This window comes from Enhydra lutris, unplaced genomic scaffold, assembly GCF_002288905.1.
Source record: "Enhydra lutris kenyoni isolate GAN:26980312 unplaced genomic scaffold, ASM228890v2 scaffoldscaffold68, whole genome shotgun sequence".
Taxonomy (NCBI): Eukaryota; Metazoa; Chordata; class Mammalia; order Carnivora; family Mustelidae; genus Enhydra; species Enhydra lutris.
In genome coordinates this window covers 13,742,773-13,813,494 of record NW_019154152.1, presented here as the reverse complement: position 1 = coordinate 13,813,494, position 70,722 = coordinate 13,742,773, and the positions used below count along the sequence as shown (strand labels likewise).

Below are 70,722 nucleotides of genomic sequence, written 5' to 3'. Positions count from 1 at the left end.
AACCACTCTACATGTGACTACGGGAACTTAAAAGGACCCAAACATGGCAGCACTGTCTCCTTAATATCATTTCATGCTTGTTTTTAAAAAGTCATTTTGCTTTTTTTTCAGAGTGTGCTCACTGGAGAAATTTTGGAAAATGGAAGTTGAAAGAAACATAAACACCCCCATAATCACACTATGCAGAGAACTTTTGGACAGATTTCCTTCTAGTCTTTTTCCTATGCATATTTTCTCCATCACTGTGTTAACACTGCTTTCCTCTTTAAAACTGTTTTATTACTTTTTTTTTCCCCTTAGGATTTTTTAGGTAAAGCATGCTCTTAGATTTGTTTTTGTTTTTTTTTTTAAAGAAAGTATAGGAGAACATTAAAAAGCTGGAAAAAATTACTCATTATCCCATTGTTGTGTGAAGACACTGAAATATTTACATCTAGTTATTTTTCTCTGCTCCCCCCCTTTTTTTTAAACACGTTAGTAACCCTAAGTACAAGTGCTCTGTTTACAGCGTGGGAGATAGCATAAGGTATTTATGACAACAACAACGACAAAACCCACCTGAGGATGCACTGGTGGCTCAGTCAGTTAAGCTTCTGACTCTTGACCTCAGCTCAGGTCTTGATCTCAGGGTCATGAGTTCAAACCCAGTGTTGGATTCCACACGGGCGTGGAGCCTACTTACACAAACAGACCTACCTGTTTTCAAATCCTGGCTCTATCACTTAGTAGCTGAGTGACTTTGGGAAGGTTCCTTTCACCTCTAGAACCTCAATTTCCTTAACTAGATAATGAGATCAACCATCGCTCAGTTAGAGAATTGCTTCACAGATGTGTGTAAATGAAACATCCGAAAATGCATCTAGCACTCAGTCCTCTATGAACATGTAGTAGACTGTTGTCACATTTTTTTGCTGCCTAAAATGAATAAATTTTTATATTTTGAATGAATCTCCCAGGAGGTGAGTCCTTATGGAAGGTGGGACCCCACCTTCTACTTCGACCCCCAAAGGGGGCCAGATACTCTCCCACTGCCACCCCCTGGCAATTTGGCCAGCCGTTTCTGCCTCAGGATTTTGATGCGACAGTTAGTGAGGCTGCAGGAAGATTCATTAGAATGTATTTGTGCTTGGGGCTCCTGGGTGGCTCGGCTGGTTATGCATCTGCCTTTGGCTCAGGTCATGATCCCAGCATCGGGGGTGGGGTCCCGCGTCAGGCTCTCTGCTCCTTCTCTGCAGGGAGTCGCTTCTCCCTCTGCCCCTCCTCCCACTGTTCTCTCAATCTCTGTCTCTCAAATAAATAAATAAATAAATTCTTAAAAGAGGTAATTTATTTGCACTTATGTCATGCAACAGTGCCGTATCTGGGTGGGTGGTGCTGTGAAGAAATGCACAGGCCATACTGTTAGAGGCATCGGGACCAGCTGTCCCTATGGTATGACCTTGGCTGTGAATTCAGGTGCCCACTCATCTGATTCTCCAGCTTTCTCCTCCATTCTGAGCTGCCCAGTAGAACTGCTAGTAATTTCTTTTCTGTTTTGCTTAGTCTGAGTCAGTTTCTGTTGCTTGCAACCACAAAGGTTAGATCCTAAATATTTCAACAGTGAAATAAATTTTAGGCACTCTCTTTAATTACCAGCCAAAGTTTTAATGCAGAAGGTCCTGAATGTGCTAGATGTGTTGTGCTGACTGCTGGCCTTTTGGACAAAGAACAGGGTGATCCTAGATCTGTGCCTCCCAGCTCAGCCCTGACAGAGCCAGCCTGGAGAGAGGACTTACTCAGAGCTGCTGAAAGAAAGAATTAAAAGAGATAGTGTGTAAGGGACAGATTTCTGTATGTTTGCTTCCTTTAGGCAACTTGTGTGTGGTTCACTGGAATTCCTCAGGCTCCTTGGACCTCCACCAGGTGAATCCTGTGACTTAAGCAGCCTGAGACCTTGGCAGCTCATTTTCTTCCCCTCCCGATCTGGGTTTCCCATAAGATGGCATGGCCCAAGAGAAAAACCCTGGTATGTCTCTCCAGTCCACCTCCTAAACATTTCTTCATCTATACCTTGCCTCCATCCCCAGAATATCATCTTAGCCCATCACTGGTTCTCTTTTTCTGAATTTGCTTATGGGGACTTTGCTCATCATAGGACTGATCTTCAGGAGGCTAGTTAGGTGTCCAGGAATGGATCCCCAGCAGCCAGCTCAATTTTGGCCAGTAAGACTGCTTGCCTGGGTGCCTCAGGCAGGGGACTGCAGGTAGGACCAGCCAGCAAGTGGAACTCCAGAGACACCATTCAGGCCTGAATCCTGTCTGGAGCCAAGCTGGGACTATATAAGGGGGAATATCTGTGTGTCCTTCTTGAACTTCTGGAGGGCAGTGCCCAAGTCTCGTTCATCTCTGTTTCCCCCACCCCCACCTGCTCCCAGTTCCAGAACAGGGCCTGGCATAATGTCAGTGCTTGGGAAGTGTGGATTGGTCAGAGACTCTGGGATTATTGCTTCAGTCCTTTCTTGGCATACCATCAGAAGTGAGACCTGGACCTGGCTATGTCTCCTGCCTTATCTCCCCAATTCCTACCTCATGCTGTAGGCTCCATCCACACCAACTAGTTCCCTGAATGTGTGCCAGGCAGTCTCACTGCCCTGCCTTTACACATGCTGTTCCCTCTGCTCAAGGCCCTCCCTCAACCAGGTCAGCCTGAAGAACTCCCACTAATCCATTCTTCTTTTAAGGCTCACTGTGGGCAAGTACTGCCTCCTCTAGGCAGCCTTCTGGCACTGGCTCTGGGAGGCCTCCCTCACTGTCTAGGTCCCCTCTGCACCCTGCCCATGCAGCCCTCTGTGATACCACTTGGAAGAGTGTTGCAGGTGTGAGTCCTCCTACACAAGGCAACACTTCTCAGGGAACTGGACCTGTTTCACTCTATACCTTCAGGGCCTAGCCAGGATCTGGCACAGAGGGAAAACCAGGACGTGTTGGTTTCCTCTTTACCCACCCCTACCTCTCAGAGGCAGGACATGTTGCAGGAGAGGTTTCAGTGCCTTAAATGCCAGGCTAAGGAGAGAGGCGTGGTCAGATTTTCATTGTTGAACAATCCTAGTGGCTAGGACCCCTCTCATTTTTTTGGGGTAAGAAGAGTGGTTTTTCACTTCGGCTCTCTCTCAGCCCAGAGAACAGGGGGTTAGTTCTCAGCCTGAAGATGGAAGATGGGCCTCTGCCTGGGGTTATCACTCCCCCTTCCCCTGGACTCCCTTGCCCTTTCTGCATTCACTCCTAAATCCTGAAGTCTCTTCTCAGAGGATTGGGGTCTAGGATCCACTCCCATTACTCAAGGGCCAAGTCCAAACTTCAATCCCTTCTTATGTAAGTGAATTATCCTCTGTTCCCAACCAGCGCCAGCCAGAGCTCCTCCTCCTAATTGATTTAATCTTCTTATACCAAAGAGCTGGGCGGGGTTGGGGAGACAGCATTGATCAGAAGCCAACACGTCAGTGACGTAGGCTCATTAATTACAAGGAATCTAGGTCATGGGTTGGCTCTGAGTGGCTCTGATTCTCCCCCTCCCCAGTCCTCTGGGTCTCTGAAAGGACATTTTCATCTCCACCTCACTTCTCAAACCCCAGTCTTACATGAGGAGAAAGTTGAGGGTCCCATAAAACACTATCTCAAATTTCCCCCATTCCTCAGCTCTGGACAGAAATTCCCTGCATTCCAATCTGAGCACAGGGTATAGCAAAACATAATTTATTGAGAAATGAGGGATGAACAGATGATTTAATTTTGGGGTAGGAAGAGACATTGGAGTTGTCTTTATTTACTTTCTACACCAAGCAAATCTTCACTTTGCAGCTTCTCTGATAAAGGATGTCCAGATCTTGTGTACCCCCGGAGATGGAGAGCTCACTCCCTTAAGACAGTCCTTCCCTTGTATGATGGCCTTCCTTGCATGGGGCTGAGATATCAGTGTTGTGACTTCTGCTGGGACCCAGCTTTGCCTCTGGGGCCATAGGCCATGCCCCAGGACAGCCAGCCAGATCCCGAGATATGATGGTTGTTCTTCAGGATGAACACCCGCCTCTTTCACCAGTTCCTCATTTGGTAGACCTTATATATTACTCCTCACTGTATCTCTTATGTGGACAAGTCATGGAGATCATCATCTCTCCAGATGCACGGAGCAGAATACAGACTCCAGGGCCGTGTGAACAGCTCAGGTCAGAGCAGGACTGTCACATTTTCTGATCTTGATATTAGAGTTCCACTGATAGAGCCTGAAATTGCCTGAGATCTTTTGAGGCTTTAGCACACTTTTTTTTTAAATTTTATTTTTAAATTTTATTTTTTATAAACATATAATATATTTTTATCCCCAGGGGTACAGGTCTGTGAATCGCCAGGTTTACACACTTCACAGCACTCACCATAGCACATACCCTCCCCAATGTCCATAATCCCACCCCCCCTTCTCCCAACCCCCCTCCCCCCATCAACCCTCAGTTTTGTGAGATTAAGAGTCACTTATGGTTTGTCTCCCTCCCAATCCCATCTTGTTTCATTTACTCTTCTCCTAGCCCCTTAATCCCCCATGTTGCATCTCCTCTCCCTCATATCAGGGAGATCATATGATAGTTGTCTTTCTCTGATTGACTTATTTCGCTAAGCATGATACCCTCTAGTTCCATCCACGTCGTCGCAAATGGCAAGATTTCATTTCTTTTGATGGCTGCATAGTATTCCATTGTGTATATATATCACATCTTCTTTATCCATTTGTCTGTTGATGGACATCTAGGTTCTTTCCATAGTTTGGCTATTGTAGACATTGCTGGCTTTAGCACACTTTTAAAGATTTTTTTTTTTATTTGACAGACAGATCACGAGTAGGCAGAGAGGCAGGCAGAGAGAGAGAGAGAGAGGAGGAGGAGGCAGGCTCCCTGCTGAGCAGAGAGCCCGATGCGGGACTCGATCCCAGGACCCTGAGATCATGACCTGAGCTGAAGGCAGAGGCTTTAACCACTGAGCCATCCAGGCGCCCCTTTAGCACACTTTTGACTCAGCTTATGCACAGATTCAGCAAATCCCCATTGTCATTTTTGTGACAATGGAAAGTCTCCATGAAAATGATCTTTGTGATATTAGGAACATCTCCATCTTTCTTTCCCATAATTCTTTTTACCATCTACTCGAACATTTATCTTCTTACACAGTCATGTAATTACTATGTAATTATCCATCCACTCATTAACCCACACAACTATCCAACTATATGTTAATCCATCCATTCACCAATCCCACTATCTGCTTAAATACCATTCCACTCAGCTACCCATAGATTCATTCAGGCACTCAATCATCTGTCCATCCACCTACCTATCTAACAACCTATTTACCCATCTATACATTTCTCTCTCCCTTTCTGAGCATGCACTTAACTGTCCATCCATCCATTCATCCACCATCTACCAATAAAACTACGCACCCATACATAGATACATGCATACATCTCTTCATCTGTTCCCTCTCCTAGTCATCCATACATCTATATTCATCATCCATCTGTCCATCCATCCATGCATCGAGTACTTTCTGGGATTCTATTACATTTCAAGTCTGTGTTGAGTATTCTGAGAGATTTAAAAGTGAGTAAAATATAGGTGCTTACTTTTGGGGAGCCTGCAAACCAAATGATGGTGAGTACTGTAAAACAGGGACAAAGAAAATTCTTTGGGGATTCAGAGGAGGGAGAAGTGGCATCTGGATATGGTTATGGATGCCTTTCCACCAGGATAAACTTTTGGTTTGGGTCTAAATAGAACAATGGTGTTTGGGCATACATAAATGCATTACATATAATTCTGAGTAGAAGAAATAACATATCTGCTAGAGGAGAGATGTCATATCTTATTCTTTATACCCCCACTAACGTACCTAATACAGAACTGGGCACACTTTAGTAACTTAATGCATACTTGGTGATTAATATTTTCCCTTCTCTTCTCAGACAGGGATACCCCCAACACTTAATCAGGATAAGAGTTTACTCTTTCTCTCTAGGAGGATTCTGCAGTTGCATTGCTGGATGGCCTTGGAGAAGTAACAAAACTTTTCTGGGGTTCTCTGAGTTTGGGGTTGAATTTCTGTCTCTATCAGGTGGTCCTTTTCCCCTAATTTTAATTATTTCTACTAAGTTCTCTGCTCTCTACAGAGACATCAACATTGCCACATATCTTAAATTTTATTTTCTTTTGTTGGCACCAATAAACTCAATCCCAGCTGTCTTCAACCACCCCAGCCTCATTCCCAGGCAAGAAATTCTGTAATATGGATGAAGGGGAAGTTCTGTGCAAGGGGAATAGCACTGAAGTAGAAGTCAGGAGCCATGAATTCAAAACCAACTTTGCCATGAGCTTGCTATGCGCCCTGAGGCGGGTCTCTTTCCCTCTCTCCTTTTTGAAGCTCCTTCCACCCCCACGTAGAATCTTAGCACTGAACACAGCATTTGAGATCCTCCAGCCCAATATCCTCATCTTATAAATGGAGAAATAGGCTCATAAATGGCATGTGACTTGTTCTAGATCATATCCAGATTAGCAGCAAAGCCAGAACAGATTTCCTGACTTTCAGCTCAAGGTTTTTTTACCCAACCATTTTTTAGTCTCCAGTGACAACCCCTATATATCTCAGAAAAAGCTTCCTCTCCCACCTCCATTCTCCAGGAAGGAACATGTGTCTTCCAAATGTTTTTGACTGTGTGTTACTGGGTGGAGGCTGGGCAGGCAGTATTTAAGAGCAAGTATTCCCAGCCTGGTGGAGTTAATTATGTTCATCAGGAAGAGAGAAGAGAACGGAACAAGGCGCTCTGGTTATCTACTGGGCTTTAATCAAATTGAGAAACGAGGAAATCCATCACCCAGAGGCTAAGGGAGTTCGAGAGCTTGGCTTCTGCTCCAAGAACTGTAATGGATTGGGCGCTGTCCAAGGTGCTGACATCTTCACTTACTGCTCTGAGTTGCTGGGAGGAACTGGGAGGGGTCCATTCTGGGCAGAGGGCGGCAGCTAGCTTTTAGGAGATGGCCTGGGATACAGCAAGAAAAGGTCAGGACATGTTGGGAAGAGGCTTGAGTTACTATTCTGCCTTCTGAATCTTCCCTTTTCCATTAATTTGTTTATCTTCTTTAGGGAAAATATCCTTTCTTATGGCCAGAGTCCTCAGCTAGGATTGAAGAAATAGGAAGAGAAGGGAAATCCCTAGACCCTTTGCTTTCAGGGAGATGGACCCCAGTATGAGGGTGGAGGCTCAGTTCTTGGCCTTGGGAACTTCCCCATCTTAAAGGGAAATGTGACTTCCGCTTTTATAAAATCCTCAGTCCAATGACAGAGTCATGAACTGTCTTTGAGGATTTATTAATCTGGTGGAGGAATGTCACTCTGTCTTTAAATCTAACTCAAGTGTGATATAAGGGAGGCATGGCCCATGTCTAAATGGAGCCTCTAGTCTTATAGGGAAGACATGGTCTTCCTCTGGAAAAATTGGTCTGGCTAAGGAGACATGTTCTTGGTTTAGGGGGAAACCTCAATTATAATCAGGGAGACAGGATGGACAGATGAGTTAAAATATGCACAATAACCAATGGAAGAGCTCAGATCTTCATGCCTGTGATTGAGGTTATTGGTGCTAGGTATTGTTAATCAAGGAAATTTTTCTGGTAGAGGTGAGCTTGAGCTGAGCTTAAAGGAAAACAAGAGGCTTGGATCCCTAGATCTTAGGCCTCCTGAGAATCATGACCGTGCCTTCTCATTCCCTGTATCCCCTTTGGAGTAAGCACAGACCTGGGCACAGAGAAGGTCCTTGTTCAATGAATAATCACCAGCAGATAGAGAATGAATGTACCTACTTGGTGTTTGCAAAGATAGCAGAGTGGGGGAGGTGTAGAGATCAAGGAGGAGGGTTGGTTGGAATGGAGAGCCTGAAGCTGGGTTGGGGGGATAGCGATGGAGTGATAATATGGGCAGAGGGAGTAGCCTCAAGTATGTCCAGCCCACTGAAGCACAGAAGCACAGCATTTGGATCAACTCCTTCGTGTTTCTGGGGCGGGTGAGAGATTCTTTATTGAATCTGGGATTGTTAAAGCTAGAAACTATTAGGTTACAAACTCATAGACTGCTCAGCTTCCAGAGCCACACAACCATGGATAGTTAGACTATTAAAACTGTAGCATCTTAGCAGGGCAGAACACAGTGTGTTAAAATTGTAGAACTGTCAAATATTAGAGCCAAAGAGCCAGAAACCCCAGTTTATGGACTCCCACTATTTGTATCAATTATGGTGCTGGGAGTATCAAGCATATTATTCCATTTAATTTCTTCCATAAGGTTTAAGCCATTTAGTCCCATCTCTACTCAGTGGAGTACTTCTGTCAAAGGTTTATCAAACATAGGCTTGCATGAGCTTCATGACAGGAGAGTCATTACCTCCGGGCCTACCTCTATCCACTGCTTAATGGCAAATAGAAAGTTCCACGTTATATAAGCTGCACTCTTTCCCTGTAGTGTCCCCACACTGGTCCAGTTCTTGTCCTCTGAGCTACACTGAGTAAGTCTAATCTCCCACTCACATGACAGCTTTTCAGTGGGCTAAAGACAGTATTTCTTTCTTCTCTAGGATAAGCTGGTTTGTTCATCATGTAGCTAGAAATGGGACAGCAAATCAAAGAATATTTGAGCTGGAAAGGCCCTTAGAGGTCATTTTGTCCAGAGAATTCCTTTTACTGCCAGGCAGTACAGCACTATGGTCAGGAGCCTGGGCTTTTAGAGAGAGAACGAGCCCGAATGCAGAATCCGGAAATCCAGCACTAAGCACTAACTTCGTATGTAACCTTGGACAAATTACCTAATATATTGGGCCTCAGTCTCTTTATCCATAAAATAAAGAGAATAATAGTCGATGTGAGGATTGAAAGAGATAATGCAAGGGAAGCTCTTAGAGGAGTGCTTGGCACACAGTAAGCAGTCAATAAATATTAACTATAATTATTGGAGGTCCAGAGGGGCAGGGAGTTGCTCAAGATCACAGAGCAACTCACAGGCAGAGCTGGGGTTATACCAAGGACTCCTGCCTCCCAGGCCAAGTCACTTTCCTGTTTATATTTCCACTCTGTCTTCCTTGGGGGAAAAAATAAATAACTCCAGAGGGAAATGGAATACTTTGCTCATTGAATTAGTTAGAATGCAAGTGAGAGAATACCTGATTAAGAGGCTTAATTAAGCCTTTTGTTTCTTTAATAAGGAGACCAAAGGAAGGTAGATCCAGGTTTGTCTGATGACTCAACCATGTCTAACGACCTAGGCTTTCCCCATTCTAAGCTTTGAGAGGGACTCTTCTGTCTCACAAAATGGCTGATGCGGCACCAAGCACCATGTCTTCCCACTCAAAAAGAAAGGCTATGGGGACATAAAGGGTCTTCTCCTCTCATGCCCCTGTCTTATCCAGGAGGGGATCTTTGCAAGCAGACCATCCCCTTATATCTCATTGACCAAAATGAGGTCCCATGTCCACTCAGACTACTCACTGGTGAGAGGAAGGCGTTTCCATGAATGGTTTGGTTATCCCTGTGGCTAGCACCTTGCTACTAGAACACGGAAGACGGAATTGGCTGTGGGAAGGCAATCAGGAGTGCTTGCCATACTTACTCTGTCTCCTCTCTGGATTGGCCTCCCCTGTCCTCTTCACGTCTGCCAGGGAGCCTGACCTGGTCTCCACACTTGTCCAGCACACCCTCTTCTACCATGTAATGGAGCATCACCCAATTCAAGTCTACTTTGCCGAGCTCTCTCATCTTTCCATGTTCAGATCTTGTCCCCTTCAGTCTAGAAGCATTGGGGGAATAACAGCAGCTACTAGGGACTAAGTACCTATTGTGCACCAGACATTGCTCTGGCCACTTGTAACCAGCTTCCAGATGGCTTCCAATGATCCGTATCTCCTGGTATTCACACTATTTTGTGTTCCCCTCCCCCATTATACCAGGGCTAGTCTGTGTGACTGTGGCAAATGTGATGGTCTCCCACTTCCAAGATTACATCATAAAAGACACCATGGCTTCCATCTTGGCAGTACACATTCTCTTTCTTAGATCATTCATTCCAGGGGAACTTAGCCACCACGGCAAGAGTACCCTTCTGGAAAGGCTTGCCTAAAAATTAAACCCTTTGACCACCTTCCAGCAAAGAACAGAGTCCTGACAGCAACCACAGAGTGAGCCCAGAGTGGATCCCAGCTGAGCCTTCTGATGACTGCGGCCCTGGCTGACCCCTGACTGCAACCTCACGGGAGGTCTTGACCCCACAGTCTTCCAGTTTATTCACTTCTGGGTTCTCGATCTTCAGAAATTGTGTGAGATGATGAACACGTGTTGTTCTAAGCTGCTGAGGTTTGGGGTAGTTTGTTCCTCTGTAACTACTGTAGTGCTATATTGTCATATTAAATCCTCGCAGCGTTCCCGAAAAGTGGAGTTTGCTTTTCCCATTTTTAGGATGAGAAAACTGACGCTGAGATGAGGGCAGTGACTTTTCACACCTGGAAAGTGGCAGGGCTGGGATGTGCCCTCATAGCTATTGGATTCCAAAACAGAAGGAACCTGGTTCTGTTTTCTCAGTTGGAATGTCTGCAGGGTGAAGGTAGAGGAACTGGGAATGGGAGGAGGTGGTCTTTTTCTTTGATGTGTTTTTTCTCCTTTTTATTTTTCATTCCAACCATGTTAGTTAGCAGCCGCTCTATTATCTAGTATGTATATGTGATTCCAGGACAAGAAGTTGTATCAGAAAAAACAGCAGAGTTTTAAGAGGCTTTTGAGTGACATTGAACAAGTTCCTGCACTTTTCTCGGGCCGTGGTTTCTTTGTCTGCTGTATGGGGAATATAATCCTCCTTCCACGTGTCTCACCAGGAAACCTCAAAGATCAGGCATGAGGGGATTTTGGAAAATGCCAAGGGTCCTGGTCATGGAAAGGTCTGCTTTGAGTATGGAGCACCCCTGACCCAGGGCTCTCACAGTCTAGAAGGGAGGCAGCCCTGCATAGCAATCTCTGCATAAGTGGTAAGTGCTCCCTCTTCTCTCCCACCCCAGTCTAGCTTCAAGAGACAGAGAACACAGAGAGAAATTGAAGGCCCCGACCCACTTTTTCAGCCTCATCCCTCACCATGACCTCTCTGTTAGGCCACACCACAGCCTGGCTGAACTAGTGGAAATTCCCCAAGCCTTCCGGGAACTTTCTGTATGCTGAGACTTTATCTGTGCCATTTCTTCTCCCTGGACACCCTTCCCAACTTCTCCACTTGGTGTGTTCCTACTCATCTTTCAAGACTCAGCTTAGATGCCCCCACTTCTAGGATGCCTCTTTTGACCCGGTTCAAGGCCTCCTACTTCTCCCCTTGATTAGTGCACCAGGCTCCTGCCTGAGCTCTTGGCTTCCAGATTCCTTTTTCCACTCAAAGCCCCCATGGTGCAGCCAGCCGCCTTTCTAAAACACAAATCTTGTCCTGTCACTCCCTGCTTAAAATAACCAGTCAATGGAATAATCCATCAATCAATGCTTCAAGGGCTCCTCCTTGCCCTCAGGAAGATATCCAAAGCCGTCAGCGGGAACTCAAGGCTTGGTCCCTGCTGGTGTCTCCAGCCTCAGCTCTCCAGTCTCCCCCGATTGCCCTGCACACACGGTACACCCCTGCCACATTGCTCTCATATCGTGCCTCAGATGCACCTTACTCTCTCGTGCCTCCCTGTCTTTGCTCATCCTGGTGTTTCTCATGCCCATTCCCGTCTTCTCTACCTGCAGACTTCCTGCCTAATCTTCTACGTCAGCTCTGATTTAACTCTTCTGGAAGCCTTTCCTGGTGGCCCCAGGAAGAGTTCATGGCTTCCTCTTCTTCCTTCTCCTAAACGACGAGTCATGCTTTTGTTACCGATTGTCATTTTATCTGCTTACCCTGGGAGTTTGCTGTATCCGACCCTGGCTGTGTCCCCAGCAGTGCCAGTGCGTGTGCGCAGAGAGCCATGTAGGATTTGTTGGTCGGTTGGGTCGTTGAATGAATGAGTCAATGGTGGCTGAATCCAGCCTTGAACCATCACTTCTTGGCCAGCCCCAGACCTGCTGTTTCCCAGGGTAAGCCCATTTTATAGCAAAAGGGAAAGCAGAGGAAGGGACTGCTCTGGAAGGGAGAAAGAAAATCAATAAAAATATAAATCTAGTTGGGAAGAGCTGTCCCAGGCTGGCTGTGGGGAGAGATAAGACTGGGCAGGCTGAGCCCTGGCTGACAGTGGAAGGGAGATTAGGGGACAAGCAGAGCTGCAGCCGGGGCAGCAAAGGGAGTGTGTCTCCCCTCAGTGGTGCCTCCTCCCTCTGTCTTCATCCCAGGTCCCGCCCCTATGCTCTCTGTGCTCCTTAAATTCTTTCAGGGACAGAAGAAGGAAACCTACAAATATCGGTCATTCGGTGTGCTGCCTCTGAGCGAGTGTGTTGTTACTCAGTCTTCACAACTTTTGGGAGACAGGAGATGGGAATGACCAGCCTTACTATACAAGTGAAGAAACAGAGAAGTTAAATCACTTATTCAGGGTCACGCTGTGAATAAGTGGGAGTCAGGATTTGAACCCAAATCTCGGACTCTAAACCTCTGTTCTTTTCACTCTGCTCCACTGGAGGTCTACAGCCAGGCCTCAGATGGTCCCCAACCTCTGAAATCAGAGGCTCAGGTGTTTATATGATTGTGTGTGATTTTTTTAAAGATTTTATTTATTTATTTGACAGAGACAGAGATCACAAGTAGGCAGAGAGGCAGGCAGAGAGAGAGGCAGAAGCAGGCTCCCTGCCAAGCAGAGAGCCTGATGTGGGGCTCGATCCCAGGACCCTAAGATCATGACCTGAGCTGAAGGCAGAGGCCTTAACCCACTGAGCCACCCAGGTGCCCCTTGATTGTGTGTGATTTTAATACAGATCCATCTTTCATCATTCTTTAAGCTGATTGTCATCCACTCTCCCATTACCTGTACCAGGCTTTCTCCCTAGAGGTGGTGGCCTTTGAGTTGGGTCTGGAAGGTTGAGTAGGACTTCATGAAGTGGGATAAAGAGGCCAGAAGTGGGGTGGGGATGAAGTCCCTTCAGGTAGAAGGAAGAACACACCCTGGGGCCTATTAGGGGGAAAGGATTCATTAGGGCCAAAGAATGGTGAAGGTGCTGGATTCTTTCTCTTCATTTATTTGCACTCCACGCATGGTGCCTGGCTCCAGGCTCTGGAGAGGCATGTCCCTGCTGCAACTCTCTAGCATGGGTCTATGGGCCGAAGGGCCTCTGAGCCAGGCATCAGGATGTTCATTCTTTTTTTTTTTTAAGATTATTTATTCATTTATTTGACAGAGAAAGAGAGATCACGAGTAGGCAGAGAGGCAGCCAGAGAGGAGGGGGGAGTAGGCTCCCTGCTGAGCAGAGAGCCTAATGCGGGGCTCGATCCCAGGACCCTGAGATCAGGACCTGAGCTGAAGGCAGAGGCTTAACCCACTGAGCCACCCAGGCGCCCCAGGATGTTCATTCTGATTCCAGGAGAAACTGCTGGATTTTACTACCCCTCAGCTCTAGCATGGAGACAATGCCTTTCTCCCAGCTTCCTGATGCTGGGTAAGAAGATAGCTCACAGATGCAATTGCTTGTGGGTCCTCATTGGCCAGAGGCCATAAGAAGGCTGCTCCCTGGACTTTCTTGGTCGCTGGGATTCCCTCCAGCGCTGACCTGCTCCACCCCTGGCTCTCAGCCCTATGTCTCTCTTGTGATGACTTCTCACCCTGACCAGCCTGGGACGTTTTAAGCACAAGGACCTCACCCTCTCCTTCAAATCTCAACTCGATCCAGAGGCGGACTCAGCATGAAGCTCATGTTGCTTGAGTATCATCGTCTCTCCTCAGGCCCAGGGAGGGGCCTCTGCAATGTGTTCACATTGTCATGTTCTTGGGAAATTTGCAAAGGTGAGGTACTTTAATCACAAGTAGTTAAGATTGCTAGTTCTTTCTACTCCAACTACTTGTGTCCCAGTTCCTTTTTATGTGAGGTGGTTGGAGAAGCCAGTGGGCATTTCTGGGATCTGACTAAGGGGCAGGTGGGTTGGGGATCAACTTAATTTGGGTTTGTTGGGATATATTTATATGATTCCCAGTCACCTCTCTTTCTAGATAACTCATTGCTAACCACCTGCATGTAGAGAATGGCCTCTAGGAATCTTCCCACCCATGTCCAACTCAATCAGCATTGTGACATCAATGTGTCATATCCAGAGGTCATTTTGGGGCATGAATGTGTTTTATGTGGCCTGGCCCTGGAAGTACCTGGGCAATAGAGGGAAAAGAGGTTTGCAATGACAGAACCAGAAGCTAGGCTACAGAAAATCCTGCCAGTTGTCGGCGGAGGAAAATTCCGCCTTTTATTTTAGACGTGTGTGCAACTGTTGGTAAAATATATGCTATTTTTCTGAATTGTGTGATGTATTTGCCTTGACTTCTTTTCTCATTCTACATAAATATTCTCTTTCTGACCAAATTTTGTGCTGCTCTTTTTTTTTTTTTTAAGATTTTATTCATTTATTTGACAGACAGAGATCACAAGTAGGCAGAGAGGCAGGCAGAGAGAGAGAAGGAAGCAGGCCCCCCACTGAGCAGAGATTCTGATGCGGGGCTCGATCCCAGGACCCTGAGATCATAACCTGAGCCGAAGGCAGAGTCTTTAACCCACTGAGCCACCCAGGGGCCCCTTGTGCTCTTCTTCATAAAGAGGGCTCCCCAAAGTGTATAAGCTTCCGTTCCCACAAAACCCTGGCTCCACCATTTATGTTCTATATGATCTTGGACAAGTTGCTTATTTGTTCTTAACTGTTTCCTCTTCTGTAAAATGTGAACAAGAATCTGAACAGGTGAGGACTCGGAAAGCTTCATGACCTTATTCCATTTCTGAAACCATTATTAGAGGAAGTAACCCAGTCAAATGAAAATTAGACCAGAATATACAGCTAGGGAATGATGTCATATGCAAGAAATAACAGTGAACAATAAATCCAGTAAAACTTAAATCTAAATAACTAGAAATAATGTGGTTGCTGCAAACTCTAATGCACTTTGTAAGAAAGGAATTTTGTAATATAAGAGACATTATGCAAGAACAAATTTAATAATAAGCCGTGTCTATAATTTCAGAATATTTCTGCAAAACCTGGGAAACAGGAGCGAAGGAGAAGGAATATACACATGTGAGTGGCCTCATCTTGTTGGAAGAAACCTTGAAATTCTTGACATTGATAAATACAGGCTCAGATATTTATTAAACATTTGAAGGTATCAACCAGTAGAATCAAAATGGGAGTTAGAACTTCTGTACCTTCATCTTCCTCTTCTTTCACGTGGGAGAACCTCACAGTCTAGCCACAGGAGCTGTTCAGAGGGCCAGAGCCACATGGGCCCCCAGTACCCTCCTCCTACCCCCCAGTTTCTCCCCTGCCTCCAGCACAGGGCTGGACACCAGGCTTGGGAAGCCACGGCTGAGAGCTCTGTCTCCTGCTTCCCACGCAGCAGGTCCCAGCCAGGTCAGCTGTGTGGTGACAACAGAATGGGCTGGGGTACATCAGAAAACTCTCTCCCCCTCCCCAGAGGGACAGCCAGGCCAGAGAAGACTGGCCATAAAACAAGACAAGGCCCATTGAAGGACCAGTTGGTTCAGACCCAAGCATTCCACAGACCCCCTCCTTACCCAGAGCCAGACGTTTCACTCCTTGGCCCTGCAAAGAACAGGTCCTTACACCAACTCAGGCATCACAGAGAACCAGGTGTTGCCCCCAAAACATGGTTATCACAGAACCAGACATTATCTACAGAGCGACAGGCAATGAGGATTGGGGCACCTGAAAGGAAATGGTGAAATTCGGATTCTAGTCCACAGGGGTCACAGTGATTTTGGTGGGCCCTGGTCAGTGTGTGAAGCCTTGGCCATGCATAAGTACCAGTGAATGTGTGTTGGGTGTGTTTGGTCTTTGAAGTCAGAAAATGCCCAAATGTAGGGCCTGGATCTCCTTACCCCCTGGAGCCCCTAAGGCAGAGACCAGGCCCAGACTATGGCTCCCTGAGGCAAGGACTAGAATTTCCTGAGTCTACAGAGTTAGCCACCCACCCTCAGCTAAGTGCCCCAAGGGGCCCTCATGCCAGGTTTGCTGAAGGCCCTGACTGGCCTGAGTGTTCTGAGTGTGAGGCCAGCTTCCTCCCTGGTGGGCACCCCTCAGAGCTCAGAGCTCTGCCTCCAGGGGGCGCCAAATGGATATTTCTTGACAGAGGCTGTCCTGGCCCCGCCTCCAGGCTGAGCGGGGGCTAGGGAGGAGACATGAGTGCATCCTGACCACAGAGATGGCCATAGCTGGAAGGGGCCTAAAAGCTGGCAAGTCCATTTCTACCCATCAGAGATGGTGCCTGAGGCCCAGAGAGGGTGGGCTGCTCCAGGCAAGCGGCAGAGCTGGGCTAGGACCAGGTGTGTAAGGCAGCCTGGCCTGCTATGGTCTACTTCTCTATTCTAGGGCCTGGGGGAAAGAGATACAGTCCTTCTGCCAGGAAAGCCTGGTTTCAGGTCAGCCTGACCAGCTGGCAGAGGAAGGGGGAAGACCATTGTGCATGCTTTACAAGTAGCTAACACACCAAACCCCTAGACAACTCTTTGGTTCAGATGAGTTACAAAGGCCCAGAGAGGGTGACTTGCCTGAAGTCACAGAGCAAGTTAGCAGAGGAGTTGGAACTGGAAAACAGAGTTCCTGACACCCAAGATTGGGCAAAGGGCCCAGAGAACATATTCCTGCCCCTCGAGGGCCAGCTCACACTCTGGATTCCTCAGGCTTCTTTTCTGGCCCTGACGTTAACAGCTGCTGCTGTAGGCCAGATGTGGATACGGTCACCTGGGTCCCCTCGTCTTTGTCCTGCTGCCTTAAGATGGCCAAAATTAAGGCAAAGCAGGCCAGGGAGCCTGTCTTGAAGAAGACCTGGAGGCCAACAAACCTGGAAAAGACCAAGGGACCCATGAATTCAGGACCTCCCTGTTTAGGGGTTGGATGTCCTTGGGGTGGGGCAGAGCAAGGTCAGCCATCACCACTCAATGTGTGGTCAGAGACATTGAAGCCCTGTGGGGGGAGGCGGGGAAAGAGGCCTCCAGCCACAAGGCAGTAGCCCCATCAACATGGCCTTTGTTGGGGAGACAGGGAAGCCCCCGGAGTTGACCTCTATGGGCACCCTTCCCAGATAGAGGGAGAGAGGCTCTGCAGAAGAAGCACTGGGTGGGGGGCAGAAGCCTGGGCATCCTCCCTGCCTTGTCCCTAGCCAACTTGTAGCGTGGGCCACTCCTGCTTCTCTCTGACTGTTGAAGAATTCAGGGGGCCTGACAGTTGCAACTTTAGATCACCCCACCTGCCACAAGAGGATTCCCTCTCCCCTGTTTGCCTAACTCACTGAGGCTCTTATTCGATTTTTCTTCCTCTAGGAAATGCCCTGGTCAGTCCCAGCCCATAGAGCCATGCCCTCTGCAGAGCTGGCAGTGACCAGCTCCCTGCTCCCAGCCCTGTCACCAAGTCCTCTCCAACCTCCTATCCCATCCCAGCAGCCTCTTGGTCTTCAAGTTCCTTTGGGCTCCCCATTACACAGATGGGAAGACTCGATTCCAGAAAACGCAGGTCTCCTGATGGACAGACAGATCTGGGCTAGATACCAGTCCCCCTGTGTCCTAGTGAGGCCTTCTCCCAACCCCACTTCAACTCCTTGTCTCTCTCTCACAGCTGGGCTGTTCCCTTAATTCTCCCCACACTCAACCATGATGATACATTTCCTGCACAGACCATGCTTAGACCACTTGGGTTCAAGACCCAGTTTTGCCAGTTATCAGCCGTGTGACCTTGGGCTGCTTTAACTCTCCCTTTCTTCATCTGTAAGAGTCAGGGACCATGGCTGGGTCATAGGACTTGTGAGCTCAGTACAAGATACAGACCTGCTGCCTCGCAGTGGGATATGAATGGGCCTCTTGTCCCTGCTGCTCTCCCACCTGGGACCCCAGGAGTATTGCCAGCAGCCTTCCCAGAGGCCCTGGCAGCCCCCACCCCAGGTCTCACCGGTTTCGGAGCAAGTCGTGGTCATAGTAGCGGCACACGGCCCGACGCCCACAGCTCTGAGCCCAGTGCACACAGGTGGTGTCGATGGCGCTGCCGTGGATCACAGGGCTGGGCATCCAGGCTGCAGGAGGAGGTGGTCAGGGGACAATGGGGTCTGGCGTGCCCGCATTACCCACCTCCCTGCTCCCTGGCAGACACAACCCCCCCAGAGCCACTGGGGCCTCTTGTCCCATAAGTCTTCGGCCCTCAAGCCCAGCCCTTATGCTGGTGCTGCCTCACTAGAAGGCTCTACTGCTGTTTGTACGCCCACCTCCAGGGTCCCAGGTCCAATCTTTTGCCAGGGTCCCACGAACCCTAAGGTCAGGACCTGGGTCCTGCTCACCCCTGTGCCCCTGGGCCCAGCACACCATGGGTGTCAGAGCTAAGGGTCCCAGGAAGGTTCTTTACCCAAAACTCTCAGGAGCATGAACTGTATTCCCACAGCTAGAGTCTTATCTTCTTTCTTCACTCCCCTAACAAGCAGAAACACAGCAACATGAGGATTGAGAGGGTCCTGGCCCCCCAGGGACTCTCACCATCCCCTTCTCTCTCAGCACCCAGGGCCAGCCTTCCCCAAGTCCAAAGGTCCTGGGAGCTGGGGTGGGGGTAGGTTCAGGGTCCCCACTCCATTTCCCTTCAATCTGTGGAGCCCAGCACCCACGTTCCAGGCACTCCCACTAGCCATCAGGACTCTGCACTGACTTCCCTGTGTTCTTGCTCACAACACCCCCCCAACCCCTGGGCCCACCAAATTCCTCCTCCTCCCTCCTACACTCGGCAAAACCTAAAACTAGGTAGTCAGACATGCCTTCTAACTTCTCAAAATGCTTCGAGGCCCTAGCCTAGGATTCCCCGGGCCATGATTCGTTCCTCCTTAGCAATACCAGCAGCTGCTGTTTACGGAGTGCTTACTACGGGCTCCATCATTCTACACTGCAACCCCTACTGCACCCTGCATGACATAGGTTTTATCATTAGCCCATTTTACAGATAAGGAGACTGATGAATGTTGACACAGCTTAAGTGACTTGGCTAAGATCCCACAGCAGGTGGGTGTCAAGGGTCGGTCAGAAATTGCAGCCCACTGCCTGAATTAACTCCTCTCACACAGGCTGCCTGCCTGCTGGGACATAGGAGTCCTCTACCTCCTCTCTGGAGGCCAGCCAGTTTTATAGATCTATGTGTCTTCTCGTATTTGTGAGGGGTGCCATCCCCCTTGTAATTTTCCAGAAAACAGATAAGGAATAAAATTAATCCCAGGGATGCCTGGGTGGCTTGGTTGGTTAAGTGTCTGCCTTCGGCTCAGGTCATGATCCCAGGGTCCTGGGATCGAGCCCCAAGTCAGGGTCCCTGCTCCGTGGGGAGTCTGCTTCTCCCTCTCCCTGCTCCTTTTCTCTCTCTCTCAAATAAGTAAATAAACAAATAAAAATCTTAAAAAAAAAAAAAAGTGGTTTAAAAAAATAATCCCAGCACAATGAAATATCCTGTTCTTGGAATTATCCTGTTCTGAGGTCCCCTTATTCCGGCCCCCACCCTAGGCATGCGGACTTTGGCCTCAGGTAACAATCTGTCAGTCCCAGCAGGCACCCTTAGGACAATGGTCGGAAAGATCAGGGCACAAGAGGCAGTATACTCTTGTGGGCTGGGTCCATGGTGGACCTGTAAGGGCTCATGGACTTGAAAAATCATGAACCACATGGACAGGGCTGGGTTTTCTGGCTGTGCCCTCCTTCAGCCCGACCCACCCTCTAGGGGCAGGGTGGGGGGATGGGCTGTCAGGCAATGCTCTGCTTTGTCCTCACTGTGCCTGGGTGGCCTCTCCTCTCCTGGGGCAAGTAGGGGCCTGGCTCTGGGCCCTGGCCCTTGTTCTGCTCTACTCAACACTTGCCACGAGAGCTGGGGCTGGCTTCTGACTTCCTCTGAGCCCCAGGTTTCTTACCTATAAATGGGGGAGGATGACGTCACTTTAGTAGGTTGCCATGAAGATGGAGACAGGGCAAGGAGAACCTGGTCTGTTATGGGAGGGGGGGGGCAGGACACCCGAGTGGCCTCCTCCTTCAAACCCTGCCTCTAAGATCCCTTATCCTGCCTGGGTTTAAGGACTTTTTGGGATCCCCTGGGTCTGGGCTCGCCGGCTTTCACCTTAGGATGAGCATGAAGGAAGGTGTGTGGGTGAGACTGGCCAGGGCGGCCCCCAGGCTGACCAGGAGCATGAAGGGCAGCACCAGGTGGCTGCAGGGCGATTCGCAGGAGCCCGCGAGCACAGGGCCGCCCCCCCACTACGCAGCTGCAGTTGGTGTAGAAAACCTAGAGCAGGAAGGGGGCAGAGAAAAGCCTTCAGGAGTCTCCAAGGGCAAGCAGCTGGCCAAGTGCCTGAGGCCCCCGAAGGCTTGTGCGGAACCTGAGGGCACCAACCAGCTGGGGCAGAGCTGGCTGGAGGCTAGGCTTTCTGGACCCAAGGCGAGTGGGTGGGGGCAGCCAGGCAGGTACGCAGCCCACATGCTTTCCACACACGGGCTGAGGCTGTGGGGAGAGGGAAGCAGAGGACAGAAGAGGGCGAGGGGCTGGGAGAGCCTCACCCCCTACCACACCACATGCACTCCCATACACGCCACTGTCACTCTAACACACATACCGCAGTCCCACAGCACGCACAATCATACACACACACGTGCACACGAACTTGCTCATTCTTTCACCTGGTGATGTCAGAATGTTCCAAATTCCTGACTGTGCCAGGAATCAAAGCAACCAAGATTGTTTTGGGGATCTCTTTCAGGCTCGCACTCTCAAATAAATAAAATCTTAAAAAAAAAAAAAAAAGCTATGGGGATAAAAGGGCACCTGGTTCACTCAGTCGGTTAAGCATCTGCCTTCAGCTCAGGTTATGATCCCGGGTCCTGGGATTGAGCCCCGCATCGGACTCCCTGCTCAGCGGGGAGCCTGCTCTTCCCTCTGCCCGTCCCTTGTGTTTATGACCACTCTTTTTTACATGCTCTCTTGCACGTGCTTTCTCTCTTTCTCTCTCAAATGAGTAAAACAATCTTTAAAAAAAACAAACTATTTAAGAGTGTTTTGGGGAAGGAACTCAGATTTTCCAGCTCAGTGTCCCTCCCTTTCTACTTTACTGAGGTCCTCCTCCAGGGCACTGGGTCGCAGAGGAAACTTTCAAGGAGAGATTCCAGCACAGGAGAGAGGGACCCAGACAGCACCATGGGAACCAGGCTTCAGCAGGTGAAGGGCAAGGACGACCTCCGCGGAGAGGGGTGCTAGATTTGGCTCTGGAAGAATGAATAGGAATTTGCCAAGAGGAAAACTGAAATGAGAGGGAAGGAAGGTCAGATGTAAAATACAGGAAAGTGACAGGCAAGAGCGCTGCAAGTCTTTGTCTGCCTGGGGCGGAGGGCAGAGGGGAGGCGCTGGGGCTGCGCTCGGGCTGCGCTCGGGCTGCGCTGGGCCCAGCGGCCTGCTGAGCTTGGGACAGAAAAGAGGAACCTGGACTGCTGTTTCCAGAAACACAGTGGGCCAGGGCCCTGCCAATCATCCTGCTGACAACAAAATGCTGGGTAAAGTATTGAAAACATTGTCCTGAGGGTACCCAGGCACTGACAGAAATGGAAAGCCGTTTAGAGAGGCTAGAACCCAGCAAGATGGGCAGGGTCCGGAAGCAAGCTTTGGCCCCAGCAGGGTTGCAGAGCCTACACAAGGGAGTACAGCTTTCTGAGGTCTGGGGGCTCCAGGGCCAGAGGACAAAGCCTAGCCCTCCATCCCGCCAGGGTAATGTTCAATAGGAGACTCCCCCCCAAAACTGGGACCCCTCCAGAGGCTGAAGTCTGTGAAAAGCTGACTCCTTTTCAAGCTGCAAGGAATGGCCCCCAGGCTGGCCCAGGGGCATGCTTGAGGACAGCCTGCATTCTCACCACCATATGGCCTGGAAAACTTCCAGCCCCGGATTCCTTCAGAAGTGGTCTCCACTGCCCATGTCTTTGGGTGCCTCCCAGGAGCAAAGCCAGCCAGGAAGCCTAGGCTTTTCTTCCTCAGAGAACAGAGTTTCTGACCAGTGTGTCCCAGGGAACCTTGGCCTGTGCTGAGAAACAGGTATGCAGGGCCAGGTGCCATCAGCCCTCGGGGTGGTCTGCTCGGCCTGGGGCAGCCTGTCACCTCCAGCCGTGGGCAGCTTCAGACACTTCCTGTTGTGAAAAGGGTTGGGAGTCCCTGAGGCGGTCTCTGGGAGCCTTGGGAAGCATTTAAGCACAGGAAGGAGGGACGAAGGGACGAAGGCTGGCAGCACCAAAGTCACTGTGGCTCCTTCAAGAGGACGGGCCAGAGGGGGGAGGCAGGCCAAGAGGCCCACCTCGGGAGAGAGTGGTGGGAGGGGGAGGAGGGTGGGGAAATGAGTTTTGATTTGAGAGATACTTAGGAGGTAGAATTAGGGCAAGGTGAGAGAAAGAAAGAGAGAGATCTGGTGTGTGACCTGCTGAGCACACACCATGTGGCCCTTTCCCTCCAGGCTGAGCAAGCCACTGGGTTGGAGGCACAATGGAGGGACAGGTAAGGGGAGAACTAGGCTAGGCAATGTTGCTAGAAGAGAGAGACCCGCCCTCATGCCTTTTCTGAGTGTCAGAAGATGGCTGGGCTGGACAAAGAGCTAGGGGCCTTCCTCTTGGAGTTTTCCCAGCTCTCATTCCCATCCATCTAACTCCAGCAGCAAGTTCTTCTTATGGATGACGTCAATCTCTCCAGCTGCCTCTTATTCTCACTCCCCAGGGGGGCTTCAGCCTCACCCCCTGAGCCTCAGATCCCACCAACCGCCCACCTTTCCCCATCTTTTCCCTGGTCATTTACTCCTTCATAAATGGTTTCTGAGCACAGTCGCGCCAGCTGCTGAGCGACCCAGCCCCAGGCCCGCGAGCTCGCTCACGGTCGGCCTGAGGAGGCAGGTTTGCAGCGAGACTATTCCAGGCCAGAGCAACACTTCCTGAGTGCTGACCAGCGCACCATCCTCCAAACACTATCCCCAGACACAACCTCTGAGGACGCTCTGGGGAGGGGGCTGGGCTGGCAGGCCAGAACCCTGGGTTATAATCCCAGCGCTGGCATTAAGACTGTGGGCAATGCCTGGTCCTTTCCTGAGCCTCCATTTCCCATCTGTATAATGGGCATAACAGGAGTGTGTACTACCCAGTGCAAAATTTCCCAGCCACAGTTTTAAGTACTTTTCACGGGCTTTGTCGTGTGACCCTTTACTCACTGTTTAATGAATTTGCCCGAGGAAAGCATTCAGCACAGTGCAGCCATACAGTAGGTACTCAATATGGTCACCTCTGTTTTATAGGCCCAGAAACGGAGACACAGATTAAATAATTTGCCTGAGGTAACCGAGCCAGTTTACAGGAAGAAGGGGGTGGGGTTCGAACCAGATGACCTGGCCGCGGCGCTCAGGGGCCCACATTCACAAAAGTTCACTTCACTGTTCCCTGGGGGATCTTGCCCCAGCCGGCAGGAACTGGGGTCCCCTGGAAGAGTATCAAGGAGATGAAACCAGGTAAAGACAGAATTAACAAGGCCCTAAGGCCGGGATTGCGATTGCAAATGCAAAGGGTTTGCACAGCCCCTAGGTGGCGCCTGCTGGCCTGAAGCCCCATCAACCGGCAGCTTTCCAGGGCTCCAGCCCATGGGTCCCAGGTCCCTACCGGGAGGACCCTTGGGCTTGGACACTGATGCCCAGCAGGATGTAAAGGCAGGAGTTCCCCATGACAAAGGCAGGGAACTCTGGAGAAGGGACCCCTTATAATGGCCAGTTTGACACTGCACACCCCCTTCCACAGGCTCTTCTAGTCTAGGGTTCTGAGGAAGGCAGGTGGTCTCTTCATTTCTCATTTGGGGGACTGAGGAGAAAGGCGAGGGGTGGCTCGTCTTGGAGACCTGTTTAAGGTTCACATCGTATGCATTGGGGCTGCTTATTCTGCCTCCTTCACTGCTAGGAGTTCCTTGAGGGTAGGGTCCCTTGGCTCTGGGTCCTCAGTTCCCCCTTCCCCCCCCCACACAGGGCCCAGCACAGAGGAGGAGCTCTATGAAGGTTTGTTGACTGAATGACTGACTGACTGGGCTTACTGGGCCAGCCTCTGCTCACCTTCCTCCAACCTACAGCCTCAAGTGTGATCACATAAAGATCTGACACTGTCGTCAGCCTAACCAATGCTCCCCAACACTCTCTTGGTGAAGTCCCTACTGGTAGCCTGGCATTCAAGACCCTTCTTTGCCTGTGCCTCACTTTCCCTCTTTGAAACGTTATGCTTCTGCTCCAACAGTTCTTTCCAGGTTCTTGAAACACTGTGTGCATGGGTGTGCAGACTCTGCTTCTGCAGTTCCCCCTCCTAGAAAGCCCTTTCCTAGTTGGCTCCCTCATCCTTGAAGACCCAACACAAATGTCACATCCCAGGAAGCCTTTTAAGACCCTCCCCAGCTTCTTCCATCTTTGTCTGTACCTGCCTATCCCCACCCCTGGAATTCCTGACTTGTTCCCTTTCGCCTCTCCCCTGCACAGAGAGCTGGAGCCAGATTGGGCTCACCCTTGTGCTCTGGGGCCCAGCCCATGGCTAGACCCAGACTGGCAATGAAAGGTTATTGCAAGAATCATGTTCTCCATTGGCCAACAGAAGGAGACAGACTGGCCAACAGATAGATGGACAGACAGAGAGAAGAGCCCCAGAATGAGAATGTGGAAAGATGGAGAGCGTAATGGGTACACAAAGACAGGGAGGGGCAGATCCCAAGGGAGGCTGAGGGAGTGCTCAGAGCCCTGACCCACCTGACTTTTGTCCAGAGCCTCCTGGACCGCCCGGCCTGTGCAGCCCGCCTGACAGGGCGTGAGGTACTCCACGTGGGTTCTGGGGTCACAGACAGGGTTAAAGTCGTCCAGTGGGCAGAAGCAAGGCTCTGTGCAGGCTGTAAACAGCTCCGGTCCAGGCAGGTGGCTGGTGGGAGAGAAGGCAGCAGGGTTGGCCTGGCTTTCAAGCTCTCAGATCCTGAACTTCTCAGCCCCACAGCCCAGCTCCCCACCCTAAGAACCATGGCCAGAGATCTGGCTCCATGCAGAGCTTTTTACTGTCAGGGATGCCCCACATGGGGAGCTCCTTGAAATGGGGCTAGGGGAGCAGGGAGATGGGCTAGAGGTTCCCAACAGGAAGAGTGGGGGGGTAGAGTTGGATGGAGGCCTCTGAGACCCCTCTCAGCCCCAAGATCCTACTAGCCTTTGAACTTATGCAAATATTATCCATCCCTCAATGGCCCTTCTTTGGGGAACATAAGATAAATTCATCCCAGAATGTAGTCTCAGATGAAGAGGGCCTTTTTCTTGATGGGCTGGATTGCTTCCTTTTCTTAGAAAATTCAAGTTGTGTGTGTTGGAGCAGGCAGGACACCTGATTAGCTGTGGGATCACCCAGCAGTCTCTGCCTCTCTCTGGACGTCAGTGTCTCTGTTGATCAGCTCGGCTGGGGCAGAAGAAAAGGGAAAGAGGCATGTGTGCTAGGCTGACTTTTTTCTCTTTACATTTAGGGAAAAAAAATCATTTAAAGGCCCTGGCTTGGGGTGCCTGAGTGGCTCAGTCGGTTAAGCAGCCAACTCTGGATTTTGGCTCAGGTCATGATCTCGGGGTCCTGGGATGGAGCCCTGCGTCGGGCTCTGTGCTCAGCGGGGAGTCTGCAGCAGGGAGTCTGCAGGAGTTTCTCTCTCTCCTCCCTCTGCCCCTCCCCACCTCATGTGCTCTCCCTCTCTCTAAAACAAATAAATAAATCTTAAAATAAAAAAATAAAGGTCTTGGCTCTCCTCAGACCAGGGACTTCAGAGGGCCTGGGTAAAGCTCCTCTCTGTGCCTGGAACAAGGGCTCCCCAGACAGGAGGCAGCACAGCAGCCTTGCTGTTTGGGAGAAGGAGGGACAAGGAAGGAGGGGAAGGGAGAAGATGATAGGGGAGAGGTTGTGATGTGGGGCCTGGCCCAGAGAGAAGCGCTAAGCTTCCCTCAGGTGGGGAAAGCTGGTGTGTGGGTGGAGGAAGGAGATGCCCAGGTTGAGGTGGGAACAGGGACAACTGGGGAATTCTTGCTGGGTCTTGGGCCAGCCTCAGCCTGGAGCAGTTCCCAGGAAAAGTGAAGTCATTCTGGAGGAGAGACAGTGAAGTAACTTCCAGCATCCTCTCGAAGACGGCCCCCACCAGGAGAGAGCATATGTGTGAGGGTGGGATGAGGGAGAAACGAGAAGGGAGACAGGCATGGGAGGAGGCTGTCCTCCTGGGGCTCCCTCAGATGTGGGCAAAGAGCCTTGGGTTTTAGGGTCATGGAACAACACAATTTTAGCTGCCAGGCTCTAAGAACCACAAGTTAGACCAACCCTTTCCTAGGGCTTAAGTCCCTTCTCCAGCGTCCATGATAGATGCCTTCCAGCCCCTGCTCGCCCCTTCTCTCTATACCCCCACCCCTGGGGATGGAGAGTGTGCAGGCTCCCAGGCAGTCCTTTCCTCTGCCCAGGAGCGAAGACTTCCTCGCGCTGAGCTGGGCCCTGCTCTCTGATGTGGCCTCTGCCTTAACCTCCACTTGGCCCACAGGGCTTAGCCTCTCTGGAGACGCCGGCCACACAAGCCGTTTGCCCTGTCATGGCTTCCATCTCTCCCCAGGCCTGAGCTGTCCGTCTGCAAAGTTCCATCCTTGCCCCTCCTAGTGATGCCTGATACCCTCACTGGAGACTCGGAGACGGAAGTCCCACTGCTCAGAAGCCAGGTGGGGAGGGGAGGAGAAGGTGCTGGTGGAAAGTGAGCTTTGAGGTAGATGGGTACCCCCTTCCCCTGGCCTTGTCTAGGCCCCCTTCCTGAAGCCCTCCGCCACCTGCTTCTCATACACTTACCCGGGTAGGTGGGTGATGCCGGCAATCTGGTGGGTAGAGCAGCCCATGAAGAAGAGGGGCAGGCTGAGAAGCAGGCAGAACAGCGCCCCCAACAGGCAGAGGACGGCACAACGCACAGGGCCCAGATGGAGGCGCTTGACCAGGACGCCCCCGACCACGATGCCTACAATGGCCAACGGGATGGTGAGGCAGCCTATGAGCAGGTTGGCGTAGGACGCTGTGACGGAAAACTGGCGCTCCAGGAACTTGGGCAGGAAGGTGGCCATGCCTGCCACCATGGACGACATGCACACCTGGGACAGGACCACCAACAGGAAGATGGGGTGGCGCAGGGTCCTCAGCAGCACCCTGGGGAACACTGTTGGGGTGAGCGGGGAGCAGGTCAGAGTGGGCAGGCCAGCCTGCCTTTTGTTTCTGTCCTGTCTTGTCCTGTTCAGTTTAAACTGGTCTATTCCTTTCATGCTGTCTTATTTAATTCCACTGCGCCCAATTCTATCCTGTTACATTGGACTCCTCTCCATTTAATTCTGTTCCACTTTTGAAAGTCAGTTTTGTTCCCATCCTTTGAGTTAGACCGCACGCTACTCAATTGTGCCTCTTTCCATTCGATTCCGTCTAAAACTCGATGCCACAGAGTTCTATCCCATGCCTCCTCTTCCATTCATCTCATCGCCTCCCACCTCGTTCCATTTCTTCTGTTCTGCTTACTCATCTCACTTTCTCCCACTCAGTCCTTTTCATCCTGTCCTGCTCTAGCTTTCTAAGCCACCCTATACCTGAGGCTTTCCTCCCGTGTCCCCAGCATGGGACAGCAGCCTGCCTCTGATCTTCCATCCCTAGTTTCTCTTCTCCGCAGCACTATACCTAACATACCACATGTTTCACTCCCTTAGCCATTTTACGGTCACCCCACAGGAATATAAGCTTCATTCAGAGCAGGAATTTTTGTCTGCTCTATTCATTCCTGAATCTCCCGAGCCTGGGGCACCGCAGGAGCTCAGGAAATATTTAGGGAATAAATGAATGGAGATACAGGCCAACACGTGATCCAGTATTACGATGTTGGGGCAGAAGGAAGACCTCCAGAGAAGGTGAAAACCAAGCAGGCTTGGTGCTGGGTGGGGCTTCTCGAGGTAGGACCTGAAGAATGCACCTGAAGGAAAAGAAATTTCTAGGAGGGGCACAGCAAGAACAAAAACACATAGAGGGGCATAGAAGCGACAGGTCTGGCTTTGATGACCGCCCCAATCACCCGTTATCTCCTAACCTGGTGCCTCGTGTACAGGCTTCCTCTTTGCAAGTCCGCTAACCTGAAGGGCACGTGACCATGTGACATGGGGGAAGTCTCGAAAGGGCTTCAAGGGCAGCCCGGGTGACGGCCAAGAATGCTTTCTCTCCAGACACGTGCAATTCTCTCTCCACTGACGTCAGGAGAGAAGGGCATGTGTTTCTGCCCGCAGGAGGTGAGCTGGAAGTTAACGTGAGGTGTGGGGAGGGCAGGCGAGGAGAGGCCCTTCAAAGAAGACACATCAGAGGAGCAAACCGCCTGGCAGTTGGGACTGGAGGGGAAAGATGGCGCTGGGGCTCCTCTGGGCCAAGTGGGAGGGTCTGTTCCTGCAGTGTCAAGACCAGGGTCTCTGTTGCTGGAGATCTCTGTCTGCCCTCACAGTGTGGCCAGAGCCCAGTCAGCTAGTTCTCTAGCCCCCTGGGCCGGGCCAGGAACCATTTCCTTAGCAGCCAACAAATAAAGACAAACAGTCCCGGCAGGGTGGGTAGGAGCTGGGGCTGTGGAATTCCCCATCTTTCATGTCCCAGCCCTGCCTCCCGTCCTGAGTCCTTTGCCCTACACACGACGCATTCAGCCAGTGCGCTTGATGTGAGAAGGTGTGACATGTGGCCTTCACCCCATGTAGCTGCTCCAGCTCTTGGAGAGCATCGGCCCAGGCCCCACCCCTCACCAGGTGGGGCCCAACTTCATCTAGAGCCGGGTCAAGGCCAGCAGTTGCCAGGGCTTTCCTGACTCTTAGCGTAAAGATCATTCCTCCTACTAGACCCCATGCCACCCACATTCCTGTGCCTCTCTGGCAGCCAGAGGGCTCGATCTCGTTCCTTGCTTCTATCTCCCATCACAAATGCACTTTGTACACACCGTCTATCTCTTCATCATCTTTCGCCTGTCCTTAGAACAGATGGAAAATTCCTGGAGGGCAGGGCTATGCCTTTCGCTCAGATAGGGATAACTTCTGGGGAACCCAGAGCCACGTCTGCTGGATAGCTGCTTCCCTTAGCTTAATGTCTCTTCCATCAAGTAAGCTAGGGCTTCCCTCCACTCAAAGACTGTGTCTCCCCCATCAGACAGGGGCCTTCTCTAACTCAGGGACTGTCTTTCACCAAGAATTAAGGCCTCCTCCAGCTGAAGGGTCCTGGTTCCTCTTTCCTTTGGCTCCCCCATGGCCCCATGTACTCAAAGCCAAGCCTCAGGTCATCACTGATCCCTCTGGAACTCAGCAGAAAGGCCAGATGCCAGGCTTGCGGACCAACTACAGGGCCTATGGCTAGCCCCCGCCCAGGTCTCCTCTAGGCTCACGGAGAAGCTGAAACCACCAGAGACAAGCTGCCCAGGACACCCACTCCAGGATCCAATTTCAGTGATTGGCCCCAGCTTCCCTCTGGGCAGAAGCCAAAGCTGTGATTAATAAACTCTCCCAAGGAGCAGCCTGCTGGGGCCTTTCAGCAGCTGGGGAGTGATCTGAGGTTAGGGAGTCTAAGACCCTCCTGCCTCTGGGCCCAGCCCCATGCGGTCCAGCCCTCCCCCTTTACCCCAGGGAGGCTGGAGAACTGGAGGCTGGATTACTGGTATCCCAAACAACAAGTCGTAGGACACACTTCCAAGAATTGGGCCTGATTAATTTCCTGTTTCAAGAGTCCTCAGTCGTGGCAGGGGTGGGCGCTGAAGCAAAGCCTGCAGTCATCACCTTCCTAAACCACAGGCAGCTCAACTTACTGTCCTGGGACATGGTCAGCCTAATAGTAGGGCAGGGGTAATAATTGAAAAGATAATTATACCTTATATAAGTAGGGTTTTTTTTTTTTAATAGTATACGAAAGGCTTTCCATTCATCACCCCATTTGAGTCTCCTAATAGTCCTTGAGGGAAGCAGAGCAAGGATTATTGGCCCTGACGGTTTGGAGGGCTGAGAGGAGGGAGAGCCAGGCTTGCTGTGGGGAGAAGGAGAGGAATAACACTTGCGCTTGACCTACGGGGACAAGGAAGATTTTGACAGATAGCAATAGAAACTAATGTTGCAGGCAGAAGGGTTCAACTAAGTCAAGACTTACGGAGTATATGGTGCTGATTAGGGGTCTGTAGGTGTGAAAGAAAAATCAAGAAGGGCAGGAAGGGGCTGGGTCCTGGACGGCCCCACATGCCTCTCTGGTCCCACTTCTCTATATCCTCTCTTACCTTTGATGAACTGGATCACTGTCAGGTCTGGTGCAATCTGGGTGAGGCTGTCCTGCTTCTCTTGGGACTCCGCTGGGCTCTCAGAGGGAGAATCTTCACCCTGGGAGGACACACAACGAAGGGCCGTCAGCTGGATGCCAGACATTCTGCTCCGAGATGCCTGTGGGCTGGGGAAACACTCTGGGAGAGAAGAGGGCATGGGGTAGTCACCTCATCAGAAGCGATAGGGGTCAACAGTGTTCCATGCGTTTTGGCCCTGAATGAGCCTGGGTGGATTGATGCCAACATGTGCTGGGTCGGGGGGAGAACTGGTCCCTGAACGCTCTATAAGGACCTTTGCTTCACCTTGGCTGGGGAACTCCAAGAAAGGCTGAGGTCGAGTGTCTTGCTAATCCAGGAGGTGGGCATTCTGAGCAGAAGGGAAGTTGATTTTCAGAGAAAATCACTATGTTCCATATGCACATAGGTCTGAGTCAAACGTTGTTCAGTGTCTCTCCCCTGCTGGGCTCCCAGCTCTGTGAGAGCAGGGATCGTGCTTATCTTGTTCTCTGTTGAAACCCTGGTGCCTAGCATAGGGCCTGGGGTGGAATAGTGGGTATCTGATAAGTATCTATGAACAGAAAGAGTGGAAAAGACAGCTGCCATAGGCAAAGAGTGCGGCCAGGCTCTAGGAAGAAAAAGGAGATTGACAGGAGAGGCGATTGCGAAGCAAGTGAGCTCCTACACAGCTTCAGTTCGGAATGGAGCATGGGGTCCACACCGAGTACCCCAGGGGCCTGGCAGAATGGAGATTCCAGGTATCCCAGGCCACCGGTATATAGGCTGGGGGCTCTGTCCTCATGTGCACCTGCAAAGGAAGGAGACTTATGCTCCGCCCAGGAGCAAAGCAGCTGCAAGCTTCGGTAACTTGCTCAACATTGCACAGAACTATGATCTGAGCTCAAGCCTGCCTGTGCCTAAAGCTCATGCCTTATCCCCTCAGCACCCATGAGTCGGAAGCCCTGGTGCAAGACAGGCAGAACTGGGAGGCACCTTTGTGGACTAATGTGAAGGGGCCCGAGAGCCCACAGTCTAAGTCACTGCGTGAGGCACTGTGGGTCTGTTACTCATTTATACCTCGAAGCTACCAGCCCTATGTGGCCACTGGGCACTGGAAATACAGCCAGTCCAGACTGAGATGTGCCATGAGTATCAAACACAGGGGGTATTTCAAAGACTTAACATGGAAGAAAAAAATGGAAAACAGCCCATCATTAATTTTTTAAATTGATGATATGCGGAAATGAGAATCAGAGATCTCCTCGCACCTTTCCCCGCCCTAGCCAAGCCATGGAGAGTGGTGCGGGAAGGCTACAGCACCTGAGGGAGGGGGTGCTGGGGTCGGGATACTGCCCCAGGAACAGAGGGAGGAGGGGCTGAGATAAACTAAGAACCTTCCAGTGTTCTTATCCAGTATGGATGGATGGACGGGATGCCGGGCTCGGCTCCGTCCTTGGACGGGCAGAATCTGTGAGTTCCTTCCTTGCTTGGGGTTCCTTGTCCTCATGTAAACAGTGAGGATGACTGCAGCGTCTGCATGTCCAGCCCCCTGTGGTCTAGGCAGCACTTTCACATCTGCCATGTCATCTGATTGCCACAGCAGTCTGGTGAAGGGGTCCTTATAGCATCTATTTCGCCGAAGAGGAAACTGAGGCCCCAGAAGAGGACGTGTCACCCAGGGAGCAATGGGCAGAGCAGATTGTTGAAGGCAGGTCCTCCAGGACCACCATCTCACCCCTGGGTCATGCTGTGAAAAAGAGCATGGGGCCGGGGAGGGGCGGAACTTCAGGGGCTGGGGTGAGGGGGTGGTCAGGGAAGGCCTCTAGGAGAAGTGAGGTTTGGGATTTGGAAGGGAGGAAGGAAGAAGTTATTGGAAGCAAGGGCATAGGATAGCAGGGTGGGGGGCAGTTGGGGAAGGGCCTGTCTGTGCAGTGGTTTGTGGGAGTGGGGGATGGGGAAGCCATAGCGTCTGGGGCAGGAGCTGGGCAGTTTGGAGGGCCATGCTAACAGACTTGGGCTTTATCAGGTGGGTGCTGGGCACTTCTGTCCTGGACTCTTCACAAGTTTCTGCCTCTCTCCCCAGATCTGCTTTGAGGACTCCCGACCAAGCGCCAGCTCTGGAAACTAGAAGCCTTGTGGCTAGCTCAGAGCAGGGCTTGGAGTCAGACATATCACATCTGGCTGTGGTTTGCCCTGGTCAGCAGGCCTGTGCTGAGAGAGCCGATTAGAACTTCCCCTCCCTCAGGGCCATGTGCTGACAGCTGCAAGCTTGTGGGACCCAGGGAGCCGTGTGTGGTCCGGTATGTGCAAGGGCCCTGTATCTGCTGGGCCTCCAGGGCTCCAGGAGCTGTCCTTGGGGGAAGTTGGGTTTCTGGAAGGGTCTGAACAGGCCTGTGACCCCAGCCCCACAGAGCCTCGCTGACCCTGGCGGGTGATATGGCATTCTCTGCCAGCCCTCAGCTGTCATCGCACATGGCCACGGTAAGTGGCCACAGGGATGGGGTGATGTGCTAGCCTTCCCACTACCGTGGGAGGGAGATCATGTTTCTAGCAGAGCACCTGGAGATCTGAGCTCCGCGGAGGATTGCGACACACTTTCTCCAGCTTTCTTGTTGAGATCTGTGCGACTGGCCATGCCTCCCTTGTCCCTTTGGCCACCAGCAAGCCCAGAACCAAATAAGGGGTTTGGTTTTATCAACCGAATTCATCTTTGTGGTCCACGCTCCTATGTTTCCCCCTCTCTTGCTGATTCCCCTTTTGCTGCTATTTCTATTTTCCTGCTTCTTGGTCCTGACTTGGTGATTCAGACCACATCCCTCCTGCTCTTCCCGGATCTGAATCCCAGTTCCACCCTCCACTAGGCCTGGGGATGAGTTGTTTAATCTCTGTAACTTGACCCTCAGGTGTAAAATGGGGGTTATAGCTTAACCTACTTCACAGGTGGATTACAAAGATTAAATGAGATAATATATACAAAGAGTTTAAAACAATACACAGTCCAGAATAAACTATAGATGTCAGCTTAATTTCCCACTTTTACTAGTTTGGTAGTTGAGTTTGGTGTGAGCTGTAAGAATATTAGAAAAAAGGTCATTTTCCCATTGTTTTTGCTCTTAAGAGCTGGCTTGATCAGAGAAAGACATTAAGAATAAGCACTCCCGCTGGTCGAGTACTGAATAATCCACTTTCTACTTTTCTGGTTTCATTCTTTAAAAATCCCAAGGTGTGAGGCACCTGGGTGGCTCAGTTGGTTAAGCAACTGCCTTCGGCTGGGATTGTGATCCCGAAGTTCCAGGCTTGAGTCCCACATCAGTCTCCCAGCTCCATGGTGAGTCTGCTTCTTCCTCTGACCTTCTCCCTTTTCATGCTTTCTCTCTCTCTCTCTCTCACACAAATAAATAAATAAAATCTTTAAAAAAAATATATCCCAAGGTGTGGATATTAGTGTTGTACCCATTTTACAGATTTCAGAGTTCCAGGTGCAGAGGCGGGATTCATAACCAGGCTGGTCTCATACAGACACATCGTGTCTGGCTCCTGCTGGGGGCCTTCCTGACACCGGTGCAGATGCCTCAGGCACTGAGAACCCCAGCCTCCCAGGCCAGATCAGCTACTGATCAGCTCTCTCCATGAGCCTCAGTCTCCTCCTCTGTCAAATGGGGGTATTGGACTTGATCAGTGTTTTTAAAACAGGGTTTTGGCAGCAAAACCCTTTCTCCAATTGAACCTCACTCAAAAGACTGATATAAAAACACATAAAACTAGAATCTGTCTGATTGGTGTGTGTGTGTGTGTGTGTGTGTGTGTGTATACATGTGTTTGTGTGCCGGGGGGTGGAAGACCTTATTCCTATTGGGGGACATTCTCTTCAATCTCCCTACAGTGGCACCCTTGGAGTTCTGTGGGTACAGTTTAAAACCACTGAAGCAGATCGCCCCAAAAGGCCTTCCAGTCCCAGTGTTTGAGGAAGCTCTGATCTACACCAAGCTGTGAGTAGGGGTGAGGTTCACCGTAGCCCTGTGGGGCCAGACTTGGCTTGGTACAGACTGGTACATGGGGAGGTGGTGCTGGCCAAGCTCTGGGCACAACCTTGACCCTCTCTGGACCTGAATCCCTCCATCTATAAGACAGAGTCGGGGTTGAACTGGATGATCTCTCGAGACATTTTACCTTAGAGCACTGAGGAGGGGTAAAGGTGGAATCACAAGGCCTGGGTTGCTAGGGATGAGGAAGGATGCATGAGGGCTCCTGGGCTGGCTGGGAGGGGTCTGGAGGCAGTGCCTGCGAGGGAGAGGTACCAGGCACAAGGGAGACCCGAGTCACCTTGGACCTCCCAGGGGCTGCAAAGGAGCACGAAGTCCAAGGGGAACAGAAGCCTCCCAGCTGGCCCTAAGTCCTGGGTTTTAAGGGCCACTGCCACTGCCCACTCCTGCACCCATCCTTGACGATTCTCCCAAAGAAGCACATCAGGTCAACGATCGGGAGAAAACAGATTTCATGGACTCCTAGACTCATGGGCCAAAACTGTAGCCATATAGAAACATGAATTTTGGGAGTCAAAGACCATTTGAGGCATAGAATCATAGAATCATAGAACAGAACTACTTGAGAATCTTTGCTAGAAACATAGAACTTTAAAACTGTATAATATTAGAATCCCAGACTCTGGGAGACAGCCTAGAATAACAGACATGGAGACTCCTGGGAAATAGGAACTGAGAGAAGATGACAGAGACCAGTTGTGCTCAGAGGCCAGGCAGGGTCAGGGGCTCTCGATGGATAAGACCTTTCTCAGCCCCTGGTCCAGCACCAGGGGCAGGCATTCAGCGGGACCTGAGGGTATGGAGGCCACAGGAGGGTTGCTGCCTGAATGGTGTCCCACAACCATAAGGACAGATGGGGCCAGATGACCTGCTAGGGAGCCCCTAAGAGGCCATCTCTACTCCATAGGCCCTACAGAGCCATGTGCCACAAGTCCTACAGGACCTTAGAAACTGGCTGATTATGGAGAGGGAGACTGAGGCTTACAGAGGACTAACATCTGCCATGGTTCACTCCTAGAAGGGTGTCTCCTGGCCACGATGAGGTCAAAGATTCGTGGGCAGAACCAAAGACAGGAAAGCAGAGCTCCTCCCCTCCATGTCCTGTATGGCCTCTCCCATCTCCCATCTCATAATCTTCTCTGTGGAGACTCTTCATGCTCCTCTCCCTGCAGGCAGAGAACTCTAAGCACTGGCCATGGGAGAAACGTGAGCTGTTCGTCAGTCATCCCCCTGTCCGTCTGCATCTGGCCTTCCTTCGTTACCTGAGAGCTTCTTGGGGGCAGAGGCTGAGGAGTGCACCCTTTTCTCCCACAGTGGAAGGGCTCATGTACTGCTCCATTTAGAAAAGACATCATTGAACCTGTCAGAGCCTGTAGTACCTGTCCAATCTGCCCATTGTACAGATGAGGAGACTGAGGTCAAGACCTCCACTGGGTCACAAAACCCTGATATTACATGCCACCATTAAAAACTGCATTTACTTGTAGGAGGCTCTTTGGGGAAACTCTGAGCCTGGGAGAAGATACCCGAAGGGATTTCAGAAAGAATCTCCCCTTCACTTCCCTCTGCCCCCCACCACCCGTGCCTGTTCCCACTCTCTACAGAAGATACATCCCCCCATGTCTGTGAGCCTGGACCTTCTGGCTGCCAATCCTGCCTCACTGGGCCCTTCCTCCCTGTCCATCTACCTCTCCTTCAGTGGTCTGAGTGGGCGGGGGCCGCCCTTGTCGCTGTAAACAGAGCTGGCCCAGGCAGAGCCTCAAGGAGGAGGGTGGGGGTGCGGGGAAGGGGGGAGAGAACAATTCCTCCCACATCAATATTTATTGCCTGCGAGCTGCTGCAAGCAGATCTTCATGTTCTCAGCCTTCGGTTCTTTTTTAAGAACCTCTCCCCCCCTTCCTTCCTCACTCCCCATCCCCCATGTGCTGACAGAATGAATCCAGACAGCCAGACAGGTTCACAGCTGGGGAACCAGGGCTTCCAATCATCACAGAGATGCTGCTCTTCAAACCCAGATGTCTGCCCCACAGCAGCTTGGACGCAAGAAACTGTGCATTCTTAGACTTCCAGGCACACAGACTACAGCTCCCCAGAATTGGTCCTTGGCACATTACCACATAAAGGGCTGCACAGAATGGGGAAGCGTCTTGCTCAAGGTCACCCAGCAGACACATGACCAAGCCCACCCACGCCTCCCACTGGCTTCTTCACCTAGTCCGCCTCCTGGCTCAAGTGGCTGTCCTCTGTTCAGATGTGAGGCTCAACCTGGACATTGCCCATAACCAGGAACTCCTCACTTCCTCTGTGACCACCCCTACTTCTAAGAACTGTTGCCCCAAGTTCTAGGAATTCTTACCTCATTCAATTTCTGGCCTGAGCGAGGCAGAACCAGGAAGGGCCATCTGTGGTTTCAAGCTGCCTTCTTCCCCTGAAACTGGTCACTCTGCAGGGCCTGCCTCCCCCTACCTCTGAGCCCAGCACCAGCCCAGGCTTGCACTGTCCTGGGATGTCCCCTAGCAGAGAGGCACCCGGGCCCTAGCAGTGTCCCTCCTGGGTGGCTCCTGGACTCCTCCCCTTGTCTCCCCCCACAGTGGGTGCACTGCTTCCCACCTGGACCACAGCCAGAGTGGCTTCACCAGTCTCCCTGCACCCCCTGCTCCCCACACATGTCCTCTGTCCCTTCCTCTACTTAGACCCTATGACAGAGCCATGGGACCCCCATTTACCCTCCTTCCAGGGCGACCAGCTGTTCTTGAAGCTGGCAGGCAAGCCCTTTCCTGTTCTGACCTCTATTGGCTGTTCTAACATCAATTTTCATTGGTCTCCCATATATAAAACTTCTGTTCCAGCAGGGGGTGGGGGATGGGTAGTGAGGTTCACAGAGCAGCCATGTTTGGGGTTGGACAGACTTGAGCTCAAATTCTAGTTTTTCTAGACGAACACATTTTCAGCCCTCTCTCCTAGGCCCAGACTTTCATGCCCTAAGGAGGAGGGCCTCTCTCCCATCACAGCCAGCATATTCAAATGCACCAACATGCCTCATTAAATAGAATTATTCTTGCTGCAAAATATTCGACAGGCTTTTTACAAATCATCCCTTTGAAACTAGAATTACTTAGCAACAAATAATTTATGATCGTGATTTCTCAACAATTACTTCGCTGTGAAATACTAAGAAATATATATTTATGCAAATGTATATATTCCTGACACAGAGCTCATAAAACTCTTGTAAATAAGAGTGCTTAGGAAAATCTTCTAATATTTAGTCTTTGACCCCAGTTCCTGACACAGAGCTCCGAAGATCTGTATAATTCCCTGTGTGCTAGGAAATGACAACAAGCTCTTAAATCCCTTGCAATTTCCTGGGTGAGAGGAATATCCTTTGTTCTAATGAGATGACTCTCGGTGGGCTCTTGGAAGGGAAATGGTCACCAGAAAGAAGATGCTCCCCTGCTCCTCCCCCAATGCTCTAGAGGGGGCAAAGGGCTGGGAATGGAGTTAAGGATTGAGCATGTCTATGTGGAAAAAGCCCCCCCAAAATCCTAATAGTATAGGGTTCAGTGAGCTTCAAGGTTGGTAAACATATCCATATGGCAGGACGGTGACATATCCCAACCCCACAAGGACAGAAGCTCCTGCGTTTGGGACCTTCCCAGTCCCCTCCCTATGTGTTTTCTCATCTGGCTATTAGTCAATACCCTTAATCAGATCCCATATTGCATAATTAGCAGGAAAACATGAAGTGTTTTCCTGAGTTCTGTGAGCTGTTCCAGCAACAAATGGAATCCAAGAAAGGGTTTGTGGGAACCCCTGATTTGTAGCCAAATAGGGCAAAAAATGTGGGTAACCTGGGGACGGGCCTACTACCCGTGGCTAAAGTGGGACTGAGCCCTAACTGTGGGATCAGACGCTATCTCCGGGTAAACAGTGTCAGAGTTGAGGGAAACTGTGGGACACCTAGTGGGTGACACAGAGAATCAGCCGGCTTGAGAATCACCCCACACACGTGGTCACAGAAGTGTTGTGTGTGGGTCCTCAGGAAAAGAGAAAATCGAACATGCAAATTTTCAGAATGTAATGAGATGTGTATGAATGCTAAAGAAAATTTGATAAAGTCAACATTAATGATGCATTGAACTTCTATAAACCCTTCCTGTTTTGTCATTTTGTTGTGTACTCTGAAGCCAATCGATTGTTTTAAAGGCCTCTGGAAAATTGGAGGGCCCCACCCCGAATCATCTCTCCTGCCCAGCAGATCTCTGAGGAAAGACAGCCCGGCCCCTCAGCTGAGCAGGGGGTTTCAGCGAGAGATCCTCAAGCACCTCATAGCTTGTTACTTATCCATCAATCTTAGTCCCTCCCCTCTAGGAAGTGCCCGTTTTAAGAGTAGAGGCCACATGCTGAGCTCCTGTGCCGGCCTGACACCTGGCCCAGAGGACGCACTTCACATACATTTGTCCCCCTCCCTGCTTCTGAAAGGCTAGATTCTTTTCTAAAAGCTGAACCCTTTGTCCACCCTATGGCCACACCTAGAATTCCCCCTCTCCCCTCTCTAGGCTTCCACCGTCTGTCAGAGCCTGGCTCAAGGCCTGCCCCTTCAGAGAAGTCTTCTCAGACCCCCCACCCATTCTCCACCTCCTCCTCCTTCTCAATATTGCTCCAGCGTGGCACGTTTAGAACTCACAGAAAGCGTGAAGTGATGAGCAGAGAGACAGCGTGATGGTGAGACAGGGGGCATGGGCTCGGACAGGCTGGGGTTCTCCCCGCAGTGCTGCCCTCGCTGGCCATGTGATCTTGGCTAGGTCCCTTCCCCCGGCCCCTGATCTCCTCAGCTGTGGAAGGGGCAGGACATATTCCTTGTGTGGGACTGTTGGGGGATGCGGCGGAGCCTGGACGGAAAGGCTTTGTAAACTGCCGAGTGCAATGCCCAGGAGGGATGAAGTCTAAGGTTCCAAGGGAGGAACTGGTTGGTGGGGGCTGGAGCCTGGACTAGGGTGGGCTTGTGGAAGGGACTTACTTTGCTGACAGATGAGGCTGTGGTTTCCAAGATCCTTCGCCGAAAGCGGAGCTCATGCTTCTCCCTGGGCATCTCCCTAGGGAAGAAGAAGTAGGGCACCGCGGCCAGGGCCACTGCCCCCGCAGAGATGAGGAAGCCCAGCCACCAGGCACCCACCCATCGGGGGTCCTTTGAAGTCAGGCTGATACCACCTGGAAGAGAAGACCAAGGTGATGTTAGGGTCAGGATGGGCTGTCCCATCTTGGCCACCATCCTGGGACTGGCCTTTGAGACCTGAGGTGGCCTGGGCCAGGAGTCAGGAGACCTGGACTCCAGCTGTGGCTTTGCCAGTTACGTCCCATGTGACCTTGGGCAAGGCCTTGATCCTTCCTGGACTCAGCTTTTCAACAACTGGGTCACGGTAGCAGTCAAGGCTATGGACTTTGGAAATGGACTGCTGAGTCTGAATTCCATTACTAACATATCCTTGGGCAAATTGCTTAACCTCTTTGTGCCTCGGGGTCTTCCTCTGTAAAATACGGACAGAAGTAGTACCTACATCACAGGATTGTTGTGAGAATCATAGAAATCAACACAGGTAAAGCATGTAGAATGTGCTGTACAGATGTCTGTTCTTCTTCCTCCTCTTACTGTTACTGTTATGAGGATTATTATCATTAAATTGATGGTTAGGACCCTTCTTGTGCTTCTCAGACCTGCATCATTAAAACCACCAGGTGTTTGTCAAAAATACCTCAGACCAACTTAAAACTACCATGGGGTGGAGTGGGAAGGTGACCAAGGAGTCTTCCCTTTAACAAGTTCCCCAGGTATAATTAGGACTAGATTATTCCAGATGTGCCTCCTGGCTGGAGGGCCTGCTTCTCCCATCCAAGCCCTTACCTCGAGGCTGAGTCGGATACCTCCTCCTTCAATTGCCACAGCATCCACAAACATTTTCTAACCACACTGATGCATAAACACAGCAAGCCCAGGAGTAGGGCTGGTATCCAGGTGCTTGGGCCTGAGCGCTCCTGGCCAGGGGCCAGAGTACACAGTCGGCACTCAGCAAATGTATCTGTAAAGCTGGGGCTGAAGCTAGATTTTGTACTAATTCCCTCCTCCGGCTATTTTCCCCCTGCTTCTGTGCCAGCCTGGTGAGTGCGAGCACAGGCATCTCCCCCGACTCCCCCGCTTCTCACACACTCATCTGTGCCTGTAACACACCTGATCGGCCCACCCCATGAAATCCCCCATAGAGAAAGGGTAGGAAGATCAATCTACAAGAACACATCGGAAAAAAAAAAAAAAAAAAAAAAAAAAGAACACATCGGCCTGTGGAGGAGCCACGTCTGCCAGGATGATGTCAACAGAGCCCCAAAACATACCACCTTCCCTGAAGCGGGGACGTGTCCAGGAAACCTGAGGAAAGCCAACCAGAGCTGGCACTGGAGGGCTGGGCCCCCACTTTCTAGAAGGAAGGAAGGTGGGGCGGGGCTATACCTAGTGAGTCTTGTTCAGAGCTGCCTAGGAGACAGCCTGGTGCAAAAGCCAGAGAAGAAGCAGAATCGGCATGTCCTTGTTCCTACAGAGCATCAGAGCTCAGGGACCCTCACCACTCCTCACTCCTGGCTGACTTCAGACCAAGCTTTGGTCCCACTTCTTGGCCCACCCCTACTACTGCCTGGATCAAAGACTACGGTTCCCTGAGTGGAGCCCTTGGCACAGGTTCCCAGACTCTGAGATGGTCAGAAGTAGAAGGGTCCTGAGAGGTCACCCAGTACATTTCCCATCTGAGGTTGGCCCAAGCTCACCGAATCCTGCTCCAAAAGTTCTCTCCTGCAAGCTTCTCTATTTGACCTGGGTCTTGTTGCCCCTAAAGATGGGAGCTCCCTATAGGCCAAGAACATAGGTGGTCCTGTGTGCCCTGCAGTGTATCCGAATGCAGGCTGGGGTCAGGGGGAGCTCAGGGACAAGACTGGGCGAAGAGTCATCCTAATAGCAGTGACAAGACAACTGCCTGTCTGGTGGCGGTCTGCCGTTTCTCTTCATCTCTCACTGGATTCTGATTGCAGCTTGGGGAGGTGGGCAGGGCAGAGAGTGTCTCAAAGACGAAGAAGTTGAGAGTTTAAGAGGCATGTCCAAGGTCAGTGGGATGGCTAGGATTTGAACGTGACCTCTCTGGTTCAGTGTCTCCTATGAGGCCAGCGGACAGTGAGCTAGCCGCAGTGTGCCTCCCAGGGATGGCTGTGTACTCTTTGAGGCTCACCTTCTGGCATCCTGTCTATGTCCACATAAAGGCGCAGCATGAGGCCGCCCAGCCCATAGGCCATGCCCGGCCCCATCATGGTTACTGCAAACAGGATCCCTGCAACACAAAGCCTGGGTTAGGCCCCCTGGCCCTGGCTTCCTTCTGCAGATCAGTGCCTGCCCCATCTCCAGCAGGCAAGAGCGGCCCAACTTCCCCCGAGCAGGCCCAGAAAACTCCAGGGCTTCTCCAGACCTTTCCTGGCCACGTGCGGCAGAGGTTGGGAACTCACGCCCAGCCCCTACCTGGTCCACTCATCCTCTGACCTCTGAGCCTGGCCTTCCCTCCAAGCCCGGTTCTTACCAACGTAGAGAGGCGAATTGCTGTTGTGGGCAAAGTCATCGATGTAGGAGATGCCGAAGGGCTGAATGGGCACCGCGCCCACGCCGAGCAGGGTCTGGGCCGTGAACATTATCCCCACCACGGCCAGGTGCTGGGCCTCCATGTAGCTTGAGCAGCTGCTGTTGGAGGGGTCTGGGGTGGGGGCTGGGACCGAGGTTGTGGGCTGGCACAGAGAAGCCTCAAAATCCTGTGGCATGTCCACTACGAGATGATAAAAAATATTATGACGAGAGCTGAGACTCTTAACACAGGATGCACTGGACACAAAACACCATTTTAGGTGCTGTGTACATCAACCATTTTCCTCCCTTCCCCCAGCAACCCTAGGGGATGGGCGCTCTTGTTATGCCCATTGCACAGATGAGGAAACTGATGCTCAGGCAGCAACTAGCAAAGGCAGAGGCAGGATTGGAACCCAGGCAGCTTGGCTTCGAGTCCTTGCTCCTAATGTACCCTATGCCACTTTTCTGAGCAGAGGTATGTGGAGGTGCCGTGGCAACTGTGGTTCTCAGGTGGGGTGGGCTGTCAAAAGAGACTGAGGTTGAACGGGGCCAAAAAGGACAAACAAGATTTTCCAGAAAGAGAAGGTGGGAGGGGTACTCCAGGGAGAGGTCAGAGCACATGCAAACCCAGGGGCTTAAGGAGTTCAGCGGGGCAGACTCACAGAGCCTGAGGGACAAGGTCAGGGCTAAAGGCAGGGCCAGGCAGGGACTGAAAGAAGGCTCTAGGGCCCTTGGCCTTCATTTTGGGTGGGCTCGGGTCAGCTCAGGACCCAGACACAGAGTTCAGTGAAGGGGAATTTCTTAATTTAGTACCAGACAGTCTCTCCCTGTAGCTCACCAATATTTGGTGAGCAAACTTAAAGAGACCCTCATGCTATTATTATCCCAAATGTGGGTATAGATGCGGCCTTCTCTCTGTGGCCGATCCAGCCTTTTCTGGGAGCCGGGACACTCAGAAAAGCCATGTGAACCAGGGTCAAGGTCCTGGACCATCAACCGAAGTTGTGTGAGTTGAAACCTGGGAGACCTTGACAGAGGCCCTCAGCCCATCTGGGCCTCAGTTTCCTCACCTCTCAAGAGTCTCCTAGAATGGAAGTTCTACAGAAATTCAGAATTCACAAGCAGAATAATTCAGTGGTTCGGAGCAGGGTTCTGGGACCAAGCTATCTGGACACGTCATGGCCCCACGAGCTGTGGGCCTTGAGGAGATCCCCCTCTCTCTGAATATCCATCTCCCCACCCGTAAAATATGATGCTGCCAACACCTGCTTCAGGCCGTAAACATGGCATGTGTGTACTGCCCACGCACAGAGCCTACTAGACGTTACAGACAATGACTGTGATAGGGCTCTGTATTCTTTTCGCTCCCCTGTGATGCCAGGGCCTCGCAGGGGGCCTGGTAGAGAAGAATTAGCAATAAAGAGACTAATTCATGTTGGATGAAGAAGGGGTGAACAGAAGAGTTGGGGATGCCAAAGCCGGCTGCATGCCTGGAGGTCACCAAGCCTAGCATACTCATCCGAGACAGGCCCAGGCAGGAGAATGGCTGCCCTCAGGCTTTCCTGGGGCACCCATGGCAGAGGGCTCTTGTGTGGCAGAGAGGAGGAAGAAGAACATGTATGACCCTCACAGAGAAAGCTCTGTTGAAGAGAAAACTCTAGACCCAGAAATGTGGTTTTTTCCCCCCCAGCATTCCAGTCAGGCCTTTTGACAGCTCTCCACTCGGGGCCTCGATAAGCCCCCTGAGCTGCTGGCCCACACTCTACTTTCCCACTTCCTGGCTGTTGCCCCTGTGGCTCCCGGCACTCGACACCCACCTTCTCCTTAACCCCCACCCCACTCAGGGCTCTGCTGGCTCCCTCCGGCTGACTCCCAACGAGCTGGAGTCTCTACCCTGCAGAAAAGCTGCCTGGGCCTCTAACCAGTGCCTCCCTGGGAGCTTCTCGGGGCTGGTCATGCTGCTCCCTCTTTCCGCCCTGGGTCCTGGCACAGAGTGGGAGTGCTGGGGTGTGAGCAAGGGAGGCAATGCTCTCTGACAGCCCTCTTCCCCTGGGAAGGTTTCCATGCCAAGCTGGTCCCAGTGCTTCCTTTCTCACACAAATGACTCACTGCAGGGGTTTTGCTCACCTCTGTCTCCTCTCCCAGGCTGGAAGCTCCCTGGAGGCAGGACTGAGCTCTCTTAGAGGGTCTGACACTAAGTAGGCTATACTAAGGGTTGTTGGGCATAACACTGGATGGATGGATGGATGGATGGATGGATGGATGGATGGATGGATAGATGGATAGATGGGTGGATAGATGGGTGGATAGATGGGTGACAGATGGGTGGGTAGCTGGATGGGTGGATGGAATGTTGAAGGAATGAAGCTCAGACTGCTTGGGTTATTCTCCAAGGGACAGGCATCTGCCTGTGCAATAGGCCTTCACCAACATCTCACTAGGCCTCACAACTCCTGTCTAAAATTCTTTCATTTTTTAATTGGTTCATGCACTCATTCATTCTTTCATTAATGTCATGGCTTCTTGTGAGGATTAAAGCACTAATACACATAGAGTACTTAGAAGAGAGGCTGGCACACCATAAGGGGTACGTGGTGCTATTATTATCATTCCACAAACATTTCCTGAGGACCTACTCCATGCCAGGCCCTCAAGTAGGCTGAGCTGTAAATTCCCCCCACCTCAAAAACACAGTGACACCCAAGCAGGCCCTCACCAAGGGAGGCCCAGAGGGTTATACCCCACTGCCCCCAGAACAACCCCACTCCCAGGACTGCCAGAAGGACCCGCCCATGCTGGGACCGAGGGAGCGGGAAGGACCCACGGGTGCCCTGGGGAGCCAGGCCCATCCTGACCCGGGGGCCTAGGAAAAGGCCATGGTAGGTGGTAAGGTGGCTCCTGGCATCCGTCTCCAGCCCAGCCCTTCCTGCTCTTACCGGAGCTAGTATGGTCGTAGCGGTATGGCTCGGAGATGAAGTGTGGGAGGCTCATGAGCAGGCCTGCCAGGGCCACAAGGACAGCCCCATAGCCGATCAGTCGGGGCCGGTGTACCCGGCTGCCAAAGTAGCTCACAAACACAATCAGGGCTGTGTTCCCCACCTGCCAAGGGATGAGGGGACCCATTCAAACAGAGCAGAGTCACCAGAGGTCAGCACTACCCCGGCTTCTCTTGCCAGCCTGGTGCTCCCCTCAGTCTAAAGGACTAGCTGACAGAATGAGAATCATCCAGGCCCCTCTAAACACAGAATCTGGGTCCCCTGAGGTGGAGGGGGCCCCAAAGCCCCCATTGGGGGAGAGAAAGGAGGGCAGACTGCACAAGGCTAGCAGTTCCATTTCATTCTGGAAAGCGGGTTGGACCCCACGTTAGAACATGGAAGAGTCAACGGAAGGGTTATTAAGTGTCTGAGATATGGGGGAGACAAAATCTCAAGCCAGAGAACTAAGGCTTTGGAATTTTAAGGCTTAGAATAAAAAACTGAGGCTGTGGGCACTGGAGGGGATTGGAGAGTTCGCAGGGAAGGGACAGTCTCTGCAGCCAGAAGCTGGAGTGCACTGCCCACCCCATTGCTCCTGGGCCGTTATACTCACCCTGAGCCCCAGGTTCCTTGTTGCTGGAGGGGGCCAGCAACCACAAGAGAGCTGGTAGGAGGACCAACCCTGAGAAGGATAACCACTCTCCATTTTATAGGCAGCACACTGAGGCCCAGAGGTGGGGAGTGACTTCCCCAGGTCCCAGAGCTCGGTAATGACATTTCCTTCCCACCTCTGAGATCTGGAGGTGGGGTCTGAGGACAATCCAGGGGTGCTGTGTCGTTGGCAGACCAGGAGGAGAGAATTGCCTTGAAATCTCCAGACAGTGGCCTCCTCTGAGGTGGAGAACATCTGGTGGGGGGTGCTGGGGCACAGCTGGACCCTGATCTCTAAATCCCCCCAAAGCAGCTTGTCTACTCCTCCCTGCTTGGCTGCGGGCCCCAGACTTAGGGTTCTCCAGGCAACTCCGAGGGGACATGCGTGCCATGCTATCGCTCCCTCCCCCTGCCACCCACTGGTTCCAAATTTCTGCCTTCGATCTCATTTAAATCTATCATACTACTATTGAAGTGACTTCCTCTGACTCCTTCCCGGGGCAGGCAATAGCCAGGAAAAGGAGCCAAAGGGAGAGTGGGCGGTATGGGAATTCTGCCTACCTCTACAATCCCGCCCCCAAACTCTAGAGTGTCCCCAAGGGCAGGACCACCCGTGCTATGACGTTACAAGGAGGCAGAGGTCTTTCTCTACCAGGACATGACGAAGGAGCTGGCTAAGGAGATTTGGGAAAGAAGCTGTGGTGGGGTTGCCTGTGGACAACGGGACGGGAAGGGCTTCTGTCAGGCTAGTGAGAGAGGGGTGAGGAGGTGGGGGCAAGAGTCTCCCTCAATCCTTCCCCCTCCTAGTGGCTGCACCAGGGCCGGTACCTCGTTGAAGGCAGCCAGCAGCCCTGAGGTCTGACTGGAGAGGCCAAAGCGCTTCTCCACAGTGGAGATGGAGCTCTTGAGGTAGCCGGAGATCATCAGCTGGGCCAGCTGCAGCAGGCTGTGGCACAGGACGAAGAACTGCCAGGGGAGCCATGGCGGGGACAACAGGCGGGCCAGCCGGCAGGGGGTGGGGCATGGGGGGGTGCAGGGAGATAGGTGGGGATTCAGTCAGAGGGGGCGGTGATTGGGAGACAGAGATGGAGTCGGGGAAAGGGAGGAGCAAGGAATAGAGATGGGGAAACAGAGTCAGAGGAGACAGACACACAGGAGAGGGAAAGAGAGAGTTACTAGAGTGGCCATTGGCTTCTCACACAGGCCTAAAAACTACACAAACTGTCCTGGGTACATTCAGGGGTCTTGGTGCCACCTGAGACCCACATGACTGAGAGTAGGGTCTTTCTGGAGCCACTCTGATCCTCACAGCTCCCCTGGGCTGGACTGCACCTTCCTCCCTGTTCCACCACCCTGCCCTTTTCTCCAGGAAGCTCTTCCAGATCCTTCTCCACCCCAGCCCACCCACTCCTCCCCTACAGTTCCCTTGGGAGACGACTTCCATACCCTGAATCCTCAAGCCACCCACCCCACCTAGCCCCACCCCAAACATCCGGGCCTCCCTTCTGATGAGCTAGAGGAATTCCCAGGAGAAGAAAAACTAACTTCAAAGAAGGGTGTTTATGCCAGAGGTTAAAAATGTTTGCTCTGTTCTTCTGACTTGGTTTTCTCTTGTATACAACAAGGACCATGTCCTTACCCCTCAGGGCTACCGTGAGAATCAAACAAGACAGGTCCTGGCACCCAGAGGATGCCTGGAGGTTTAGGGCTGCCCCTGGAGGAGCCAGAGCTCCCCCAAATTCATACAGATTCAGTATCCCGGGGGTCCTTCTCTTTCTCTCTAGGACAATGGGGGACGGGGAGCATGGTCCCCCACTGCCCACAGAGTAACCCTTCTTTCTTCTCTGGAAGGAGGGAATGTGTGCCCCAAACCCAACTAAATGCTTTCATAGATTATCTCTTGGATTCTCGTGGCCACCCATCCTACAGATGAGGAAACCGAGGCTCAGAGAAAAGCAGCAGCTTGCTTAGAGTTACATAGCCTTCCCTGTAGGCCCGGACAGCCCTGTTCCCAGCAGGCCCTGAGTGATACCTTGATGCTGTAGAACACGCTTCGCCTCAAGTCCTGAGGGTTTGGGCTGGCTTTACCTCCAGGTGTGTCTTCTGCACCCATTATGGCCTTGGCATCCTTGCCTGGCATCTGGGGCTCCTCACCCACCGGCCCTGTGAGACAGACATCCAGGAGGTGAGAGTGGCGATGGAATCCCAGAGAATGGTCCTGCCCCAGGTCACCCACGGTGTTCCAGGGGTTGGTGGCAATCTGAAAGTCTGAGCACCCCCAGCCTTCCTGAGGCCCAGTGATGGGAGTGCCCTTCCTGAGGGCTCTATGTGCCCATGCCAGCCAGATCCCAGCTGGGACCTCCTGTCTCACACCGTCATTCCATTCCCAGTATTAACCTTCCTTCTAGGGAGAAGCTGCTGGCCACACTCCATACCCTTCAAGCAGGGACTCAGGCAGTAAGGATGCGCGGCTTAGCCCCTCTTGGGCCTGTAGCTGTGAGACATCCAGTTCCTGGAGGCTGAGTCTGGCTGTGGGTCTGTCTGGCTCAGGGTAGGATCTCAGATTCAGGGTCAGTGCAGGGTCAAGGCTTGTTCTACAGTCAGGGCATAAAGAATTTTCCTGGGAGTAGTTCAGAACAGATAGCAATGCCCCCACAGGGGACCACCCCTCGTGTAATCCCAGAGCTACCTATCAAACCATGTTGCTGGTTGGCGCAGAAAGGATCCTCAGAGACATCCCACTTAACCACCTCCCTCACCCTGGACAAACTGAGTTCCCCAAGTGTGGCGATGACTCAGGAGGCAGAACTGTGGTTAGAACCTGGACCCTGGGTTCCCGTGTCTGGGTTCCTCCATGGAAACCATGCCTGTATCCCACTCACCGCAGGGAGAGGAAAGCTGAACCCCTTCAGGGGCATCTCCTAGGGTCTTCTGATGTTTCATCTCAGTGAGATCTCAGTGAGGAGCTCCTAAGTCTGGACTTGGGAGACTCCACCCTTCCACTTACATGGAAAATGACCCCTTAGGCCTTCCTCCCCTCCTGGGGCCCTGGCTTCCCGCGGAAACCTCCCCCATTGTTTCACACACTTCTTAACCTGGCAGGAGTTTCCCTTCATTCAACAAGCTCCTTCTGGAGCATGGAACCGGATGCAGGGACACCCCTGACCCAGGCAGGGACGTGGGGACTCTCCATCTCCAGACCCCGAAGGCAAACTCGGGGAGGGGCCACAGAGGCCTGGAACCGCCACAGTGAAGGCTCTGTGCTCCTCAAATGAGGTACCTGGAAGCCTGAGGAATTTTTTTCAATTGAGGTATAATTCATAGGCCATAAACCTCACCCTTTTAAAGCATACAGTTGTGTGGGTTTGGGCATATGAAAAAGGGCATACCTCATCACCACTCATTCCAGAACATTTTCCACCATCCCAGTAAGGAACTCCATACCCCTCAGGAGTCCTCCCTCTCCCCAGCTCCTGGCTCTCCAGCTTTGCCTATTCTGGATATTTCATATAAATTCATACAGGCGAAATAGTCCAATGTGTAATTTTTTGTCTCGCTGCTTTCACGTAGCACACTTACAGTGTGCCTCCGTACGTCATTCTTTTTTATGGCTGGATAAGTCCCTTTGTATGGACATACATCACATTTGGTTTATGTTTCAGGTATGGCAAACACTCAGAAGTTGTACACATTTTTGTGTCAACGTATGTTTTCAGTTCTCTTGGGTATGTAGCCTGGAGTAGAATTCCGGGGTCATGGGGCAACTCCATTCAACTTTTTCAGAAACTTCCTGTTTTCCAAAGTGATTTGGCTATCTTCTGCTCCCTCCAGCATGGTCTGATGGGTTAATCTCTCCACTTCCTTGTAATACTTAGTACTGGGTCTCTTTGATTCTGGCCACCCCGCTGGGTTTTTGATTAGCATTTTTGATTAGCATTTCCCTAATGACTAATGATGTTAGGCATCTTTTTGTGTACTTATTGGCCATTTGTGTATCTTCTTTGGAGAAATGTCTATTTGATTCGAAGATCTTAAGGAATTTGACTGAAGAAATGGGAGTGTGTGTGTGTGGCCAGGGAGGAGTGCCTTGGGGGAGGGGCATAAGGATTCAGGGGAAACAAGGAGATATTGAAACCAAAGTGACACCTGTCAGGGAGAAGATAAAGGGTTGGCCTAGTGAGGGGATGGGCTCTGCAGAGGTCACTTAGAAAGATAAGGAGGTGAGGGGGAGCCCGAGCGAACTCTCCCAGAAGGGACTGATGGGACCACTTCTAAGCTCTGGTTTCACTCACCAGCATAGATGGGTCACTTCCTAGAGCATAGAGGCTGTTACACGCTCTAACGCAGCTAAGCCTTTACATGCTTGATCTCCTTGTTCCCGAAGCTTCCCCAGGGCTCTGGGCCTTAGAGTTTTCATTATCTCTATGCATCTGATGAGCACACTGAGGCTTTGAGGTAACTAGCTCTGCTGGTTAACGTTGGTGAAGGGACTCAAGCCCAGCTGTTAACCTCAACATGACTCCATGCTCCTTGTACAGGTTTGACAAGGGGAAGAAGCAGTGCTCTTCTCCACCATGGTCCAACCAAACCTAACTAGGCTAGCTGAAAGCTGGCAGCACCCACCCACCAAGGAGCCAGGCCAACCAGGTGATGAGGCTGGAGTGGAGTCTGTGAGGGCAGAAGTCACTGACCAGGAGGCCTGGCTCTGAAAGAAGTCCAGGATATAGAGAAGGAAAGGGGACAGAAGATCAGCAGACCGACCTAGAATCTTCCACCTTCCCGTGGGCTAGTCCTTAGCTTGAGCCTTCAAATGAAGGAGGGAAGCCGTGGCCCCTGGGATCAGTCTGTGCACTGGGTAGTCAGTTGGTCACTGAATGGGGTTGGTCAGGCTGGTAGCCAGGTCTCTTCAAGCTCTTCTGGTGGACAGAGGCCTCCCAAGAAGGCTGGCAACAAACAGTGTGACTCTCTAAGTAAGGGCAAAGTTCCCTTCAGAAGGAGTGTCCTGAGTCCAGTAAAGTATGTTCTCCTTGTGTGACATCTCCGAGGGCTTTCGCATCCTGTGAAGATTTTGTCAGGGGTCACCCTGACAGGAGACAGGGTTGCTGTGGGGGTGAACCTGGACTGGGCCTGGGGGTGGCCTGTGGGAATGAGGGGAAAGACAGGGAGCCAGGCCCCAGGGAAAAAAGCTCAATTGCTTCTCTCCCAGGTTTAGGGGCTCCAGGTAGGCCAGGTGGTTCCCAGCGCTGGAGCCCACATCCTCGGAGAGGGCAGGCAGGGAGTCTGGGGGCCTGTCAGTTGGTGACATGGCCGGCTATTCACACAGGCCCAATCAAGTCCCTCAGCTGGTCAGTCATGAGTCCGGCGGTCTCTCAGGAAACTTGTCTGTTCAGGCAAACTGAGCTAGCTAGCTAGTCAGACAGTCATCCTGAACGTCTGTCAGCCGGAGGCCTTCAGTCCACTCAGAGACCCCAAAAGTCTGTCTAGAGACCCCCTCCCTGGGCAGGAATCAGCATTCTTCACACCAGTTGAATCCAGGGTGATGAGGACCAAGGTTTCAGAGAGCAGCCTGACAGGGAAGGATAGATTTCTCTGCCTGCTTTTTGCTGGAAAGGCTCAAAGTTCTACTGCCTCCACCTGAGGGCAGTTACCCTCCCCTCTCCTCATAACATTCAAGCACCTCTCAGACCCCAGGGCCCAACCGAACCCATTCCCTTCCACGTGCACCTGGGCCCCCCAAGTTAACACTTCCTTCTGACAGCACCAAATTCCCTCCCTAGATTATCTCTCCCTGTCACCCAAGTCCCAACTTACCACAAGGAGGACCCGAGACCCCTTCCCCCCATGCACACTCCCAGCTTCAGAGACAATTGCCCAGGTTTGAATCCCCACCAGCAGCAATCCTGCTCTGTGGCTTGAGACCAGGGACCCCTTCGCTTCCTCATCTGCAAGGCAGGGACTGTAATCCCGACATCCCAGGACAGAGAGCGCCCATGGAGAACCAGATCCTTCCACCCCATCTTCGGCCTGGACACTGAGAACCTGAAACCACTCCTTAAGATCCGCATGAACTTGGCCTGGCAATTCCACTGTCTTCATTCGCACTTTTTCTTCTGACGCTTCCCAGACTGATCAGCTTAAACAAATCCCTCCCCACAAAATCCTTACCTTGTTGTTTCCACCAACAAACTGTTGAATCATGATTCTTACCCAACCCCAGTCAAGCCTCCCTCCTGTCCTTCCCTCCCCACCCTAAAGGATGAACCTTAAAACGAACTTCCAATCCTCAGCAATTATTGACCTTACTTCCCCACTCTGAATCATTGCCAAAGCTTTGAGAAGTGGTCTTATCCCTGCTCACAGTAAATAGACGTTGTCTTCCTAACAGGTTCTGTCAGTAATGTGTGGGGAGGCAGCCCAAACACGAGTAGCAGCTGAGTGGTAAATGTTTATTCCCCATCAGGCAGCCAGGCTTTCTGTCAGCTGTCTGTCCTGGCACAAGCGCCCCACTGGCTTCCATACTTGCTTTGCGACTGCAAGGAGCACTTCTGGAACTCGAGAATCCAGAGAAAGTTCAACCCCGGAGGGCTGAGAAGGTGGGAGGCTGGGAGACCCAGCTCTCCGGCTCAGCCTAAGCCCCTACAGGAAGTGTCTTGAAGGAGTTTGTCCTGGGGGCTTGTCTGAGGAGCTCCCACAGACCCAGCAACACTGTGTGCTGGGCTGGGCTGGGCTGGGCTGGGCTGGGCTGAGCTGGGCTGGGCTGGGCTGAGCTCACTCACCAACCCTCCTAGCACCGCTTAGAGGTAGCTGCTGTGATTCCAAGGTACAGAGGAGGAAACTGAGACAGAGAGGGGAAGCAACGTACCCCAGGGTCCTGGGGCTGGTAAATGGCAAAACCTGGACTGGAAGTCAGATCTGCCTGACTCTTGGGCCCCCAAGAGCAACCACAAGAAGGTTGGCTGCAAAGAAGGCCTTAGAACAAATGACACTTAATCCCCATGTAGCCATTTCTTATTCTAGCCTGGCTTCCCTTCTGTCCTTTGTCAAAGGTGGTTTTATGGCAAGAGCCTGCCCTTCTACTAGCTTCTTGAGAGAGTCAGCCATTCGCTGGTAAATTAACACCCTCTTCTAATGCCTCAGAGAGTGCTGTCAGGGCAAGGCTGGAGAGACAAATGAGGCAGGAACGACATGTGGGGACCTGAGTCCAATACTCCAGGGGACCTGAGCATGGTGGGAATTCAGAACTCATAACCAAGGCCCAGTTCTGAACTTTCAAAAGGGACCTGCTGGGAAATGCCAAGAGAGCCTGTGAGGGTTCTCACATCCTGAGAACTGAGGAGGGACAAGACAAGGGCACTTTCTCTCCAGAACATTCCAGCCTGTCTCCAGCAGAGAAGGCAAAATGGAAGATCACAGAGATGCTGTATGGCCTTGGGCCAGCAATTAGACTTCTTTGAGCCTCAGCCTTGAGAATACTAAGCCTTGCCTCTCAAGCCTGTGGGAGGGTCACACAGGATAATGTCCTTTGTCAATATCAGGAAATCCCGCAAGTGGCAATTTCGTCAGCCTTTGCTCCAAACTCACCAGGAAATCTATTTCCAGGTGTGGCCACCAGGCCCCAGAAAAAAAACGATACTCCTTCCTGTGGGAGACTCAGCCCCGGCCTCACTCAGTCACCTCCTCCTGATCCCTGAAGCAACACAGACCACTCTAGAGCCCTCCCTCAGCCATTTCTCGTCCTCTCCCAACCCCCACCCCATCCCACCAGCTGCATTCCAAGGTCCCTTTTTTTTTTTCTTCTAATAACTTCCCTGTACGAGAGAATGAAAGGCCTCTCCCCCACACCCTTTGCCAAGGCCATCACAAGAACTAGGAGGGATAGAATATAAGGCAGAGGTTACAATGGAGAGGCCCTGGTCAGTGGCCCCATGGGCAGTTATGTGGCCTGCACAGCCCAAAGTGAATGGTGCCTTCTGGAGTTGGAGTTGTACAGTGCATGGAAGCCCTGCCTGGTGGTGCATCTGGCTTCTAGATGTTTTGGGGGGGGGTTGCGCAATGCTTGCTGAGTGTTTTGAAGTTAGTGGCCAGCAATTAAAAACAGGAAATTTCACATAAAACTCCAGATTTTTGCTTTTTCCTGAAAGATGAGCAGATCTGGCAATCCTGGGCCCACATTCTCATACGGCAGCACCCAGCTGGCCCAAGATGCTGGGCCTACACGTGGTAAGTTGCCCCATTGGAGTCTCTCTGTGGCGGTGGAGGGGGTTTGCCTGCCTGGTGTGTTTTCAGGGACCCTCTTCATCAGCCGGTGACTCCACAGCCACACTGGGCTGGGGAGTCCCCTGGATAGGAAGCCAGGGCTGGGTTAAGCCTTTGAGGGGCGAATAAACAGGGCCAGAGAGGACCCTGACTTGCCCAGGGGCTTTACATGAACTGGTCTCTGCTGGTTCTAGAAGTAACAGTGAAGATTCATTCCGCACATACTGACAGCTCTCTGAGGCAGGCTGCTTGGGACACAGAGGCCAGTAGCCCCCATCCTTGCCCTCAGGATGCTCCCAGTGTCAGGGAGTGGGAGTGGTGGGGAGGGGAAACAGACATCTAACACAGAATCCCAGTGACCTGAGCTCACTGATGTAACACAAGGAACTTCAAGACTACAAAAACACAGCAGAGGCCTAGCCTAGATTGCAAGGTTCTGGAAGGCTTCCTAAAGGAAGAAACATCAGAGAAAAGGGCAGACAGATCAAAGTACAAAAAATGCTCAGGGAACGAATGGTCTGGCAAGGCTGGAGCACTAGGGCCACGGTAGGGGTGCAGTGGGGGGGACTGGGGCTGGAGCGGTTGGAGGAGCCAGGCTACAATGAGCCTGAATGCCAGGTTGAAGGGCTGGGCTTTGTTCTGAGCCCAGGGATGAGGTCTGATTTGACCACCTGGACAGACCTCCGTGCCTGTGGCGGGGAGAGTGGAAGAGTCAAGCAATGGGCAGAAACCAGGGAGAAGGCAGGAGTGGGGTCCAGAGTGGCGAGGGATCATGGGTCCTGGGTTAGGCAGTGGCTGTGGGAAAGGAGAGTGATGAGCTGAGGTATCACAGTGGGGAGGTAGCACTTGGTGGAAGATCAGCTGTGGGGAGTGAAGGAAGCCGAGGAGTCCTGGGGGCATGGGTATAGCCAAGAGAGGTGCAGCTCTGCCTCTGGGCGTGCCATGGTTGAGGGCTGGGACCGCAAAGGTGTGGTGAGTTCAGCCTTGGCCATGAATGAGTTTGGGGTGGCAGGACTGGGGTGAGGCGTGCGCACCAAGGGAGAGATATTTAGGAGGCTGTGGGCTCTAGGAGAGCCCAGGAGAGGATACGGGCTGGAGCCAGATCTCCGGCTGTCTGGAGACAAGAGCAGAAAGAAGGTAACAGAAGCCACAAGTGGGCAGGCAACTTGCCCAGCGAGAGTGAGACGCCTCTGCCATGTGTACCGTCTGAAGAAAACAGAGCAAAAAGAGGAACCTACCCGGGAACCATGTTCAGGTGCCAAGGTCGGGGAGGGGACAGTGTCACAGAGGTGCCAAGATGTTTTTGGAAAAACTACCAGCTTCCAGCACGGATACACCCAGAGCCCGAGCCTGGGAAAGGAAATATTCCCAGCAGCAGATATTGGGTAATCCGCCCCTCGTAACAAATGACAGATACTTCTTCAGAGGTGCTGGAGTAGAAGGAAGCCTATGTGGCCAACACCTTCCTTGAGCCCTTTTAACCTCCGAGATTGCTCTGTATGCCCTCAGCTTGCAGTTTCCCTCACTGTTTACGTCCCTTGATGAAGCAGTGAGCTCCTCAGGGCAGCACCTGTCCCATCCTGTGTCCTGATGGACCATGTCCCTGCTGAAATCCTCTGGATTAGAAGACTTTGGATTCAAATATTTGCTTTGCCCCATTGGAGCTCTGTGACCTTGGGCAGCGTCGTTAGCCTGTGTCAGTTTCAGTTTCTCTGGGAGCGAGGGAAGAGAGCCCATCTCATGGAGGGTTTGTAGGATTGCAGGAAATGTCATGCTGGGTACACTGCCATCCTCAACAGCAGTTGCCCCCTCTGCACCACATGAAAACAGACATCTCAGCCTCAAAAGGTCAAGGCCCCTGGGAACCGCACCTGTCTCATCTACCCACCCCTAGCAAACAGTATTCTCGGGCTCCGTAGATGCTTGCCATTCCCCAAATTCATCCTATGCTTTTCACCCCTCTGCCTTTGCACACGCTGCATGCACCCTTGGCCTGGATTGTCCTTCCTCCCCAGCAAACCATTTCTCATCTTGCAAGGCCTGGTCCAGGTTAAGTTGAACCGAGCTAAGCTGAGGGAGAAGACAGGACTGGAGCATGGGAATGTGGGAGGAGGGGTCCAGGTTGGGGTTGGGGAGGAGTGGGAGCCCTGGAGGCACAAAGGGCTTGGCTGTCATCTTTGGGAAATTCCTCCCCCCAGGGCTTTGGGTGGTCTGTTGGGATGACAATAGCATGCTTGAGGTCCAGCTTTTATAGGCCTCCCAGCTGTTGCTTCTTGAGGGAGATAGTGCAGGGTGGGGGAGGAGGCCAAGCACTTTCTGGTGGTTTCCAAGCTGGGTCAGGCACCCTGTGCTGGGACTTTCTGTTCCCAGTTCCAGCCCTGGCTATCGCATCTAGACCCAAGATGACCTTAAAAATAGTGAGGAGGGCCTTGGGGGAAGGGTGAGCCCGGAGCCCACAGGGAATTCAGGTCAGTCTCCTTCTGCCTAGAACACGGAGCCTGAGGCTCAGAGAGTGGCCATTGGCTTTGGCCATGCCACCTCCCCTGATCATGAGCCCCAGCTCCTCTCTCTGTGCTTACGTTTACTCCCTGGGGCCCTATTATAGCCAACCTCACTCCATATCACGAGGCTCCAGTCCTCTTTCCAAACAGGTTGGAGGGAAGGAAGGAATGTCATGGGGGGAGGCATGGAGTGGAGGGAGGACAGCTTAGACAGTGAGACTTTCCCAAATCCTTGCATTTGCCAAGCCTGTGCTGAGATCTGGGGCCCCAAGAATGGATCAAATCTGGCCCCACCTCTAGGGAGCTCCGGGTCTGGTGAGGCGACCATTGTTCTCCATCCTTTCCAGCATGAAGGCTTGGGGCTCTGGGCTGCAACCCCTGAGGGATGGCAGGGACCAAACTTCTTTACTTTTTCCTGACCCCCAGTGCAGCTGAAGTTCAAGCTGACATGCTGGAGATAGCCAAGCCCCCTTAACACCGATGGGGAGCTCCGACCCTTCCTCTACAGAGGGCTTTGCTGCACTGCTCCTTCCAGAGACAGAAGACTGAGCCTCTCAGGAAGAGACCAGATGACCACCTCGGCCCTCCATCCACCACACAGAGAAAGTGAGTCCCAGGAAGGGACAAAAGCAGACGGGGACAAATGCAGACAAATGCCTGGCCCCTGACTGTAGGGTCCAGGCAAGCTTCCCATCTGGTTCACAGCTGCCTGAGCTCTAGCCTAAGAGGCAAGGCCTAACCTGGGAGGAAATAACTACCCCCCAATCCTGCCCACTCACTAGTTACTAGCACACAGAGAATAGTTTGCTTTGTCTAGAAGCAGTGGAGAAGTGCCCGAGTGGGTGGTCTCCCTAGTGTGGGGTCTGCTGAAGAGAGAAGGGAACCCTGAGGGTAATGACAGAGAGAGGAAAGAGCTTTGGCATCAGGACGACCTGGGTTCTGGCCCCCACTCTGCTGCTCCCTTGCTGGGTGACCTGGGGTGAGTCACTTGCCCTCTCTGAGCATCTGTTTCCTCAACTATTAAACAGGGTGAGAGTATGTCACTGAGTTCTCATAAAGCCAGTGATTTGGAGCTCAAATTTTAACCCAGGGCTGCTAGTTCTCTCCTTTGTGTGATGTATCTGCACCAGATCAATGCACTTTGAACCCAGGACAGCTAAAAAGCAACAGAAACAATATGAGGAACAAGAAAGAATCATCCTCGAAGAAGAGAAGTCAAGCAGCATACGTGAGACAGGTTACTTCTAGCTGGAGAATCAGTCTGGAAGGCTTCCTGGAGGAGGTGATGTTTGGAGAAGTTGGCAAATGGCAAATTTCACCAGAATCGGTAAAGAAATGAGGGCAGATACCTCCCTGGTAGAGAGGTAAAAGCTGTGAGCAAAGAGACAGAGGTAGCAAAGAGACTTTTCTGAAATCACAAAAGGAATGGCCTTGGGAGATCCTTTTCTCCAACTCCTCCCCCACAGACAGGGAAATCTGCCTGTGGCCTAAGGGCACGTGGTGAGTTGGTGGAAGGCCTGGGCTGAGAGCCAGATCTGACCCTGATTCCTCTCTCTGCTGCCTGCCCCTGGCTAGGACCGCTGACCCCTCTCCTTCACATCAGCTGGCCCCTGCTCTTTTCCCAGGCTCCAGACTCTGTGCCCTGCCCCACCTGCATTCCCACAACCCTCAGATGCCCTCAGACCAGGAAGAGCTTGGGGGAAGCCAGGCCTCAGCTCAGGGTGGGGCCTGAAGCAAAGCCAGAGGCGGCTCCTGGTGGCCCAGCAGGCAGATGCTGGGATTGGCCTTCTGCTGTATGTGCCAGAGGTGGGGACGGCTGGAGAACAGTCAAGACCTGAGCCCTGCAGGGGTCCAAATAACGGTGGGGCGAGGGGGTCAAGTACGATACAGCCAAAGTCACTAGTTTCTTCCCATACCTGTAGGGTCACCCACCCTCCCATTCTGCAGCCAGCCAAGGCTAATGTGGAATTAAGGCTGTCAATGGCCCATCTCCAAACCAGCCCGCCCAAGTCTGACCTCATTGTCATCTCTCTGGCGAGGTCCCCAAAGGAAACATCCACCCCACCCTTCCTGCCACGCCAGGGTACCCAGGCTGCATCAGCCTGCCCACGAAGCCCTCCGTGTCGCCCGCACAAGCCAGGGAGCAGGTTCACTCCTGCCTGAGTGGGCGTGAGGATAACACAGCCGCGGAGGACAGACAGCTGGAAGGAGGCCAAAGGTGATCACTGCAGGGCACCATGACTGAAGACCCTTTGTTTTCTTCCCACCTCCCTCCTCTGTCCAAGAAATGCTCAGCGGGGCACCCCATTCCCAGAACCGCCGCCCTCTCCACGTGGCGCGTGTCACGCTCCAGGCTGGGCTCTGCAAGTCTCCCTCTGAATCCCTTTCTCTTCTGTGCTGAGCTTTCGGATTCTTTGTGGCGGGTCTGCCTGTCTCTCTTCTCTCTGTCTCTGTCTGCTTCTCTTCATTTCTCCGTCTCTTCTGCAGCCTTCTCTCTGGGGCGGACCTCCTTCCCTGTCCCTGCACACTCCTGCAGACACCTGTCGGCCTTTGTCTTCTCCTCTGGCCCACCCTTTGTCTGACTGCATATCTCTGGACTTGTTCTGTCTCTGACTCCACTTGCAACCGTATCTTTCTCTGCCTTGTCTGTCTTTATCTCTGCCTGCTTCAGAGAGAAAGCAGGGCTCAGCGAGGGGCTCTCCAGTGGCCTGAATTTCCATTGTCCTCCCAGTGTCTCTGTCATGGAAGGTAGGCTGGGTTCCCCACCTCCCACTGAGTAAATAGGATCCCTTCCTGCTCTTTCCATCAGTCACTCATTCATTTAACACACGTTCTCTAGGTCTGGCCTTATGGCTGGCTCTGTGTGGGGAACTGTGAGCCCCCACCCCACTCCACCCCAGTGGGCTCCCTAGCCTCCTCACCCTCCAACACTGGGAACATGGCCCTCAGCCTCCCTCCCAATGCCCCTTCCTTAATTTCATCCAAGACTTACCTATCCTGGGTCCCATGATTTTTGGGTGCAGTGAGTTCCAACCCCTATTTCAAGGTCAAAAGTGGGGCTGAGCAGGAGAGAGAGTGAGACCTTATCAGGGGCCCCTGGAGATAGCCGCCGTGAGCCACAGAAGGGAGGCAATAATGTGGAGACTCTGGCACGTGGCTGGTGCTTCTCGGGCCACACTGGACAGCAGCCGCCTCTTCTGAGATGGTTGGGAATTCCCGTAAAACTTGACTCCACTCTCCCAGTGCCTGCCTCATCCAGTTACTTGTTCCTTCTGTCTGCCTCTCTCTGAATTCCTCTGATTTTCAGCTGGGACAGCCCAGGGCCAGAGTGGTGCAGGAGGCTGGGTTTCATTTCCATCCAGCCCCGCTGCTGGGAGGAGGCTGCTGTGGTCTCCTCCCCTTCAAGCCTCTGTCCACGTTCCCCTGAATATTTTCTCTTCCTCTGTCAACAGTAAAGAGGTAGCAGGCAGAGGGAATGTGGACGGTCCCCAAGCCCTGGTCTCATTTCAGTCCCGATTCTCCAGTCCCCTCTTGCACTCCCATTCTCAATCTGTCCCCCACCAAGCTCTTGTCCCCCATTTCAGAAATTCTGTCACCCTCCATGAGCCCCATAGAGAGCCCCTGCCCCTCCAGGGTCCCCCTTCCCAGAATCCCTGGCCCCCTCTCTCTAAACCCCATCTCCTCTCTGAGCTCCAAGGATCCAGAGCAAGGAGTAAGTCCATTCACCAGGATTCACAATGGCCAGCCCGCCTCGAGGGACTTCTGGCAACCGTTCTATAAAGTGGAGCTCCATCTCGGCAGAAGGGGTTGGTGAGCAGAAGGGCAAATCTGAAATTTCAAGAGTTTTCTGGACTGAAGGCTGAGGATGGAGGCCTTGGAGCCAGACAGACCTTGGTCTCATTTCAGCTGGCTCTGTGGTCTCAGACAAGTTTCTGCATCTCTGAGAATCATTTCCCTCATCCCATAAAGAAGGGAGAGCTGGCCCCTCACTCGCAGGGCTGCTGGGCAAGTTCAGCGAGCAAGGAAAAAGCCAAGCCTGAAGGCCTGGACCTCAGAGAAGGAAGCCACAGAGGCAGGGCTCAGATCAGGACAGCAAGAGGAAACACACTGACAAGTTCGCCTTTTCCAGCTGGTTCAGCACTCTCACACTGGAGGCCCCCTGGGTCCTCCCATCAGCCCTGTGGGCCACGTATTTATTCCTCCATTTTACAGATGAGGCACTGAGTCTCAGTAACTGCTCCGAGATCACCCAGTCAGTAGAAGGTGGGGCCATGAGGTTCAAGAACCTCCGATGCTGGATCCAGGCCTTTTCCTCCATCCAGGCTGCATTTTCCAAAGGAGACCTCCGGGTTTCCTGAAATCCAAGATACAGAAGTGAACTTGACCCGGTTCCAGGAATAGGGTCTTTGCATGAAATAGGGATGTGGATTTCAAACCCAGCTTTCAGGGTGCAGTGATAAAAGAAATATACATGGACCCCGCTTGGCTCCTGGGGGCCGTATGAGGGAGCAGGTGGGAAGCAGGGAGTCTTTGAAATAATCAGTGTGCAGCCTGGCACATAGTAGTGCCCAATAGATACACGTTGCCTGGCTGTCTTTGAGAAACCAGAAATGTGAATGCATGACCCCCATTCTAGGGAAGGTCAATAATTGGCTCAGACTGATATAAAGACCAGGTCCTGCTCCTGCTCGAGAAAACCAAGAAGTGCCCCCTTCAGACTTCAAATTGCAGGTGCCTGGTTAAGAGGGAGAAGGTCCCTTTAGGCTTTCTGGAAGTTCAGTTGCCTCCATCTTGGTTTCAGAGGCTGAAAATGTTCTATACATGGATTGGTCTGGGTACCTGCTGCACCCAGTTCATCTCATCAATCTTTGAGTGAAACAGTGCACAACGCCCCACAAGGCGTGGAACATACAATAACCTCAGACATGAGCGCTCTTCCTTTACCAGCTGTTGGCAAAGCCCCTCACGGCTTGCAGAGTTTCTGAGACCCTGTGATGTGTGCACAGTCTTTCGTCTCATGCAGAGCCTGATGCTGTTCGTAAAACCTTGGGCTGTTTGCAGAACCCAGGCCCTTCCCTTCTTTAAGTTAACCCATGGAGGGCATTTGCGCACCCAGAAAAATAGGACACTCTTCATTTTATAGAACTATCTGAATTGGGGTGTAACAGAATAGTGCCAAGCCCCAGACTGGAGAACTCAATTCTGGTCCCAGCTCTGTCACTAACCAGCTATGGGATTGCAACAAGTCCTTTCTCCTCTCTGAGTCTCAGTCTCCTCATCTGTTAAATGGAGATCATGACCTCAAACCGCCCACCTTCGGGACCGTCATGAGTGTCACTGTGAGAATGTCCAGAAGATGGGGAGGCAGGGGTGGGAAGGGGAAGAGTAGCCAGAGGCTCCTTCCTGAAAAAGTCTCCGAACTGCCGTCTCAGCACCTTTGCTCCCACTTCCCTTCAGCCTGGCAGCCAGGGAGCGGATGTCTATAAATGAGACCTTGGCTGAGCAGACAAGTGAGGACCTTGGTCAGAGTTTCAGCCTTCCCCACCCGCCAGACGCTGCCTGGGGTCAGAACCCAAGCTACACAGACATGCTCCTATGCATGGCTTATTTGATCTGCTCACAGAGGGCTGTGTCATACTTTTTTCACCCATGTGGACCCTGACACTCAGAGAGAGAGCCCATGTGACTTGCCCAGAGCCACAAGTCAAATAAACAGCAGGGGCTGGGATCTGCGCCAAAGACAGCAAAGCTGGACGCATGGTACCTAGGAGGTCTGAGCAGGAAGGAACCTGGAGCACGTTTAATTCAATCCTCCCCTTTTCCCAACTGGGAGACTGAGGCCTAGCGAAACAACAGGGACAGCACTGCCTCTCCTTAGGCTTCAGTTTCTCTCTCTGGTGGATGAGAAACAGACCCCAGCCTGCCAAGGGTTTAGGACCTCACCCCTCTTTGTTGACACCACTCTTGGATCAAGACACAGGAAATTTCCCAAGCATGTGAGGAGAAGCACAGGTCTGCAGGCAGGTGGGTACACAGCCTGGCCCTCAGCCCGGCCCACCTTGGCTGAGCACGGCCTCTTTCTTCTCCAGCCCACCCAGCCTTGCATAGCCTGTGCTGTGCTCTTTCTTACTCTCCCCCTGAAGGTTCCTCCTTGGGAAGCCCTTTTGCCCCAACGGGTCCAACAGCATCCACCCCCCACCAGGTTCCCCCTCCAGGCTGCAGAGAATAGGTACTCTGCTAGAAATTCTACATCCCTCCCTCAAAGTGGCAGCCCAGGCCCCAAAAAGCATGAGCGGGGGCATCAGACAGGTCAATTTTGACCCAGTAAGAAAATCACTGAGACTTGATCTCATCTAGTAAATTCAGGATAACAGGATCCCTCCAGGCAAAGCCACAACAAACCCCAAATATCTCCCCTGCCCTATCTTCAACTTGGTATGTGCATAGTTTCCCTCTCCCAGGAGATTGTAATCTCTCCCAAGGCCTAGCTGGGTGACCTGGGGCTAGTCACTTGCCCTCTCTGATCTTCACTGTCCTTGTCTGTGAAATACCATCTCAATGCTGTCATACGGCTCAGATGAGCTAATGGATGGATTAGTGCTTGCTAAGTTCTTAGAGCTGAGCAGACATGAGCCATTGTTAATAGGGTGACGATGATAATCGAGTGACTTATAATTCTGCAAGCAGAGGATGAGGAGGAAGTAAATTGTGGCAGGTACGTGCCAGGTCAGTCTGACCTGACTGACAACTCTTGGGAATAAATCACCAAGAAGGCCCCCTGAGGTGGGAGGGAGCTCAAGGGGAAAAAAGGGATCTGTAAGCTAGCTGGGTGAGCCTTGTTAGCAGTTGTCTTACTACGGGCACTGTGGGGCTATGCCCTCTCCCAGGGTCCAGACTGGGTGCTGGCTGGCCCGTGGCTCCCAGCCCTGGCTCTGCCACCAACACGCTGACATTGGTCAAATCCCATTTCCTGCCCGGTCCTCAGTGTGCTTATAAAAAAGTGGTCGGGGATAAAAGGAAGTGTCAGTGTCGTTCTGCTCCACCCCAGTCTTTGGGGGAGAACCCTGTGAGCTAATGGATGTACCACTGCTTTTGTAAAGTGCCAGGTGTGGGACATGAAGGATGATGGTTATTAATAATTTGGATCGTGGGAGAGAGAACGGGGGTTGGGGGGATGCAGCAAAGGCTGGGAGAGGAGACGGGAGCTCACACCAGCAAGGGCTCCAACTCTCAGAAGACTTTGCAACACTGCCCCCTGGGGGCCAGAGAGGAGGTCTGTGCCGGGGCTTTTCCTCCCAGACTCTTGCAGTCAGGGAAAGGGGACAGAGGCCCACTGTCCAAGGAAGCTGAAGCATACAGGCCAGGGGGAGCTCAGGGAAGAGCAGTCACAGGCGGCCCCTGACTCTGCACACTTGCCTATGTGCTCCACAAGTCTTTCAAGCTGGCCCAGTTCTTTCCATCCTGCCATCCCCGCCCTGGTCCAGACCACCAGCCGCCCTCGCCTGGGGCCTGCCCCAGCCTCCCCACCACCTCCAGTCCCCAGCGCCCTCAGGAGCAAGTGCCTCTGTCCCTCAGATCAGTATCTCCGCTTGCAAATGAGACAAAATAGCAGATGGTCAAGGACAACGCTTTGGGGCCGGACTGCTGGGTGGGACTCCTGGCTTCTCCAGTTGGTAGCTATGTTACTTCTCCGCTCGTTTGTACGTTTTTAAATAGACATAGCATACAATTTACCCTCTTAACCATTGTCCGTGTGCCATCCAGGGGCATTTAGGGCATCCCCCTGTTTGTGCAACCACGACCCCGTCTCCACAGCTGTTCCGCCTTCCCAAACACAGACTCCATAACCATGTGCTCCTTAATTCTTTTTTTTTTTTTAATTTTATTTATTTGACAAACAGAGATCACAAGTAGGCACAGAGGCAGGCAGAGAGAGAGGGGGAAGCAGGTTCCCTGCTGAGCAGAGAGCCCAATGTGGGGCTCCATCCCAGCATCCTGGGATCATAACCCGAGCCAAAGGCAGAGGCTTTAACCCACTGAGCCACCCAGGTGCCCCCATGTGCTCCTTAATTCTTGATGCCTCTGTGTTCTCATCTGTAGGATGGGGCTCATAAGCGGCCGTCCTCACACAGTGCCTGGTGGGTGGGTAACAGCTGCTCCATCGACGTTACTAGGATTTTCTTCTCTTGAGGAAAGGGCTCTGGAGGGCACATGAGGAGCACGGCTCGTGCAAGCTACAGAAATCCGAGGGCCCGTTCCTCCCTGGGCTTCATTTCTGGGACTTGGGCAGAGTTTATGACAGCTGCTGGGGAAGCATGCCGCATGCTTCATCTAGGAAGATGAGTCACTTCCTCCCTGATGGGCTTTCGAGCCTGCAGATGGGGAAGGCAGGAAGCCGAACGCACAGGCAGCTGATCTCAGCCCGGCGGGCCCTCCGCAGATGCCCGGGTGAGCATTACTGGGGTAAAGCGCATTCTGTGTGGCGTTAGGGCCCAGTCTAGGACCAGGGCAGGACACAAAATTGGCCTTGGCTCTAACGCCCTTGGGAGAGGCTGGAACAGGCTGACTGCTTCCATCAGTGCCATTTATCTGGAGCCTTGTCAGTTTACATTTTGTTTGGTTCTCTCCTTCTCACGTTCCAGCCAAACACACCTACCCCCACACTCTGCATACACTCTTCCTAGCTTCGCTTGCTCCAACTGTTCTGGCACTCATGCCTAAAACACCCTCATTATCAAAGTGTCGCTGCCCTTATTTAAAGGCCTGCCCTTTTTTGTCTTCTGGGTGAAACACAGATGCGTCTTCCTGGGGGAGGGGAGAGACCAGGCCTGAGCTGTTCCAGATGGAACAGACCTGGTCTCTGGCCAGGGCAGGGGTCAATCTTTCCAGCAAAACTGAGCCCAGGTCCACAGAATCCCTTCCGAGGGGACTTTAGTTTGCAGACTCCTGTCTCTTGAGTTGAAAACATCCAACCATCTTCCAGAAATAGCCACAAGGGAAGGCAGTTCGTCGTAAGCAAACCAGTCCAGTCTTCGGAGTCACTTAGGTCTGAGCTCTGCCAACAACAAGCTGTGTGACATTGGACAGCCACTTCATTCTTCTTCTTTTATTTTTGAAAGATTTATTTATTTTAGAAAGAGAGAGAGAGTGAGAGAGCAGGGGGGAGGAGCAGAGGGAGAGGGACAGAGAGTCCCAAACAGACTACGCTCTAAGCACAGAGCCTGACACGGGGCTCGATCTCATGACCCTGAGATCATGACCTGCGCCGAAACCAAGAGTCGGAGGCTTAACTGACCACATCACCCAGGCGCCCCATCCACTTCATTCTTTCAAGCCACAGTTTTGTCAGCCATAAAACTGATACAATAAACATGACTGGCATTCATGAATCACATGTCCAACATTGTTCTAAGTTCTTTATTTGTGCAAGGACTCAGTTAGTGTTCCCAACTACCCATTAGAGCTCCCAGTTTACAGATGGGGAAGCTGAGGCACAGAGATGTAAGGAGACTCGCCCAAGGTTACACAGCTGTTAAGAAGCAGAACCAGGATTTAACCTAGAGAGTCTGGCTCTAGAACTTGTGCCCAGAATCGTGGCACTTAACTGTCTCGGAAAGCTAGTTTGAGGACTCAGTCATCTGTCCATCAGTCCCTAAACCATGGGCTTGAATAGAGTTAAGTACGGAGCTCAGCGCTTTTGACGGGGTCCAGGCCTGTTCTACCGATCACCATCTGAATGACCTTGGATGTGTCACTTTCCTCCTCAAATCTCAGGTTTCCATCCCACAACAGAAAGGGCTTGAGCCCCAGTTGGTGATTCCTAGATTGTGCTCCAGCCCAGGCTCCCTCTTGATGTCCACCTGTTCTCGGGGGCCCCCCAGGCACCTCTGGCTCAGCAAGAACTCATTGCTGGCCTGGAGACCCTCTTAGGCCCTTCCTAGGACCCTGCTGAGCCCCAGTCTCACTGGAGTCAAGTCCATCCCTGACCCACCCTCCTCCTTCCCAACAGCCCATGGCAGCTCCCTGTCCTTCACATTCCTGTCTCCTCCTCCCTGTTCCCCTTAGCTCAGAATCCGTTCCTCCTTCTTCCAGACACTTGCAGTCCCTTTATTCTTCTGTGACTCCAGATTCCCTGTTCTAATTCATCTCCTCCGTTCTCCCAGAGTCATCTTTCCAAACCCCAATCTCATGGCACCCAGCCCTGCTCCTCAGAGCAAAGTTAATTTTTTAGCTAAAAATTGATGTTTGTCATCATATCCCTACGATCTACCTTACTGGCCTCTCCGCCTGCCCTGGTCCTCTGCCCAGAGCGTACCCCAGACACCCATGTCTTGGTACCCGTACACATGCGGTGTCTCCCTGCTCAAATGCCCTTCCACCGTTTGTCACAGGATTAGCGCTCACCCTGCAAGGACCACCGCCAACCCCCACCCCACCCCCTGCCCTGGTCAAGTGTTTCCTGACTCTTCCAGGAAGAAAATGGACAAGGTCAGGATCACATCCTAGTTCTCTATGTGACCTTGGTCAGTGAGCGTTGAACAGGCTGGCCGTACCCTCTGGGAACTTTCCACCAGCCGGTTCCTCTGCGTCCAGCCTTCCAGGGTGAAAAACCTCAGAGGAGAAGACATCCAGGGGTGGTCTTTCTGTGGCTGAAGTGGGGACAGCTCTAGAAAACTCCTTCATAGACCCTCACATTTTGCAAAGTACTCTCACCTAGAGTCTCTCACTAAACCTTCACTCCAGCCACTGTTGCTGGTGCTGTTACCCCCCATTCATGCAGGGGAGACAGAAGCAGAGAGAAGGGAAGTCCTTTGCCCAAGTGCAGCTGGTGGGTGGAGGAGCTAGGATTTGAACCCATGTGCATTTGGCCCCCAAAGCTGAAGCACCACCGCCTCCTGGTGGCGGGAAGGATGGTGACAGTGATGAGAAGGTTGGAGGCCCCAACCCTGGACCCTGATTCTGGACTCACTGCCCTGAGTGGACTCACTGCCCACAGCTGGGAAGGCAGCCTAGGTTCTCCTTGAATGTATTTATAATTTCCCTTTCCTCCTTGGCACTTTCTGTTTCCAGCCTCTCGAGTCTGCCGGAGCATCGCGCCGGTGAGGGTGAGGAGCTGTAGGGGCGAGACAGGGAGACAGAGCATCACCAACTTTCCAGGGCGGAGCGGGACAGCTACCGGCCTCTGCAAGGGTGGGAACTTCAGAGGGGGAGGGTTGTTTTCTCTTCAGAGCTCAGAAAAGTTCCTGAGATGCACGGGCCCCTCCTGGAGACACGTCTGGACCTCCCCACTTCATAAGGAGGGAGACGCCTGGCCTGTGAGTGTTCCAGGCCTCCCCCTGGCCTCAGGACAGAGGGACAGGGCTTGGGCAGTCTGGGTGGAGAATGCTTCTGACCTCAGCTCGTACCCTTCACCTCTTCTCAACCTGCACCGCATGAGCACAGAGCTCATACTCAAGAGCCACTCACTCAATGGACAAATCCCCATTGTACGGAAGAGGGAACTAAGGCTCAGGAAGCTGAATGCCAGGCTTGAAGCCAACCGGTCTGGCGCCGAGATCTGAGCCTGCCCTGCTATATGCGCTCCAGGTCCCATTAGGTGGAGAGAACAACTCCCAAAAGATCCACATCTCCACAGAATTCGCCCACCATTCTGTTCTGAAATGAGACTTGCCCTCCCCTCCCCCGCCCCACCACACCACTAAATCTGTAAACCTGCTTTTACACCCCTCCTTGTTGTACCTCCCTCCCCCACCTGACTCACCATGGGCTCAGAAGCTCCTCTTCTTTTCTGTCAACCTCCTTCCTCTGGTCCCTCTCTGGGGCTTATTTCCACCAACAAATGCTGGGAATTCTGCTCAGGCATCTCCAGTTTAAAAATACAACAAAATTCTCCCTGACCCCAACCACACACCTCTCTTCCCAGCCAAGCATCTTGAAAATGCTGTCTACACCCCTCTCCATTTGCTCAGCCCCCAGTCTCCCGCACCTGCTGTTCCTCTGGACCTGTTCACCCCAGCGTCACCAGTGACCTCTTCCTTGCTGGGCCCCTGGACACTCTCCACTTCTCAACCTTTGGTCCCCTCGGCGGGTCACTGCTGCTGGCCTTGTGTGCTCTTTGATATCATCGTGGCTGCATTCTCTCTGGGCATTTTTTCCCTTGGCATCTTTTGCAGACCCTTCTTGTTCTGCCCCCATGGAGGCTGGTTTCCTCCAAGGTTCTGTCTTTTTCATGCCACACTCTCTCCCTAGCTCCATAAAAACAAAGTCTCCCACCTCCACCCCAAGTCTTGGCAACTCAGCTCTCTCTCAAGGGCTCCAGACTTAAACCCTCAAATATCTGCTGGAAATCCCCACTTGGATGTCCCACTGGCTCCTCAGATACAACATGTCCAAAATGGAGCTCCTTATCTTCCTCCGAAAATGTCTTCCCACATGCACTGCCCACCACCCACCTCCATCTATCTGCCTTGTCCCCCAAGCCGGGATGCTTGGACTCCTCCAGATGCAGTTATCACATTTTTGGCCAGTGTGCACCCTTGAAGATTTCTCCGATCCTGGGTAGTAAAAAGGTGTGGGCCTTGGAAATGTTAGAATTCTAACAGTGGCTTCTTGTGGGCCCAGAGGAGGGACCAAAGCATGCTTAGTGACAACTTTTCTGACCTTCATCAACTATGCAGGAAGGGCAATGAAAACCACCGCTCAGACGAGCTGAGATGAAGCAGGTGACCACCGGGGCACATCATTAGCACAAGTAAGCCCTCAGGAAAGACAGCGGTTTCCATTGTCGGGAATATGGTTATTTCTCCCTATTTGTCTTCTCCCTACCCAATCCCCCACTGGCCTCCCTGCCTCTAGCCTCTCCCATGAGAATCTGCTCTCCACGTGGCAGTGGGGGTGCTCTTTCTGGAACAGGCAGCCGACTCTAAGTCTCCTGTCTGAAGGCCAGCCCTGGCTCTCCCATGTCTCGTGCTGAGTTCTTGTTCTGTGGTCTGAAATTCAAGCCCCTTCTCTCTCTGGCCCCTGCCAACCTCTGTATCTTCCCTTTTTGAAACTCCCAGTCTCTCCCTCTGTTCTGCATCACAAATACACCTCCATCTGCCGTTGAACATACCTTCTGCTTTTTCAGCCCTTCCTGACCCTGTCCCTGCCTTATTGGCCTGGAGGGCTCTCCTCATCTGCTTACAATCCACAGTCAGCCCACAAGATGTCTTCCATGATGTAAGCCTGCTTTGTTCCCTCCTCCGAGGCCTTCAGCTCTCTAGTAGTACACATCACACTGGCTATGACTGCCGGCCAGTGTTGACACTGGCTCTCCCCACTAGACTATGTGATTCACTGTGAGCGGGCAGCCGGCACACAGCCAGCTTCATTCAACAGGGAATGAATTGTCAGCCTCGGTTCTCCTAATTTTAAAAATGAGCAGCATAGGCAGCCAGGCCTGGTTAATTCAGAAGAAAGCAAGAATGCGGGGGGCTAGAGGAAGATAAATCACAGAGGGCTTCCTGGAGGAGGTTGGACTGAGTTATAAGGTGTCTAGCATAAAAGAGTAAGCGTGAGGAAGAGAGGACAGGTGAGTGTGAGCGAGTGAAGATGTGGCAAACTGAGTGGCTCCCTGCTCTGTCACACTTGTTCCTCTAGCTTCAAAACACTCAAAGCCCTGCCCCCATCCCCTGGCCGGTAGCAGAGGATAGACTTCACACTTACACAGAGAATTTTCACAGACTTTTCCCTCTGTGTGTGGTCTCAGAGGCTAGCCTGAGAAAATGTGAGACCTCAGATCTGTCCTGGCCCTTGGCTTGCCATGAGACAGGCAAATCCTTCTGCCTCCGAGCCCCTGTTTCCTCATCTGTCACCCGGGGCTCCCAGTTGTTTCTCCATGGCTGGGAAAACATGCGCAGACCACAGAGTTCTGAGCCCCAGTGAGGACTGTCTCTCTTCCTGTTCCTTATCAGCAAAACCCAGTGGTAGCTGTTAATCAGCCACCTGGGAGTCCCCAGAAAAACATTACTCAGGGCCTCAGTAGAATGGGATCTCAAGGGGGAGAGCCC

General features: G+C 52.1%; 1 protein-coding gene across 1 annotated transcript; it reads right to left on the bottom strand.

The window, feature by feature from the left end:
• Positions 1–14,762: 14,762 nt before the first annotated feature.
• Positions 14,763–60,088, bottom strand: LOC111159386 (solute carrier organic anion transporter family member 2B1). The gene is given in 15 exon segments (XM_022521804.1): positions 14,763–17,056; positions 18,157–18,277; positions 18,604–18,668; positions 20,338–20,471; positions 20,473–20,502; positions 25,007–25,172; positions 27,096–27,453; positions 30,559–30,658; positions 39,661–39,851; positions 41,909–42,007; positions 42,251–42,490; positions 45,228–45,390; positions 46,746–46,883; positions 47,950–48,080; positions 59,667–60,088. Coding segments are annotated over 15 exon segments (2,133 nt in total). The 5' UTR covers positions 59,683–60,088; the 3' UTR covers positions 14,763–16,875.
• Between the last annotated feature and the right edge of the window lie 10,634 nt (positions 60,089–70,722).